Raw genomic sequence first — 70344 nt, 5'->3', positions numbered from 1 at the left:
AGTGCAGGCCCTTGCATTGCATTGCATTGCATTGCATTGCATTGCATTGTATTGCATGGTATTGCAATCCATGCCATTCCATTCCATTGCGTTCCATTCCCTTCCCTGTGCTCACAATGAGTTGTATAATGATGAGAGCATTATTTACCTGAAATGCCAAGGTGTTTTCAGCACCAAAACCACTTTCAAAGCCACAAATCAGAAAGCTTACAGGTGGAAAGCGTAATTAATTTATTTAGGAATAAAACTAAAGAATATAAATAAAATAAAGAGTAAAATCATGTATTTATAAATAAAATAAATTAATAACATAATGAATAAAATTTAAAGAAATGTCTTTAAAAACACAGCTATTTATCTTGGGTTAGCTTAGCTCAGTTAATTTTAGTCTAGTTTAGTTTAGGCGATATTTTCTTTCCCTAAATGTGTCAGAGCCGTGCTGTGGTGGTGCGAGAGCAGTGCAAGAAGCCAGCCAGAACGGGCCGGAGAAGACCTGACAGGGGGTGGTGCTCAGTGCTACAGAGGACAGCAGCAAGTCCCGGGGCCACAGCGGGGCCACCCTGGGAGTGCCGAAGGCTGCCTCCCCCCGGATGCGGGGCACGAGGGCCAGCTGCGTGGAGCACGAGCTGCTGCCTTTGGGCTGCAATAGCCCAAAGGAGCCCCATGAAGGGGCTGTGCTCGGCTGCGGTGGAGGCAAAAAACCCGGGGACACTTGCTAGTCCACCCTGGGGAGAAAAAAGCCCTTCCCCACCCCCAGCTGCAGGACACGAGGGCCACCTTCGTGGAGCATGAGCACCAGGCCATAACCCAGAGCACCAGGACCAGAGCAGCCCTGCCAAGTGGTCATGCTCTGAGGAAGTGCTCAGAGGAAGGCAAAAAACCCCCGGGCACCAGTGCCAATCTGCCCCGGGGGAAAATTCCTTCCTGACCCCAGCGCTGGCGATCGGCTACTCCCTGAGCATGTGAGCAAGACCGGCTCCTGGTCCACGCGCTGGTTATGCCTCTAAGGGGACAAGGGGACACTGGCACTGCCTTTTCTGCCTCCACCTGGAGCCATCTCAGGGGCTTCCAAGAACAGCAAAATGCCGCTGGCCTGATCAAGCCTAGGGACAAGAAGCCTTCCCGTGCCTGGCACTGGGAGCTCCAAAGCACTGGGGGAGGCCACTGGCCCCTCTCTGGATCCTATTTCTTATGCCTACTGCCACTATCTGCCCAGAGGAGGAGGTCGGCGAGCTCCCCGAAGACTGAAGCGGGATTTCCATCCGTCTGCTGGGCTGTGAGTGTGCCCCCTCCAGGAGCTGGAATTGCAGCAGAGAACCCCCAGCAGCTTCGGGCAGTCTTCCCTTCTCTGCCCCTCCAAGTAATTCCAGCGGTGCCTGCAGGAATTCCTCTCGGGTGCCTGCAGGCTGCCAGCTCTGTCCCGGTGGCCAAGCCGGGCGCTCTGGCAGTGGGACACGGGAGGACGCCTCCTTATACCGCCCGCGAGCATTGTGATGCTGCGTTGGCGGCGGGTGGCACTATGACACGGGGGTGATGGGGCCCCCACAGCCCTGCCCACCGAAGCCCTGCTGCTGCTGCCCCTTCCCCCAGCATGCCTTGCAGAAAAAGGCTTTTGGGCTGCTGGCCCTGAGGCAGAGGCCCAGAGGGATCTCCCAGCCCATGGCGGCCACACACTGGGCAGCGCTGCGGGCTGTCCCTGTGCATTAATCTCTGCTTTCAGACTGTATCAGTAAAGGCTTTTCTACCATGTACAGTCATTTGACTGTGCTGATCCCAGAGGTGAAAGAAAGGGGTTTTGGTTCCCTCTGCATGAACTCTGCAGAAACGTAGAGACCATGCAGGATTTCCTCACTGTGCCTTATCAATACACCAAGTGGCATTTGCTCCTGCGCTGCTTATGGTGAGGTATTTTCTTGGAGAGAAGAATTTAGGAAATCTCTTGTGCGTTTGTTACGCAGGGTGTTTAAATATTCGCTTGTGTTTCTTTATCATTCATGTGTCTAGTTTGGGGGGTTACCTCTTGTATTACTACTTGAATGCAACCCTTCACTGACTGCTGCCTACTTCCATGTTCTTGGTAGCTCAATAAAGAGTTTTGATCCCAATTCGGTTTAAACTGCACGGACTGAGCAGCTTTTCCCTGCAGCACTCTGGAAAAACAAGTAACTGACTCAGGAGTGTAGAAGAGTTTTCAAACCCTCAGCTAAGTATCACATAAAGGTACTGTGTAAAGGGCCGAGATTTCGAGACTGGCAACAAATCCCCCCAGCACATTTGTTCAAATCCTTGAAATGCAGAATGACCGCTGGTCGCTCTGCCATCGGCTGGTTTCTTGAGTGGTCTACTGGAGGGGACTGGCCTCCCTTGGGACTGCAGACAGCCCCTCAGACCTACGTCAGAGCTTGTCAGGCAGAACTATATTCTACAGCCCCAGCACAGAAGGCCACCAAATGGGTCAGACAGGGATTCTCCTCAGTGAAGCCGTGCTGGCTGTCACCAGCCACGGCATTGTTTTCCATGTGCCTCAGCATGCTTTCCAGGAGAATCTGCTCCAAGATTTTGCCAGGCACAGGGCTGCCCAGCTGAGCAGCTCCACAGAGGAGCCTCCACCCCAGAGCGAGGGGAAACGCAGCGTCCAAGAGCCTCAGTTCTGAGCGGTGAGAGCCAGAGAGGGAGCCTCGAACCCCCAAGAGGCCCTGCCCAGGAGCCGGCAGCTCTGCTGAGGCGGGCAGGGACTCAGAGGGGGCTGCGCCAGGAGTGCAGGCCCTTGCATTGCATTGCATTGCATTGCATTGCATTGCATTGCATTGCATTGCATTGCATTGTATTGCATTGTATTGCAATCCATGCCATTCCATTCCATTGCGTTCCATTCCCTTCCCTGTGCTCACAATGAGTTGTATAATGATGAGAGCATTATTTACCTGAAATGCCAAGGTGTTTTCAGCACCAAAACCACTTTCAAAGCCACAAATCAGAAAGCTTACAGGTGGAAAGCGTAATTAATTTATTTAGGAATAAAACTAAAGAATATAAATAAAATAAAGAGTAAAATCATGTATTTATAAATAAAATAAATTAATAAAATAATGAATAAAATTTAAAGAAATGTCTTTAAAAACACAGCTATTTATCTTGGGTTAGCTTAGCTCAGTTAATTTTAGTCTAGTTTAGTTTAGGCGATATTTTCTTTCCCTAAATGTGTCAGAGCCGTGCTGTGGTGGTGCGAGAGCAGTGCAAGAAGCCAGCCAGAACGGGCCGGAGAAGACCTGACAGGGGGTGGTGCTCAGTGCTACAGAGGACAGCAGCAAGTCCCGGGGCCACAGCGGGGCCACCCTGGGAGTGCCGAAGGCTGCCTCCCCCCGGATGCGGGGCACGAGGGCCAGCTGCGTGGAGCACGAGCCGCTGCCTTTGGGCTGCAATAGCCCAAAGGAGCCCCATGAAGGGGCTGTGCTCGGCTGCGGTGGAGGCAAAAAACCCGGGGACACTTGCTAGTCCACCCTGGGGAGAAAAAAGCCCTTCCCCACCCCCAGCTGCAGGACACGAGGGCCACCTTCGTGGAGCATGAGCACCAGGCCATAACCCAGAGCACCAGGACCAGAGCAGCCCTGCCAAGTGGTCATGCTCAGTGCTCAGAGGAAGGCAAAAAACCCCCGGGCACCAGTGCCAATCTGCCCCGGGGGAAAATTCCTTCCTGACCCCAGCGCTGGCGATCGGCTACTCCCTGAGCATGTGAGCAAGACCGGCTCCTGGTCCACGCGCTGGTTATGCCTCTAAGGGGACAAGGGGACACTGGCACTGCCTTTTCCGCCTCCACCTGGAGCCATCTCAGGGGCTTCCAAGAACAGCAAAATGCCGCTGGCCTCATCAAGCCTAGGGACAAGAAGCCTTCCCGTGCCTGGCACTGGGAGCTCCAAAGCACTGGGGGAGGCCACTGGCCCCTCTCTGGATCCTATTTCTTATGCCTACTGCCACTATCTGCCCAGAGGAGGAGGTCGGCGAGCTCCCCGAAGACTGAAGCGGGATTTCCATCCGTCTGCTGGGCTGTGAGTGTGCCCCCTCCAGGAGCTGGAATTGCAGCAGAGAACCCCCAGCAGCTTCGGGCAGTCTTCCCTTCTCTGCCCCTCCAAGTAATTCCAGCGGTGCCTGCAGGAATTGCTCTCGGGTGCCTGCAGGCTGCCAGCTCTGTCCCGGTGGCCAAGCCGGGCGCTCTGGCAGTGGGACACGGGAGGACGCCTCCTTATACCGCCCGCGAGCATTGTGATGCTGCGTTGGCGGCGGGTGGCACTATGACACGGGGGTGATGGGGCCCCCACAGCCCTGCCCACCGAAGCCCTGCTGCTGCTGCCCCTTCCCCCAGCATGCCTTGCAGAAAAAGGCTTTTGGGCTGCTGGCCCTGAGGCAGAGGCCCAGAGGGATCTCCCAGCCCATGGCGGCCACACACTGGGCAGCGCTGCGGGCTGTCCCTGTACATTAATCTCTGCTTTCAGACTGTATCAGTAAAGGCTTTTCTACCATGTACAGTCATTTGACTGTGCTGATCCCAGAGGTGAAAGAAAGGGGTTTTGGTTCCCTCTGCATGAACTCTGCAGAAACGTAGAGACCATGCAGGATTTCCTCACTGTGCCTTATCAATACACCAAGTGGCATTTGCTCCTGCGCTGCTTATGGTGAGGTATTTTCTTGGAGAGAAGAATTTAGGAAATCTCTTGTGCGTTTGTTACGCAGGGTGTTTAAATATTCGCTTGTGTTTCTTTATCATTCATGTGTCTAGTTTGGGGGGTTACCTCTTGTATTACTACTTGAATGCAACCCTTCACTGACTGCTGCCTACTTCCATGTTCTTGGTAGCTCAATAAAGAGTTTTGATCCCAATTCGGTTTAAACTGCACGGACTGAGCAGCTTTTCCCTGCAGCACTCTGGAAAAACAAGTAACTGACTCAGGAGTGTAGAAGAGTTTTCAAACCCTCAGCTAAGTATCACATAAAGGTACTGTGTAAAGGGCCGAGATTTCGAGACTGGCAACAAATCCCCCCAGCACATTTGTTCAAATCCTTGAAATGCAGAATGACCGCTGGTCGCTCTGCCATCGGCTGGTTTCTTGAGTGGTCTACTGGGGGGGACTGGCCTCCCTTGGGACTGCAGACAGCCCCTCAGACCTACGTCAGAGCTTGTCAGGCAGAACTATATTCTACAGCCCCAGCACAGAAGGCCACCAAATGGGTCAGACAGGGATTCTCCTCAGTGAAGCCGTGCTGGCTGTCACCAGCCACGGCATTGTTTTCCATGTGCCTCAGCATGCTTTCCAGGAGAATCTGCTCCAAGATTTTGCCAGGCACAGGGCTGCCCAGCTGAGCAGCTCCACAGAGGAGCCTCCACCCCAGAGCGAGGGGAAACGCAGAGTCCAAGAGCCTTAGTTCTGAGCGGTGAGAGCCAGAGAGGGAGCCTCGAACCCCCAAGAGGCCCTGCCCAGGAGCCGGCAGCTCTGCTGAGGCGGGCAGGGACTCAGAGGGGGCTGCGCCAGGAGTGCAGGCCCTTGCATTGCATTGCATTGCATTGCATTGTATTGCAATCCATGCCATTCCATTCCATTGCGTTCCATTCCCTTCCCTGTGCTCACAATGAGTTGTATAATGATGAGAGCATTATTTACCTGAAATGCCAAGGTGTTTTCAGCACCAAAACCACTTTCAAAGCCACAAATCAGAAAGCTTACAGGTGGAAAGCGTAATTAATTTATTTAGGAATAAAACTAAAGAATATAAATAAAATAAAGAGTAAAATCATGTATTTATAAATAAAATAAATTAATAAAATAATGAATAAAATTTAAAGAAATGTCTTTAAAAACACAGCTATTTATCTTGGGTTAGCTTAGCTCAGTTAATTTTAGTCTAGTTTAGTTTAGGCGATATTTTCTTTCCCTAAATGTGTCAGAGCCGTGCTGTGGTGGTGCGAGAGCAGTGCAAGAAGCCAGCCAGAACGGGCCGGAGAAGACCTGACAGGGGGTGGTGCTCAGTGCTACAGAGGACAGCAGCAAGTCCCGGGGCCACAGCGGGGCCACCCTGGGAGTGCCGAAGGCTGCCTCCCCCCGGATGCGGGGCACGAGGGCCAGCTGCGTGGAGCACGAGCCGCTGCCTTTGGGCTGCAATAGCCCAAAGGAGCCCCATGAAGGGGCTGTGCTCGGCTGCGGTGGAGGCAAAAAACCCGGGGACACTTGCTAGTCCACCCTGGGGAGAAAAAAGCCCTTCCCCACCCCCAGCTGCAGGACACGAGGGCCACCTTCGTGGAGCATGAGCACCAGGCCATAACCCAGAGCACCAGGACCAGAGCAGCCCTGCCAAGTGGTCATGCTCAGTGCTCAGAGGAAGGCAAAAAACCCCCGGGCACCAGTGCCAATCTGCCCCGGGGGAAAATTCCTTCCTGACCCCAGCGCTGGCGATCGGCTACTCCCTGAGCATGTGAGCAAGACCGGCTCCTGGTCCACGCGCTGGTTATGCCTCTAAGGGGACAAGGGGACACTGGCACTGCCTTTTCTGCCTCCACCTGGAGCCATCTCAGGGGCTTCCAAGAACAGCAAAATGCCGCTGGCCTGATCAAGCCTAGGGACAAGAAGCCTTCCCGTGCCTGGCACTGGGAGCTCCAAAGCACTGGGGGAGGCCACTGGCCCCTCTCTGGATCCTATTTCTTATGCCTACTGCCACTATCTGCCCAGAGGAGGAGGTCGGCGAGCTCCCCGAAGACTGAAGCGGGATTTCCATCCGTCTGCTGGGCTGTGAGTGTGCCCCCTCCAGGAGCTGGAATTGCAGCAGAGAACCCCCAGCAGCTTCGGGCAGTCTTCCCTTCTCTGCCCCTCCAAGTAATTCCAGCGGTGCCTGCAGGAATTGCTCTCGGGTGCCTGCAGGCTGCCAGCTCTGTCCCGGTGGCCAAGCCGGGCGCTCTGGCAGTGGGACACGGGAGGACGCCTCCTTATACCGCCCGCGAGCATTGTGATGCTGCGTTGGCGGCGGGTGGCACTATGACACGGGGGTGATGGGGCCCCCACAGCCCTGCCCACCGAAGCCCTGCTGCTGCTGCCCCTTCCCCCAGCATGCCTTGCAGAAAAAGGCTTTTGGGCTGCTGGCCCTGAGGCAGAGGCCCAGAGGGATCTCCCAGCCCATGGCGGCCACACACTGGGCAGCGCTGCGGGCTGTCCCTGTGCATTAATCTCTGCTTTCAGACTGTATCAGTAAAGGCTTTTCTACCATGTACAGTCATTTGACTGTGCTGATCCCAGAGGTGAAAGAAAGGGGTTTTGGTTCCCTCTGCATGAACTCTGCAGAAACGTAGAGACCATGCAGGATTTCCTCACTGTGCCTTATCAATACACCAAGTGGCATTTGCTACTGCGCTGCTTATGGTGAGGTATTTTCTTGGAGAGAAGAATTTAGGAAATCTCTTGTGCGTTTGTTACGCAGGGTGTTTAAATATTCGCTTGTGTTTCTTTATCATTCATGTGTCTAGTTTGGGGGGTTACCTCTTGTATTACTACTTGAATGCAACCCTTCACTGACTGCTGCCTACTTCCATGTTCTTGGTAGCTCAATAAAGAGTTTTGATCCCAATTCGGTTTAAACTGCACGGACTGAGCAGCTTTTCCCTGCAGCACTCTGGAAAAACAAGTAACTGACTCAGGAGTGTAGAAGAGTTTTCAAACCCTCAGCTAAGTATCACATAAAGGTACTGTGTAAAGGGCCGAGATTTCGAGACTGGCAACAAATCCCCCCAGCACATTTGTTCAAATCCTTGAAATGCAGAATGACCGCTGGTCGCTCTGCCATCGGCTGGTTTCTTGAGTGGTCTACTGGGGGGGACTGGCCTCCCTTGGGACTGCAGACAGCCCCTCAGACCTACGTCAGAGCTTGTCAGGCAGAACTATATTCTACAGCCCCAGCACAGAAGGCCACCAAATGGGTCAGACAGGGATTCTCCTCAGTGAAGCCGTGCTGGCTGTCACCAGCCACGGCATTGTTTTCCATGTGCCTCAGCATGCTTTCCAGGAGAATCTGCTCCAAGATTTTGCCAGGCACAGGGCTGCCCAGCTGAGCAGCTCCACAGAGGAGCCTCCACCCCAGAGCGAGGGGAAACGCAGCGTCCAAGAGCCTTAGTTCTGAGCGGTGAGAGCCAGAGAGGGAGCCTCGAACCCCCAAGAGGCCCTGCCCAGGAGCCGGCAGCTCTGCTGAGGCGGGCAGGGACTCAGAGGGGGCTGCGCCAGGAGTGCAGGCCCTTGCATTGCATTGCATTGCATTGCATTGTATTGCAATCCATGCCATTCCATTCCATTGCGTTCCATTCCCTTCCCTGTGCTCACAATGAGTTGTATAATGATGAGAGCATTATTTACCTGAAATGCCAAGGTGTTTTCAGCACCAAAACCACTTTCAAAGCCACAAATCAGAAAGCTTACAGGTGGAAAGCGTAATTAATTTATTTAGGAATAAAACTAAAGAATATAAATAAAATAAAGAGTAAAATCATGTATTTATAAATAAAATAAATTAATAAAATAATGAATAAAATTTAAAGAAATGTCTTTAAAAACACAGCTATTTATCTTGGGTTAGCTTAGCTCAGTTAATTTTAGTCTAGTTTAGTTTAGGCGATATTTTCTTTCCCTAAATGTGTCAGAGCCGTGCTGTGGTGGTGCGAGAGCAGTGCAAGAAGCCAGCCAGAACGGGCCGGAGAAGACCTGACAGGGGGTGGTGCTCAGTGCTACAGAGGACAGCAGCAAGTCCCGGGGCCACAGCGGGGCCACCCTGGGAGTGCCGAAGGCTGCCTCCCCCCGGATGCGGGGCACGAGGGCCAGCTGCGTGGAGCACGAGCCGCTGCCTTTGGGCTGCAATAGCCCAAAGGAGCCCCATGAAGGGGCTGTGCTCGGCTGCGGTGGAGGCAAAAAACCCGGGGACACTTGCTAGTCCACCCTGGGGAGAAAAAAGCCCTTCCCCACCCCCAGCTGCAGGACACGAGGGCCACCTTCGTGGAGCATGAGCACCAGGCCATAACCCAGAGCACCAGGACCAGAGCAGCCCTGCCAAGTGGTCATGCTCAGTGCTCAGAGGAAGGCAAAAAACCCCCGGGCACCAGTGCCAATCTGCCCCGGGGGAAAATTCCTTCCTGACCCCAGCGCTGGCGATCGGCTACTCCCTGAGCATGTGAGCAAGACCGGCTCCTGGTCCACGGGCTGGTTATGCCTCTAAGGGGACAAGGGGACACTGGCACTGCCTTTTCTGCCTCCACCTGGAGCCATCTCAGGGGCTTCCAAGAACAGCAAAATGCCGCTGGCCTGATCAAGCCTAGGGACAAGAAGCCTTCCCGTGCCTGGCACTGGGAGCTCCAAAGCACTGGGGGAGGCCACTGGCCCCTCTCTGGATCCTATTTCTTATGCCTACTGCCACTATCTGCCCAGAGGAGGAGGTCGGCGAGCTCCCCGAAGACTGAAGCGGGATTTCCATCCGTCTGCTGGGCTGTGAGTGTGCCCCCTCCAGGAGCTGGAATTGCAGCAGAGAACCCCCAGCAGCTTCGGGCAGTCTTCCCTTCTCTGCCCCTCCAAGTAATTCCAGCGGTGCCTGCAGGAATTGCTCTCGGGTGCCTGCAGGCTGCCGGCTCTGTCCCGGTGGCCAAGCCGGGCGCTCTGGCAGTGGGACACGGGAGGACGCCTCCTTATACCGCCCGCGAGCATTGTGATGCTGCGTTGGCGGCGGGTGGCACTATGACACGGGGGTGATGGGGCCCCCACAGCCCTGCCCACCGAAGCCCTGCTGCTGCTGCCCCTTCCCCCAGCATGCCTTGCAGAAAAAGGCTTTTGGGCTGCTGGCCCTGAGGCAGAGGCCCAGAGGGATCTCCCAGCCCATGGCGGCCACACACTGGGCAGCGCTGCGGGCTGTCCCTGTACATTAATCTCTGCTTTCAGACTGTATCAGTAAAGGCTTTTCTACCATGTACAGTCATTTGACTGTGCTGATCCCAGAGGTGAAAGAAAGGGGTTTTGGTTCCCTCTGCATGAACTCTGCAGAAACGTAGAGACCATGCAGGATTTCCTCACTGTGCCTTATCAATACACCAAGTGGCATTTGCTCCTGTGCTGCTTATGGTGAGGTATTTTCTTGGAGAGAAGAATTTAGGAAATCTCTTGTGCGTTTGTTACGCAGGGTGTTTAAATATTCGCTTGTGTTTCTTTATCATTCATGTGTCTAGTTTGGGGGGTTACCTCTTGTATTACTACTTGAATGCAACCCTTCACTGACTGCTGCCTACTTCCATGTTCTTGGTAGCTCAATAAAGAGTTTTGATCCCAATTCGGTTTAAACTGCACGGACTGAGCAGCTTTTCCCTGCAGCACTCTGGAAAAACAAGTAACTGACTCAGGAGTGTAGAAGAGTTTTCAAACCCTCAGCTAAGTATCACATAAAGGTACTGTGTAAAGGGCCGAGATTTCGAGACTGGCAACAAATCCCCCCAGCACATTTGTTCAAATCCTTGAAATGCAGAATGACCGCTGGTCGCTCTGCCATCGGCTGGTTTCTTGAGTGGTCTACTGGAGGGGACTGGCCTCCCTTGGGACTGCAGACAGCCCCTCAGACCTACGTCAGAGCTTGTCAGGCAGAACTATATTCTACAGCCCCAGCACAGAAGGCCACCAAATGGGTCAGACAGGGATTCTCCTCAGTGAAGCCGTGCTGGCTGTCACCAGCCACGGCATTGTTTTCCATGTACCTCAGCATGCTTTCCAGGAGAATCTGCTCCAAGATTTTGCCAGGCACAGGGCTGCCCAGCTGAGCAGCTCCACAGAGGAGCCTCCACCCCAGAGCGAGGGGAAACGCAGCGTCCAAGAGCCTCAGTTCTGAGCGGTGAGAGCCAGCGAGGGAGCCTCGAACCCCCAAGAGGCCCTGCCCAGGAGCCGGCAGCTCTGCTGAGGCGGGCAGGGACTCAGAGGGGGCTGCGCCAGGAGTGCAGGCCCTTGCATTGCATTGCATTGCATTGTATTGCATGGTATTGCAATCCATGCCATTCCATTCCATTGCGTTCCATTCCCTTCCCTGTGCTCACAACGAGTTGTATAATGATGAGAGCATTATTTACCTGAAATGCCAAGGTGTTTTCAGCACCAAAACCACTTTCAAAGCCACAAATCAGAAAGCTTACAGGTGGAAAGCGTAATTAATTTATTTAGGAATAAAACTAAAGAATATAAATAAAATAAAGAGTAAAATCATGTATTTATAAATAAAATAAATTAATAAAATAATGAATAAAATTTAAAGAAATGTCTTTAAAAACACAGCTATTTATCTTGGGTTAGCTTAGCTCAGTTAATTTTAGTCTAGTTTAGTTTAGGCGATATTTTCTTTCCCTAAATGTGTCAGAGCCGTGCTGTGGTGGTGCGAGAGCAGTGCAAGAAGCCAGCCAGAACGGGCCGGAGAAGACCTGACAGGGGGTGGTGCTCAGTGCTACAGAGGACAGCAGCAAGTCCCGGGGCCACAGCGGGGCCACCCTGGGAGTGCCGAAGGCTGCCTCCCCCCGGATGCGGGGCACGAGGGCCAGCTGCGTGGAGCACGAGCCGCTGCCTTTGGGCTGCAATAGCCCAAAGGAGCCCCATGAAGGGGCTGTGCTCGGCTGCGGTGGAGGCAAAAAACCCGGGGACACTTGCTAGTCCACCCTGGGGAGAAAAAAGCCCTTCCCCACCCCCAGCTGCAGGACACGAGGGCCACCTTCGTGGAGCATGAGCACCAGGCCATAACCCAGAGCACCAGGACCAGAGCAGCCCTGCCAAGTGGTCATGCTCAGTGCTCAGAGGAAGGCAAAAAACCCCCGGGCACCAGTGCCAATCTGCCCCGGGGGAAAATTCCTTCCTGACCCCAGCGCTGGCGATCGGCTACTCCCTGAGCATGTGAGCAAGACCGGCTCCTGGTCCACGGGCTGGTTATGCCTCTAAGGGGACAAGGGGACACTGGCACTGCCTTTTCCGCCTCCACCTGGAGCCATCTCAGGGGCTTCCAAGAACAGCAAAATGCCGCTGGCCTCATCAAGCCTAGGGACAAGAAGCCTTCCCGTGCCTGGCACTGGGAGCTCCAAAGCACTGGGGGAGGCCACTGGCCCCTCTCTGGATCCTATTTCTTATGCCTACTGCCACTATCTGCCCAGAGGAGGAGGTCGGCGAGCTCCCCGAAGACTGAAGCGGGATTTCCGTCCGTCTGCTGGGCTGTGAGTGTGCCTCCTCCAGGAGCTGGAATTGCAGCAGAGAACCCCCAGCAGCTTCGGGCAGTCTTCCCTTCTCTGCCCCTCCAAGTAATTCCAGCGGTGCCTGCAGGAATTGCTCTCGGGTGCCTGCAGGCTGCCAGCTCTGTCCCAGTGGCCAAGCCGGGCGCTCTGGCAGTGGGACACGGGAGGACGCCTCCTTATACCGCCCGCGAGCATTGTGATGCTGCGTTGGCGGGGGGTGGCACTATGACACGGGGGTGATGGGGCCCCCACAGCCCTGCCCACCGAAGCCCTGCTGCTGCTGCCCCTTCCCCCAGCATGCCTTGCAGAAAAAGGCTTTTGGGCTGCTGGCCCTGAGGCAGAGGCCCAGAGGGATCTCCCAGCCCATGGCGGCCACACACTGGGCAGCGCTGCGGGCTGTCCCTGTGCATTAATCTCTGCTTTCAGACTGTATCAGTAAAGGCTTTTCTACCATGTACAGTCATTTGACTGTGCTGATCCCAGAGGTGAAAGAAAGGGGTTTTGGTTCCCTCTGCATGAACTCTGCAGAAACGTAGAGACCATGCAGGATTTCCTCACTGTGCCTTATCAATACACCAAGTGGCATTTGCTACTGTGCTGCTTATGGTGAGGTATTTTCTTGGAGAGAAGAATTTAGGAAATCTCTTGTGCGTTTGTTACGCAGGGTGTTTAAATATTCGCTTGTGTTTCTTTATCATTCATGTGTCTAGTTTGGGGGGTTACCTCTTGTATTACTACTTGAATGCAACCCTTCACTGACTGCTGCCTACCTCCATGTTCTTGGTAGCTCAATAAAGAGTTTTGATCCCAATTCGGTTTAAACTGCACGGACTGAGCAGCTTTTCCCTGCAGCACTCTGGAAAAACAAGTAACTGACTCAGGAGTGTAGAAGAGTTTTCAAACCCTCAGCTAAGTATCACATAAAGGTACTGTGTAAAGGGCCGAGATTTCGAGACTGGCAACAAATCCCCCCAGCACATTTGTTCAAATCCTTGAAATGCAGAATGACCGCTGGTCGCTCTGCCATCGGCTGGTTTCTTGAGTGGTCTACTGGAGGGGACTGGCCTCCCTTGGGACTGCAGACAGCCCCTCAGACCTACGTCAGAGCTTGTCAGGCAGAACTATATTCTACAGCCCCAGCACAGAAGGCCACCAAATGGGTCAGACAGGGATTCTCCTCAGTGAAGCCGTGCTGGCTGTCACCAGCCACGGCATTGTTTTCCATGTGCCTCAGCATGCTTTCCAGGAGAATCTGCTCCAAGATTTTGCCAGGCACAGGGCTGCCCAGCTGAGCAGCTCCACAGAGGAGCCTCCACCCCAGAGCGAGGGGAAACGCAGCGTCCAAGAGCCTCAGTTCTGAGCGGTGAGAGCCAGCGAGGGAGCCTCGAACCCCCAAGAGGCCCTGCCCAGGAGCCGGCAGCTCTGCTGAGGCGGGCAGGGACTCAGAGGGGGCTGCGCCAGGAGTGCAGGCCCTTGCATTGCATTGCATTGCATTGTATTGCATGGTATTGCAATCCATGCCATTCCATTCCATTGCGTTCCATTCCCTTCCCTGTGCTCACAATGAGTTGTATAATGATGAGAGCATTATTTACCTGAAATGCCAAGGTGTTTTCAGCACCAAAACCACTTTCAAAGCCACAAATCAGAAAGCTTACAGGTGGAAAGCGTAATTAATTTATTTAGGAATAAAACTAAAGAATATAAATAAAATAAAGAGTAAAATCATGTATTTATAAATAAAATAAATTAATAAAATAATGAATAAAATTTAAAGAAATGTCTTTAAAAACACAGCTATTTATCTTGGGTTAGCTTAGCTCAGTTAATTTTAGTCTAGTTTAGTTTAGGCGATATTTTCTTTCCCTAAATGTGTCAGAGCCGTGCTGTGGTGGTGCGAGAGCAGTGCAAGAAGCCAGCCAGAACGGGCCGGAGAAGACCTGACAGGGGGTGGTGCTCAGTGCTACAGAGGACAGCAGCGAGTCCCGGGGCCACAGCGGGGCCACCCTGGGAGTGCCGAAGGCTGCCTCCCCCCGGATGCGGGGCACGAGGGCCAGCTGCGTGGAGCACGAGCCGCTGCCTTTGGGCTGCAATAGCCCAAAGGAGCCCCATGAAGGGGCTGTGCTTGGCTGCGGTGGAGGCAAAAAACCCGGGGACACTTGCTAGTCCACCCTGGGGAGAAAAAAGCCCTTCCCCACCCCCAGCTGCAGGACACGAGGGCCACCTTCGTGGAGCATGAGCACCAGGCCATAACCCAGAGCACCAGGACCAGAGCAGCCCTGCCAAGTGGTCATGCTCAGTGCTCAGAGGAAGGCAAAAAACCCCCGGGCACCAGTGCCAATCTGCCCCGGGGGAAAATTCCTTCCTGACCCCAGCGCTGGCGATCGGCTACTCCCTGAGCATGTGAGCAAGACCGGCTCCTGGTCCACGGGCTGGTTATGCCTCTAAGGGGACAAGGGGACACTGGCACTGCCTTTTCTGCCTCCACCTGGAGCCATCTCAGGGGCTTCCAAGAACAGCAAAATGCCGCTGGCCTGATCAAGCCTAGGGACAAGAAGCCTTCCCGTGCCTGGCACTGGGAGCTCCAAAGCACTGGGGGAGGCCACTGGCCCCTCTCTGGATCCTATTTCTTATGCCTACTGCCACTATCTGCCCAGAGGAGGAGGTCGGCGAGCTCCCCGAAGATTGAAGCGGGATTTCCGTCCGTCTGCTGGGCTGTGAGTGTGCCCCCTCCAGGAGCTGGAATTGCAGCAGAGAACCCCCAGCAGCTTCGGGCAGTCTTCCCTTCTCTGCCCCTCCAAGTAATTCCAGCGGTGCCTGCAGGAATTGCTCTCGGGTGCCTGCAGGCTGCCAGCTCTGTCCCGGTGGCCAAGCCGGGCGCTCTGGCAGTGGGACACGGGAGGACGCCTCCTTATACCGCCCGCGAGCATTGTGATGCTGCGTTGGCGGGGGGTGGCACTATGACACGGGGGTGATGGGCCCCCCACAGCCCTGCCCACCGAAGCCCTGCTGCTGCTGCCCCTTCCCCCAGCATGCCTTGCAGAAAAAGGCTTTTGGGCTGCTGGCCCTGAGGCAGAGGCCCAGAGGGATCTCCCAGCCCATGGCGGACACAGACTGGGCAGTGGGTGCAGGATGGGAATCGCTCGCCTTAAGGCCCAGGCCTGCTCTGGGAGCTCTGCTCTGGCTGCCCCGGCGGTGGCAGCGCCGGCACCAGACAGAGCCGATGAGAGCGGACGCTGCAGCTCAGAGCTCGGGGTGTAGAAAGTGCCTGCCCTGGTCTGGTGAGGGGAGGGTGCACAATGGGCGATGCTGCACGCGGTGCGCCTTGTCGGAGGCCCTCCTGCAGCTGGGGCTGAGCTTTGGGATGCTGTCTATAGGCTGCAAGAGACCAGGGAAGCTGGGAGGGTCATGGACTGCTTGCTCCAGGCCCAGACTGTGCAGGGCCCACAGGTGTCCAGCACAGCACATACAGAAAAGGCTGACATCAATGCAGGAAGCTGGGAGCTAGTAACAAAAAACCACAACAAAAAAAGAGGAGGAAGCTGGCAGTTGAAACAAGGGACTGCCTCCAAAATCCTGTGGTCCCCACCCAGAACCGCTTCACAGTTCTGCAGGGGGCTAACAAGGAAACGCCCACTGTACCAAATGAGCATCCTGCTGATACCTCAGTAAAGAGCATCACTAATGGCGCCAGCGGGAGGATGTTGTGGGTTCTAATAGTGGGGGACTCTACCTTGAAAGGCACGGAGGCTCCCATCTGTCGGCCTGACCCAGTCTTGAGGAGGTGTGGTGCCTACCAGGGGCTTGGATCAGGGATGCTGCTGAGAGGCTCCCTGGTCTAATAAGTCCCACTGACTGTTACCCACTTGTGGTCCATGTGGGTGCCAGTAACACAGACAGCAGTAGCCTGGAGAACATTACAAAGGACTACAGAGCCCTGGGGGAGGTGGTTAGGGGCTCTGGAGCTCAGACAGTTTTTTCATCAATCTTCCAGCTCAAAGGCGAGGACTGTGAAGAGGCCAGGCAGATTTGGCAGGTTAATAAATGGTGAGAACAGTGGTGCTGTAGTCAGGGGTTTGGTTATTTAGAACATGGTACTCAATTTGGGAGGCCAGGTCTGCTGGAGGCTGATGGAGCGAGTCTGACAAGGGGAAGAGCTGCTTTGGTAGGAAGCTTGCCAGACTGGTCAAGGATGCTTTAAACTAGATGTGTTGGGGGAGGGGGGCTCATTCCGTCCCAGCACTCCCAGTTAGTTGCTATAATAAATGCTATAATAAATGCTAGGAGCAATGTAGGGACATTTCAGCTGTTCCAGCCAATGAGCCGGCTTCATTTGGAGCTCAGCTCAGATGCCTCTATACAAATGCCCATAGTATGAAGAATAACAAGAGGAATTAGAGATCTGTGCATGGTGAGACAAGGGGGGGGCACAAAATTACAAAATGGAATATATAAACCTTTAGAATCAGTTTTAAGTAATGTTAAGTTTGATGGCTTTGTAACAGTAGCAATGGAAAATTATTCAGGTGCACAATACATAGAAAAATAGAGTACAGCTAGAGAACATACTGAGAATTCTTGTATAAGATAAATCGTTATAGTTGACATAGTTTTAAGAAAAACAGTCTAGAAGAACAGGACACAGGGATAAGGAGTATCTGGGAATGGCAGGTGTCCAGGATGGGCTGCAGTTAAACCAACTGATAAGTAGGAGGACAGGAGGATTATTGTGTCTCTGGTGCTAACGAACCAATTAAGCTGGTATAAGCATCTACTGCACGTGCTTCAAAGGCTGCCAGAAGTGATGAAGATTGTTGGAAGAAATAAACGACCCTCAGAGACCACCACCACAATTCTGTACGCATGCGGGGAACTTTCTGGAAAATGATGTAATCCATATGTAGCCTCATGAATATGTATGTTTGCCCAGGGACTATATAAGGATGGCCTGAGTAGCAATACAGGGACACACGTTAGGAGAAGCTATCCCCCGTGTCTCCCAGTGCCGCAATACCTGCTCGTCAGCTTGAAAACTTTGTTGGCAAGTTTGTTCCTGGAGTTTTCTCCAAATCAATGGCTACAAGGATGTGATATCATTGGCATTACGGAAACATGGTGGGATGACTCCTGTGATTGGAGTGCTGGAATGGAAGGTTACAGGCAGAAAAGACAGGCCAGGCAGACAGGGAGGGGGAGCTGCTATTTACGTCAGTGACAGGCTGGAGAGTATGGAACTCTGTCTGGGGACAGGTGATCAGTCAACGGAGAGCTTGTGAGTCAGGGTCAAAGGGAGAATAGTGATGGGGGACATTACTGTGGGGGTCTGTTACAGACCGCCTGATCAGGAGGACTCTGGATGAAGCGCTCTATAGATAGAGTTGTGGTCAATGGCTCAATGTCTGGCTAGAGACCAGTAACGAGTGATGTCCCTCAGGGATCAGTGTTGGGACCAGTCTTGTTCAACATCTTTGTCGGTAACATGGACAGTGGGATTGAGTGCGCCCTCAGCAAGTTTGCCGATGACACCAAGCTGTGTGGTTCAGTTGATACGCTGGAGGGAAGGGATGCCATCCAGAGGGACCTTGACACGTTTGTAAGGTGGGCTGATGCCAACCTTATGAAGTTCAACCAAGCCAAGTGCAAGGTCCTACACCTGGGTCGGAGCAATCCCAGGCACAGCTACAGATTGGGCAGAGAAGAGATTCAGAGCAGCCCTGTGGAGAAGGACTTGGGGGTGTTGGTCGACGAGAAAATGAACAAGAGCTTCAGTGTGCGCTCACAGCCCAGAAAGCCAACCGTATCCTGGGCTGCATCAAAAGCAGCGTGACCAGCAGGTCGAAGGAGGTGATCCTGCCCCTCTACTCTGCTCTTGTGAAACCTCACCTGGAGTACTGTGTGCAGTTCTGGTGTCCTCAACATAAAAAGGACATGGAACTGCTGGAACAAGTCCAGAGGAGGGCCACGAGGTTGATCAGGGGACTGGAGCACCTCCCGTATGAAGATAGGCTGAGAAAGTTGGGGCTGTTGAGCCTAGAGAAGAGAAGGCTGCGTGAAGACCTCATAGCAGCCTTCCAGTGTCTGAAGGGGGCCTGTAGGGATGCTGGGGAGGGACTCTTCATTAGGGACTGCAGTGGTAGGTCAAGGGGTAACGGGTTAAAACTTAAACAGGGGAAGTTTAGATTGGATATAAGGAAGAAATTCTTTACTGTGAGGGTGATGAGGCACTGGAATGGGTTGCTCAAAAAAGTTGTGAATGCTCCATCCCTGGCAGTGTCCAAGGCCAGGTTGGACAGAGCCTTGGGTAAGATGGTTTAGTGTGAGGTGTCCCTGCCCATGGCAGGGGGATTGGAACTTGATGATCTTAACATCCTTTCCCACCCTAACCAGTCTATGATTCTATGAAATGAAGTTAAAAGTGTGGAAAGTCAGCTACTCATACTTCAGTATTGCCAGAGGAAGCAGTTCATCTTGTTTTCATTTCAGGTTCAGTCATACTGGACCACAGTCCACATAGAAAGCTTAGTAGTCAGAAGTCTTTTTAATCAAAGAATGTATTTTTTGAAAACGATAGGTAGTTTTAGCTATTCTTGACTAATTAGCTTAGATAGTATATATTCCCCAAGTAGAAGGTACACATGTACCTTCTGAAGGACCTTTTTCATACAAACCAATGCAGTTTTTTCTTACCGTGAGAAAATTTAGTTCCCCTTTATAAAAGGTAACTAAAAAATTCTGTACCATTGAATAGTTGTAGTGTATGACTGATATTTATCATAAAGGTAAATAACATAATTTATGTAAAAAATGTAATAAACGTTAACGTAATTTATCATAAATGTAAAACATACCAAGGTTTGCATGGACTATTTTGTGTGCTAGTAGGGGTCTTTTATTAGAAATTTGGGGACAAGCACGGGCTATTTTAAAGATTAGGCATCTCGTGTTAGTGGAAAACCTGTTTCCAAAAGTGCCAAAGAGCAGCTTGCAATGGTCTTTCAACAGCAGTTTTTGAGTGTATCTGCTTGAGTTGGTGAGCACCAAAACTTCATGACTTCAGTGAAAAACGGTTCCCAAATCGACCTGCCGGGTTACCTCAAACGCGGCCCGCAGGGCGTGAACACAGCGGGCACAAGGCTGCCGCGGCTCCCCCGCCGGTTCCGCGCCGCGCCCCGCCCCGGAAGGACGTAGTCAGTGTGCGGCCGGCGGGAGCGCGTCGCTCTTCTCTCCACAGCCGCAGCTGTAGCCATGTTCCCCTCGGCTCCGGTCTCCCCGCGGACCCCCGGCGGATCGGCCCGCAGGAACCTCGGCAGCGCCGCTCCCAGCCCTCTCTCCCGCCCGGGCGGCAGGAAGAACCTGCCCGCCGTGGCGGTAGCCAGCTCCCCGGTGCTGTTTTCCCCGGTGGCGCGGAGGAGCGGCTCCCTCTCTGCCCGGTGAGTTCCGCCGGCCGAAACCGGGGTGTGTTCTCCTCAGGGGAAAAGGGGAAAGCCCTGAGGTCAGGGCTTGCCCACTGTGCAGCCGCCTCCCGGCCCACTGAGGGGAGAGGGGTGTCTCCCGGGCTCATCCCCGGCCACCCTTTCCCCCGGTGAGGCCGCGGCCTCACCGTATGCCGTGCTGCTCCGGTGCGGAGTGGGCTGACTGCAGCTCCCGTCAGGTTCCTCGCTGTTCAGGGGCGGCTGGCTCCTTCCTTGTGTCGGGAAAGAGCCTGCCGTACACAGCTGGGTTGCTGTTAACTGAGGATCTGAACAGGCTCGCTCTTTGCCAAAGAACTAGTGGTGGTTGAGAGACCTAATGGAAAATGAGACTAGTGATTAAAAAAGTGTCATCATTAGGAAAAAAAACCCACAAAGAAACACCAAGTGTTGAAGTGCTTGCCATCAGAATCTCTTCCTTGAGTCTTACGAACACAGCCAGAAGCCAGATGCAGACACAGAGACTTTTAGTTAGATAAAATTGTTCAACCTTGCAGAGTGAAAGGGAAAATATGTTATTTGGTCACGTGTATCAATTAGACTCTGTTGGTCTTGTGTCTCAGTGTATTAAGGCATGCTCCTAAATGAGTCTAATGAGAGGGGTCTGCCTGAAAGCTCTTGCATTCAACAACCTGTACAAGGTTGTTCTGGTTTAAGCTTAGCCGATAACTCAGAACCGTGCAGCCAGTTGCTCACTCTCCCTTCTTCCCCCCACCCTGGTCACGGAGGGGTGGGGAGGGGAACCAAAATAATGTAACTCCCGCGGGTTGAGATAAGAGCAGCCCAGTAACTAAGGTATAACACAAATCACTACTGCTACCACCAATGATAATATTGATAAGGGAAATAACAAGGGGTGAGAATATAAAACTAAAAGGGGAAAAGGAAAAGAAAACAAACACAATGATGCACAATACAATTGCACACCACCTGCTGACCGATACCTAGCCCAACCTGAGTAGCAATCTGGGCCTTTTGGGTAACTTCTCCCAGTTTCTATACTGGGCATAACGTGCTGTGGTATGGGTATATAGCCATTTTGGCTAGTTTGGGTAAGGTGTCCTGCCTCTGTTCCCTCCTGGTTTTCCATGCCCTTCCTCACTGTTTGAGCATGGGACTGAAAAGTCCTTGATCAGAGTAAGCATTATTTACCAACAACTGAAAACATCAGTGTTATCATCACTGTTCTCAGACTAAAGTTGAAAACACAGCACTGCACCAGCTGCAAAGAAGTTGAATAGTGATTGTGTTGCTGGTGGAGGAATGCATATACAAAAATCAGTTCCTTAAAAAATAAGGGAATTTGATGACAGCTCGCAACTTGTAAGGAGGTCACCAAATTACTGCTTTAGATGGTGCTCCCAGAGGAAGCATGTTTATTTTACATAGACCCATTTCATCATATCTGTTTCTAAACAGATACTAATGACATAAATGTCTGTTGAAACTGATAAAGAAACAATAAAAAAGTAACTGTAACTTTTTGTTTTAAGAGCAACTCCTACCAGAGTTATCCAGCTTCCTTCAGCAAGTGAGACTATTAACTATGATGTTAAGGGGTTTGGATCCTCTCTGCCTGTTAAAGTTATGGAAGCCCTGAAGAAAGCTGATGGTAAGAACTGGTTTTATCTGTTATTTTTCTCATGAAAATTGACAGGTGAGAGAAGTGTTAATGTGTTGTTGATGCTATTTAAATGCTGACTTTTCAGTGGAAACTGAAATGTTTGTGCCTAGGTCTGAATCCAGTTTGGTTAACTAGGTAGTTATACTTGTGATAACACCCATGTGAGTATGGATGCATGTAAGTATCTTTCAGGTCTTAAACCAATGTACCGTAAAATCCAGGGTTATAAAGTAAGCCAGTAATAGTTTTTTAGTAACTTTTGCTAATTGTTTGGTTGCTTTTTTTTTTTTTTTCCCTCACCTTTTTCACTTGTTTTGATTCTGGTGTGCCCTAGAGTGGATGCTCTATTTTTTTAAATTAATTTTTAGTCCCCATTTATTACCACTTTTAAAAGCCCCAGTGATACAGACATTTCCCAGAATTCAAGAAGTTGGTCTCCTAAGCAGTTTTTCCCTGTGGCTGAGTTTTCTTTTCATAGTATGTGTAAGAGGAACCAAAAATGTGTATATTAGAAATAATCTTTAAAATTGCTGACCAATTCATGAAGCTATTATAACTTGCTGTAAATTGACAGAATTAGCTTCTAGAGTTGCCTTGGTTTTCACTTTCAAAAATTGGGCATTTGTCAGATGGATTTTTAAACTGTGTAGTAATTTGTTATCTTGTTCAAAAACATGTAAATTCTAACATGGAATTTAATCTAATAGAAAATATATTTCTTATTTTCATATGAGAATGAAAGTTTATTGCTTTTAAGATTACTCTGCTATGTTTTTAAAATATGAATCCTTTACGAAAATTACTTTTCATGTAGCTGATGACCAGCTGAGTGTTCAAGTGGATGAAAGTGGATGGGCCTGGCTAGTCCATAAAGAGAGGTTGATTGTTTGGAAGATTGGTCAGTCTCCAGTAGCTAAGGTAACTGAAAGATCAAGATGGAAAAACTTCTGTATTTATGCTAGTTGAAGAACTATTCAGTTGTGGTCTTTTTTAAAGCAAGAGTTTCTTTATAAATTGGAGTTTGGTTTCCCCCAGAAGCAGTGGGGTTGGCATGAAGTCATACTAACAACTGGAGTAACTGAAACTCCAGCTTATGAGGAAGCTTAACATTTTTATATTGTTTTCTTAATTTTTAATTGTCACCTTAACACTAGGGTTAATTCTTAGCATTTTAATAAGCGTGTCTCGTGTTAGATAGACTCGATAAAGCCTATTTTAAGAGCTAAAAACTGGTTGATATGTTACAAATTGGTTTAGATTATTCTGGGACTGATTTTTCAACTTGTCAGAAAAACAGTTTCAGCTGTGCAGAACTTTCGTTTCATCTGGGTTTCTTATGGCAGTGTTATTATTATTTTTCCCCTCTGGGCAATGTTTCAACACAATTTCAGTGAATAGCAAGAACTGTCAGAGGAAAACTAGTTGCAAAATGAGTATCTTTCAATTAGTGCAACATACATTAATTACATAGATTCTGTACTCTACAGTGGCTTGTCAGGTCTATGCAGTCTAGTACTTGTAGAGCTTCTTCAAGGGGTTAAAACCTTTATGATTGTTTAATTTGGGGAGGGAGGGGGAAAGGGAGGAGCATTTACCCTCTCTGTTAGTACCTACTGACCTTTCTCAAGCACTTCTAGTTTCATTTTTTTCGCTGCCTTGTTAGTGTATTATATTAAAGAATGGTCAAGAAATAATTCTGTTTTGTAGTGTTGCAAGAAACATTCAGAAATAACTAAAGAAAAAGAGTGATTGAAAATGTACAAGTAGGTGGGTTGTAGCTGTTTGGTGGTTGTAACAACCTTGCTGAAAATGTCTTGTGCTATTCTTTTGGTTTCTTTACATAAACATTGTCTGGGCTAGTTGAAAATTCATTTTTTAAATGGTCAAAACCTCTAAACCATTTGTAGCAGAGGAGTAAGTTTTTCCAGTCTCATGTATTACGGCATCCCTTCCATTCTTACAGTTATCTCTGTGCAAGGAACTACAGCTGCCACCCAGTGACTTCCAGTGGAGTTCTAGTTTAGCAGCTATATCTTGTCTCGGTTCCTCAGGTGACGTGCCTTCTCTGCAGGTGATCAACTTTTATATTTTAGTGTTTAAAAATACTTTGAGTACCTTTGAATATATCCAGTTTTATCAAGTACTTATTTGATAACTGCATTTGGTGGTCTGTAATACCTGCTATACAGTCAAAAGGTCTCGACTGATAGTGTGCAATAAATATAAAATAATAAAAAAGCAATAAAAATCGAATAAACAAAATCCTAGTCTTTTCAAGTTACATTATTTACATGTGATAGGATCAGATGAAGTAATAACTTTCCTAAGGATTGCTTGTGCTTTTATAACACACAAAAATACAGTAAACTGAAAGGTATTGTGCTAACAATAAACACCAGGGCAGTCAGCCAAAGCAAGTGCAATATAAATGCATACTGGCTGGAAAAATTCAGCAGTGGTTTAATTGTGAGTACACATGGATAAGAAGCAACCACCAGCACCCTCCCTTGGCTGGCCTTTATAAGGAAGCTGGCACTGGGAGGATAGATGATTTAATCTGTGTTGACTGGTTGCTTTCATAAGTGACTTTTTGTAACATAACTGTGCTAGAGGGTGAAGTTTGAAGGTCCATTAAGTCTTCTGAAAGTATGTTGATGTGTCTATCATTCATGAAGGAAAGAAGCTCTCATTTTCAGCTTGAGTGTAGTTTTCAGTTAATATGTCTGGTACTGTAATAAAACTGGTTAAGCAGTTGTCTTCAGAAGGGAGAAGCAGCACAGAATATGTAAGGGGATATTTTCTTTTGACTTACTGTGTTACACTTCCAGATGATGAAAAGCAGTCTTAGTATCTTGTGATTAGCTCATAAAACTCTAAATGCTCTATGACTTAATCATACTCAAGTTTAAGAGCAAGTAATACACCTAAACCAAGTTTTAAAATTATTTTTTTAATTTTTTGTCAGCTTGTGAGCTATGCATGGATGTTATGATTTTATAAAGTGACGTAGAAATATTACTGTTAGAATATAGTTAGAAAATTCCAAGGAGCTCAATAATAGCTCCTACAATTCTTCTATTGTTCTGTGATTTTTCTTAACAACTACTAGAATAGGTACAGTGATTTCTGTCCAAGTCTCTAGTTCAGCAGTCTCTTGCTTCATGCTTTGAATTTGGTATCTGATTTCCTGAGTCAGAAGCCCCAGTGTAGGCATACTGTGAGCTTAGGTCTTACGAAGAGAAGAACTAACATGATTTAGTGTTTCTTTTAATGACACTTCAGCAGTTCCTTTGTTAAATTACAGTCTGCATTTCAGGTCTGCCTGGTTGCTTATAATTCTTGGCGCCTGGAATTCTCCAGAAGCTTTTTCCTGTCTTGTAACTGTGAGTTTTGTTTGTGTTTCAATAGCAGACCTGAATTGTCAGGAACAAGAACCAGTTGAAAATACAGTTAGCAAAATAAGCAGCAGTTCCTGCAAATACTGTTATGCTACAGAATAATACTGTGCTTCAGTTCTAGGTTTGTCAGTGTGTATCCGTGTGGGTTTATTTTTTGTGTGTTTGTTACCTGCAATCTTGATACATAAAATCACATGTTTTACTTAAAGCTGCAGTCTGATTGTTATTATCTTGCATATTCTGTTAATTACTTTCTCCCTTCAAGTCTCTGGCAATAATGGTTGCTACCAGTGAAGGTTCTGTGCGCTACTGGCCCAGTCTTGCTCATGAAGGTTCATATACGGAGACTTTTACAGACTTTGGAGGCTCTCTGTGCAGCTTCCTAACAGCAGTAAAGGTACAGTACAGTATGATTTATATTAAAATGCTACTTTAATTAGTAGTTAACAGGAATGGTTTGATACCTTAGCCTGTGAGTTGTGTCAGTATTACTACTGCTGTTACTTAGAGTGGTAGAAACTCTGCTTTCACAAAACCAGAGAACTGCATCAGAACTGGAGATATTTCTGTAAGAAAGTGTCGCGGTTTAAACCGATCCACACAGCTTGTCCACTCACCCCCCCCCAACCCTCCCCACTCCCGGAGGGATGGGGAGGAGAATCAGGAGAGTGTAACTCCCACGGGTTGAGATAAGAACAGCCCAGTAACTAAGGTATAACACAAATCACTGCTGCTACCACCAATGATAATATTGATAAGAGAAAATAACAAGAGAATACGATACCACTGCTGAACGAGTTCGATACCCCCGAAGAGAGAGAGTGTGCCCTTCCGGGTAACTTCCAGTTACCTCCCTGGGCATGATGTGCTGTGGTATGGAATACCTCTTTGGCTAGTTTGGGTCAGGTGTCCTGTCTCTGCTTCCTCCCGGCCTCCCCTTGTCCCCAGCAGAGCATGAGACTCACAGAGTCCTTGGCCAGAATAAACATTACTTAACAACAATTAAAAACAATCGGTGTTATCAGCTCTCTGCCCAGGCTGGAAGTCAAAACACAGAGCTTGCACCAGTTACTAAGAAGGAGCAAAACGGCTCCTGGTAAACCCAGGACAGAAAGTAATGAACAAGCGTACTATGAATTGTTCTTAGAAATTGTTTTCTGCTGCTGATGTGCCTAAATGGGGGAAAACTCCCAATTCGTTGTGAGTGGAAAAACTCAATTCAGTGTTACAGTATGTTATCTTCAGAACTACTTATTATCAATTCAGTTACATTTTATCACATGACTTTTTCTACATCTGTTCATATCATGTATTATAAAAATAATTTTAAGGCATCAGCATGTCATAAACATTTGTAAACCTGATCTGAAGACAGTGATCTTCATGATGAATTTCTTAAGAGTTTCAAGATGTTAAGAAACACTAATACATATCTACCCTATTAAAGAATTGTGCCCAAGTTTTGGACATCAAGATGAGGAAAGCAAGGTCTTTTCACACCTGTAGTTGAAACATTGATATCAATGTGAATTCAGAACTAGAGGAACTTTTTGTTTTCATAGCAGTATCCTGTTATTAATCAGTCAGTGTTCTAAAGCTGCCTTATTCCTGGTATGACAACCATAGTTAAATAGTCATCACTGTGCAGATTTAACTTTTAACATAATTTTTGTATAGTATGATGATAAAAATTTTGCTGTTTTTTTTAATTTCTTTTTGATTTTGTTCTGTGAACATTTCCTGTGCAGGTAAACAATTCAGCAACTTCCAGGCCCGTAACATTCATTTTTTTGGAAAATTGTTGTACATCTAACAGGCTTTGTTCATTCCCTCTAACATAGAAACTTTGATCAGTTTTGAATTGAAGGCAACTGGATTTTTATAATGCCTTAGTGGTAGGGGGACTGAAAGCTATGTCTTTGTTAGCAAGTAGTGATAGGGAGTAATTGAGAATCCGTAAAGTAAAAAAGTTGTTGCTGAGGCAATGTCACTTGTCTGCACTGGTTATTTTGGATGCAGGATTGTCACTTTAATCTAGGCACAGGCTAGCTATATGAAATGAGCATCTCTCAGTGATCAGAACCCACCTTTCAGTTTACTTTGGTTCAAAGGGTGTAGAGCAGGTACACTCAGGCTGCTCTGTAATACGAGTTTCAGAAGCAGACTCTTGATGCTAATTGAAGTCCTAAGGTGGATGCACTCATTAGGACAGGCAAGAGATGCCCTTGCAAAAGTCTGCTTCCAGAACAAAGTATAAAAGCACCTGCAGTCTAGTGCTTATTTTGCGTAACACACAAGACTTTTCACATTTTCTTACTGCAAAGGTAACAGTATTTTTCATCATTAGATTCCAAAGATTACGTGAGATACTAGTTCTGTTGTTAAACTGAAATGGAACTTCATGGATAAAAATGTCATACAATGCTAAGAAAAAGAGTCTCTGCCAGTGCTGAGTACCAGTCAGATGTTTGACAATTTTTTTGACATAACCAGATAGATTTGTTACACATTTCATTTAGGTTAGTGTCCTGTAGGATAGGATGAGATGTATATATATATTTATATATTTTATATATATATATAAAAGTTACAGTATGCTTAATAGCGCTTCAGGTTTTAAATGCACGTGTGCAAGTGATATTATTTAACTCATAACTTCACATAATGAAGGTTTAATGTAGTAGTACCTCTAGAGATTGATAAAATATCTTTTCATATGTTTTCAAAAATATGGTTTAAAATTTAAAAGAATACTTTGAGTTGTATACTGCACTGATTCAAGCATAGAAAATAATGCGGAAAATTCATTTAAATGGTCTTTTAATGTGAATAATACTTTGTTTTCTTTGTTAGCTCTTAAGTACTGTGGATGCATAGTGTCTGATTCTTGTTTAGTGTTTATCCTTACAAGCTGACATAAGGAATTCTATCTTACCTTCCTGAAACAGTTTTATTGTGATACTTTTTTTTTTCTTTCTTTCTTCTTTTTCCTTTAATATAGTTGCCTTTTCTCTTTGTTAGGGAGGAAGCTTTATTTTATCATCTTCCAGCGGCCAGCTAGTTCGATTGATACCAGATAATTCTGGCAAGATTCATCAGCATGCCCTACCACAGGGGCAGGGCATGTTTTCTGGAATTGGTAGGAAGGTTTCTTCTCTTCTGGGTATATTGTCTCCTGGAAATGATGCCGTGGTAAGCTTGAATAACATTCATATAGTAATCTGCTTTAATTTTTATTGTAATTTCTAGCCTTGGTGGTTAAGAAAGGAAAAAAATGTAAAGATGTATGATGAAAAGACAAGACTCCACTCATTTTTTACTTATGTTTCTTTGAAATTTGTAATACAGATTTATTTAGTTTCTTTCTACTTAGTAAAGGGGAAAGCTGACTTGCTCTTTACATGTAAATAAAAGGAGACCTTAAAGAAGTAATACTTACTGGGGAATATGCAAGGATTCAAAGTCCTGCTTCTTTCTAGTGATAGCCTCGTTAATACTTGAAGAAACTAACAGTAACCTGTAATTTTACTTTCCTCATTAGGGTTGGCAAAGGTTTGGCGGTTGGGTTGAGCTTTGCCAATGAGCTCCACAGATGAGAAACATACTTTCTTGCAACTTTTAAAACACCTGTGGTGTGTCTATAGAACACTGTAGGTGTTCTTTTATCTGTAAGATAAGACTTCTCTTGGAAATTTTCTAATACTCTCAGCTTATAATGTAACTTGTATAGGTTGCTCAAGGAAGTGATGATTTTATTTTTTGCAGACTGGCAATGGTCTAGATTGTTGCATCCAAATATTAAGGCTGTGCTTTAACCTTTCTGTCTTTTTCTTTTTTTAAATTCAGATTTCTAGTGTTCTTTGGGATAAAGAGAGATCGAGCTTTTATATGCTGACAAGTTCAAATCTAAACAAATGGGAGATTGATGATTCATCAGAACGTTACATTCTCAGCTGGGATATCAACAGGATCCTGAAAGAACATATTACAGATGCAATTTGGGTAAGAGCCAGCTCACCTGGAAAGGGCTTGTGTGTTTCTTTAATAGCCTATTTTTATATAGTTGTAAGTCAGATGTATTGTTTTTTAGGGTTCTGAAAGTAACTATGAAGATATTAAAGGAGGAGTAAATACACAGTACATGGATTTGCAACAGAATCGGTAAGGAAGTACACATGCATCTGGTAACTCTGACATTAATGTGATAGATGTGATCTGTTTTCTTGCAAAAACTTTGTCAGTAATTGCAATTTAATTTTGCTGAAATGCCACCATTAAGAAAATAAACACGTCATCTTGGTTAATTAGGTTATTCTGTATACTTCATGCTGCCATTATATCTTTTAGCATTACTAATTATTTACCACAGAATACTTAGTTTTACTTTTTTTAGTGTCATTTTATCAGGTTTGGATATTTGTTTTGTCTTTATAATACAAACAGAGCAAGTAAACAATTGTAACTTGTTCCAGCAAATGCAGAGAACTCAGTATCTCTTGTATTTAATTATATAAAATCACAACTGCCTTCATTCAGTTTTCTACTACAGTATGAATATTATTTCAAGCTGTTAATAAAACAGCTTGAAAGAAAAAATAGACTTTATTTCAAAAAGAAATACAGTATTGAAAAATACTTACTTGTGGTTCTACTTAGATATCTCTAAGTGGTAGAGTTTGAGCAGTGAAATACGTAATGATCATCTCTCAGTGGTGTGATATCTGTGGTTGAATAGTGATGGACTGGTGATACTTGCTGCAGCATGGCATCCTGGAGATCATCCATGTCTTGTCTACTACACTCTGATAACAGTAGAAGATAAAGGCTACCAGATGTCTGATGATGTTGTTGTGGAGGTCACACAGTATAATCCGTCTTTTCAGGTATGCAGGTGAAGGCCCAGAAACTGAGTTGAGAGCATAGCGTTTCAGAATAAATCAGCTATCGGATTTTTGTCTAAAGGAAAACCAAGTTCTCTGTCTTAGGGTTGTTATTGGAAGTATGTATTCATAATATTCTGAGGAAAATATGTACTAGCATCTTTTAATGTTTAATAGTAAGCATATGTAAAATTTGTGCTTTACATTTTGAAGAATAAGATAAAAAAGCCTCAAAAAGTAGAAGTCTAAGCATTGGATTATTACTGATTAATTTTTGTTCTGTCTCTGAAAATTTCCTGAGAGTAATTTTGTGGTATACACATGCAATCGATTGAGAACAGATCTCAGACTCTGTTAAGACTCAGCAGCAGGACAAGATACAGTAGCCTGTATTTTGGTCCTTGCTAGACTGCTGACTTGCTGGGAGGGGAGGACTGCTTCCAGCAGAAAGAGCACAAACTTGGGCATTAACTTTCTTTGGTAAACTTCTTACACTCTTCTCCCTCTCCCCACTGTCTGTAATGGCATTTAGGTAATAAAAGTTATATCCATATCTTGTTAAAAGTTAAATTCAGGTAACTCATGTCAGCCTTTAAAATGTTGGATATTTGTTTAGGGTTTTGATTGTGTATGTGATACTGTTTATATGTAATACTTTCAGTCAGAAGAGGAAGTGGTGTGCTGTCTGGTAGTCCCGGATTACTTTAGCCACGCTGCTTACCTTTATAAGGAAAATGAAGTGTTTGCTTGTTCCACTGGAACTGGAAGAATTTCCTTACCACAGGAGAAAATCATATTTGGCATACAAGGTAATGTGGGGGGGAATAGTAACATTTTGCTGATGCTTCCTAATACAATGTTTTTATTCAGAGCAGCGTCATATTTATGCTACTTTTTATTAAATTTTTCAAGATGGGAATTTCTCATGAGTGTATGGAGAAAGCTCTGATATGATACCCAGTATTGTTATTGCTTACTCTGCGTTGTTTGAAATGAAAATGAAGTAGATATTCGTTCCTGATGTATGAAAGGATGAGGGTTCTGGTTGGGGGAGAGAGAGGGGGTTGCACCCATTTTCTTTTTTTCCCCAACATTCACTATGAATGGTTTTTGAGGTTTGTTTTGAAGTTAACATGGTGTCAATGCTCAGCCTAAAATACATACTAGGTGCCTGTGTCAGATGTCTCTTGTCATCGTGACTTTCAGAGGTGTTTTCAAGTAGCTTGTGCACATGAGTCCTTTGGTAGAGTTTGAACCACTTGAATCTTGGGGGTTTTTATTGGTTTTGTTTGGGGGGGTTTGGGTTGCTTTGATTTTGGGTTTTGTTTGGTTGATTGTTTTTTGTGTGTGTTTTGGTGGTTTTTTGTTTGTTTTCTTTTGTTTGTTTTTTTTCTTTGAACATGCACTACTTTGCATGAGTAGCAAATAGTGCCCACAATTTCTCTAAGTCAGGTGGAGCTGTCAGTTACTGTCTTGGTTCAAGACAAAGTTGAGTAATTGTCTATGGAAGTGTTACATGTTGTTCTTAAAATGGCATTTATGTGCTTCCTCCCCTCCTCCAATCTTAGGAGACAGGATTTTAGGAGCAGGTTCCTGTACTGGCCTCCCCATCTTCTTTGCCAAAAAAAGTGGACTTACCACCATCTTGTCTAGGGAAAACATTTCTGTGCTTCCAGAAGACCTTGAAGATTCCCTGTCCTGTTCTGTTGCTGGACCAAGAAGTGAGGTAATGGTTGTTTCCTTGGCTGGTTGAAAACTGAGTGTAGACACAGAATTGGTTTTTGGGCAGGTGTGAATTTTCCCTGTGGAAATCCTGACTTGTTTTGAGTTTTAAAGTTACAAAGTTTTTTTTTAATTAGAGACTTAAATGCTTGTAATGATGGCAGTTTTCAAAACCCAGAAAATTATTTACAGTATCTGGCAGTTTGGTTAACTTTTTTGTTTTCCTTTGTTTTGAAGTTGAGATTTCTATGAAATCTTTTATGGTTTTTTTTCATGTATGTTTATTACTGTATGTCTCTAGGCCTGATATAATGCTATTGCAGAGACTCAAGACTTCCTTCTCGCTTCTTGATCAGGATGGTTTCTTCAGTTGTATGTGTCTGTTCCTTTGTGTTAGAGACACACTTTCCTCATCACGCTGTGAAAATCTTGCAAGCTAAGCTGAGAAGGATAGTGGCTGAATATTGTTTCTTCCCTGTTTGAGATGTATATATTTATTCTAATATAATATTATTGAAACATATAAAAGTATTTTTATTGATATTTTGTGCAGTGTGCGTTTATTAAGGTTTAGTTTATATCAAACATGTTTAGTTTAAAATGTATATGGAATTTGTTGACAAAATGTCCCTGGAATGGGAGGGAAGAATAGGCAAGTTGTTAGAATATATATTAGAGAATATTTCCAAGTGATAAATGAGTTTCAATCCTTATTCCAATTAAACCACCCTTAAAATGAGTTGTTATTAAATAGTATTTTAGCAGAAGACCTTTGTGTGTGGTATGTTCAGATAGAACTGTTTTTCTTACTGAACTAATCTCTAGTTAGATTTGTCTGTACTTAGATTGCTTTTGTGGGTGATAGTGCTCACAGATACCTTCTAAATTCTGTCAAAAATGTGTTTAAATGGTAAAATAATGATCATAAAAAATTTGACTGGTGAAAGAAGTTGGCAGAAGGTGGGGGTTTTTTGGGTTTTTTTTACAGATTGTGTGAAGTTTATTAGAATGTTTGAGGTCACACCACTGTGATTTCCATTGAGATCTATCTTATGGGCTTATGTTTGGCTTAAACACAACTGTTTCTAGGTGGCATTTTTACTTTAAATCTATGTTGTTACTACTTAGAAAAATTGTTTTCATAATGAAGATTAATATTTGTCTTTTGGCTGAAGTTTTTACTTTTCATTTTCAGAGTCCTGCATTTGACGTAACCAGTAGGCTAGAATTTATAGCACAGGAAGATAAGACTAAATTGCTGAAAGCTGCTTTTCTACAGTACTGCAGGTACAAATTGCACTTGATTTTTGAGGCTTTGTTTGTTTGGTATTCATGAAGGCACTCTAATGTTTGAGTGAGAGATTGTCGTGGCAAAGATACTCTTGTAATGTTGTAATCAAAGCTCTTTTAATGACACATGCGCATCATTATTAGGAAAATATTAGCTATGTCTTGGGCTAGTGAAAGAGTGATATGTGCTAGAAAGAAGCAGACATCTGTAATCTCAGTGACTTTGCTTACTCTGCAAGTAATTCTATAAATTCTATGTAAATTCTATAGTTACATTATTGGCAGTGAAACAACTTTAAATTTTGTTATTTTGACTTCCTTATTTTTGTGGTAAGTGGTGTTTTGTTGTTAAAAAACTTTCTTTCCTTCCTCCTTTTTATTTGCATAGCTGTTTCCAGTAATACTTTTGAATATCTTTAATTACTTTTTATGTGGTCATGAAGGTAACTAGCATGGCAGATTTTGTGGCAAGATCTTTTCTAGGTTGACTGTCACGGGAGAGTGGGAGTGGAAGGAAATACTGATCATCAAACTATCCTGATTAAAGCAACCTGACCTTTGGGAGGCATGTTGTACTTTGGAAAGATTTGATGTTGAGATGAGTAATATAAACGGAGGAGTAACAAGAGAGATAAGAAGATAAATAGAGCAATAGATGTAGGCTGTTTATATTTAGAGGGGATTGTTTTTAATACATATTTATTAACACCCCCCAAAAAAACCCCCACCAAATAATCAAAAAAACAACTAATACCAGCCCACAAAGCCTCGTAGAACTAATCTCCTTAAAGAGTCTTAAGAAAATGCAAAAAACAGATTTAAGATAACAGGAAGTAGGAGTGTTTTTGAAATAGAGCTGCATGTGAGGTAGAAGATTATGAAGGGGATTAGGCACATATAATAAAGGATATCAAGACTAAAATCTCTGAACATGCACAGAATTTAGGAAGAAAATCTACATATATTTGGAAGTGGACATGTCAAACAGGACTGCTGCTGAAAATGGTTGTAATGAAGTCCTGAGTGCACAGATAACACATACGAAAGTTGATATCACTGCGGATGCAAACAAGGGAGTTGTAAACAGCTTCAGAAGAACGTAGGAGGTAGTAAGGAAAGCATTGTGAACCAGTATGAAAATTTAATGTTCTTTTGATTAAAAGAGGGGTCATATTTATGGAACTAGAAGAAATTAAAAATCTGATGTGGTAGTGTAAGAATAATACATTATATTTTCTGAAGCATTTTCCTGAGAGCTTTTACTCTATTACCATTTGTGAGAGTGATTGCATGTACTCTTGAGAAGATTTTAAAGCAAGCAGTAGAAACTTGATGACTTACCTACCAGAGACATCTAGACTTAGTTCTATATGATGAGTCTTTTCTCTTCAATAGTAATAATAGAGGCAATAAAATAAAAAGTGATCTGAAACACTTCCTGGCATGGACTTTTTCATATTATAAATTGTACAGCCTGCTTGCTTGCAAAGAGTCAGAGTGCCTTTATTCATAGAATCAGAATACCTTTTATCCTCAGTTAGTTCAAAGAGAGCCCAGACAATGCTTGATGTTTATAATCTTAACCACTTCACAAAAAGGATATCAGAAAATCCTATTGAGTGATTCTTGTTCCTATAATCCTGTCTGCTGTTTTTATTTCACATACTTCGTGTTTCTTTTATTTCAGGAAAGATATAGTCAATGCACAAAGCATGGTAGCTGAGCTCTTTCCAAGTAACACAGATCTGGATTCTGATACTGAACTGGATAGGGCAGTGACTCAGATCAGTGTAGACTTAATAGATGATTACCCTGCCTCTGATCCAAGATGGGCTGAATCTGTACCTGAAGGTAAACATAATGTGGTGTTTGTTATGTTTTGAGGTTTTGTTTTGGTTTGGGTCTATTTGTTTTTGTTGGGGGGAACAAAAGTCTTCATCACTCCAGATGAAATCATGATTAAAGCTTTTCACAGAAGGTACAGGTGTCCCTTACTGTCCACTACCATTAGGTATATTTCCAGAAAGGCTAAAAAATGCATCTAAAGAGACTGTCAAATAAACTTTCAGGCTACTGTGGTTAGTTCTTGTCTTCATATAGTAAACACAAGCATCAAAGAAAACAGATTTCTGAGAAGAGTACTTTGTGCAAGGAACAGGTGGTGTCAGTTTAGTGTTCCTATGATTCCTTGGATAGTTCTGAATTATTTTCCATAAATAGATACATTAAGAGATCTTACTTGCTCATGCTTAGCCCTTTGTCAGCATGGCTGCACGCCTTCTGGTAGGCTTAGGTTGTGGATAGGACGAGCTCATGTCCCTCTGGGGCATTGCCAAAAAGAGGACTAGAGAAATTTATTTTCAAGTATTTGTTGTATGTAAAGGATTAAATCAAAAATGTTTTCAGCAAGAAACGTTGTTGTTCATGCTTCCCTGTCTCTTATGAACGGTGTTAATTTGAAACTGCAGGACCTCTGGGCAGCAGTTGCCAGTTACTGAGCAGAGACATAGTCTGAAAGTTCACATAGTAAATAGTCACAGGTAGATGATGCTTCCTGCTGTTGTTTCCGTGTGGCATAGAAATGTGTTCACCTGTAAGGGGGGGGGGAAAAATTCCTTGCTCAGAAATGAAGATACCACGTGCTCTGATCTAAGATTTTTCTCTTTTTTTAGAAGCAGTTGGTTTCAGCAACACATCTCTTATTCTTCTTCACCAGCTAGAGGATAAGACAAAAGCACATTCCTTCTTCATTGAGTTTCTTCATCAGGTAAAACTGTACTGTTCTTTTGGTATGAGCATACAGTAGAGTAGTATTTTGTCTTAACGTGGCTCTTCTAGAACACTTTTGAAGTGCATGTGGTGTTTTGTATTTTTTACTAAAAGGTTGGTGTATTTGAACATCTGGGCAGTTTTCCAGTGCGAGCCATGCCTATGGCAACTCGGTTGTTGCTCTGTGAGCATGCAGAGAAACTAGCAGCAGCTATTGTTCTCAAGAATCACCACTCCAGGCTGCCTGATCTAGTGAATGCTGCTATACTGATGGCATTAAACAAAAGGGAGTGTGATATTCCACCAAATCTTACCCCTGCAGATGTGTTCTTTCGAGAGGTAAGAAACATTTCTGAATCTTTGTATAGTATCACATGTAGTAAAAGTTGCAATGCTTTCGTGTATACTTTGGAAGTTATCCCTTTAAAAATCAATTCAACATTGCACAATCTCCCCTTAAATGGAGTTGGCGCGGTAGTATTTCTGTCACTTACATGCTTTTTTATGTCTGCAGCTGAAACAAGAATTCTGATAAATTTTATGTTGTAGGGGTAAAGTTGTTCGGATTTCTAAGTAACTGACATGGATGAGCAATGAAAAAGAAAAATTCTCTGGCCTGTCAGAAGGTGTTTGCTAAACTATCATTTTTAAGGCATGAACTGAAGAGTATGAAGCTTTCCAGACAGAAGAGATGCTTTGATCTGTCCTGGATGGCATTATATCAGTTCGGTCTCATAATTTTCGTCCTCTCTGACGTTAGTGAATCTGAGCTAGTTAATCTAAGTTTCAGCCATGGCCCATTCAAGCGCCCAGTCCTTATTTCTTTTTTCCTTCTTGAAAATAACTGTACACAAAACATTTATTTTTAGAAAACCTCTTTCATGTAGAGGACAATAGTTGCTAATGGAGAAAAAATAGAAATAATAGTCTGATATTTTCGAGCAGATCTGTTATCCAGTATACTTTATCTAACAAAGATTCTACTGACAAGTGTTTCAGAAGAAGATGGAGGAATATGCTTAATGAAAGTTGATGGAGTTGCCTTCAAAAATTAGGTTGGTTTGGGTTTTTTGTTGTGTTTTTTTTCTTGGATATAAGTCCAGAAAGAAGGTAATTCTTGTGTTACAAGTATTGTATGAAATACAAGCTGATGACTTTGTTATCCACTAGAGTAGTTGATACCTTTTAATATTTCTGACTATTGATGTGGTTTCTACTAATGCTTACTTGTTTTCCTATGCAACTCATGATTTGATTTTCTGGCATCAGGTGGTAATGGGTATGTTTATGTTCACTGTGATTTTTCTTTCCATTTTTCAGGTGTCCCAGATAGATTCCATCTTTGAATGCTTACTAGAAGAAGAGGAACAAATCCTGAAAGATATGCCTATGGAATCAATTGAGTGGGCCCAGATAGTTGTCAATGTGAACAACATCATTAAGGTACAGAACTGCGTTAACTAAGATATTTATGGGAGGGGAAGGTAAATACTGAAGAGCACTGAACAAGTCTAGTGCAGCACATTTGGGTTGCTGACATGAGAACAAAAGTGAATGTGCACATATCCACATACATTAAGAAGGAAAAGATGGTCTCATGCAGAATTAGGGACATTTTTTTTACTTACAAGTCACTGCTAGAGAGAACTTGAAAAGTTGCAGCATTGTTGGAAGTTGTGAAAGCATGAGTGTGTAGCAGAGAATGAAAAGCTTGTGCTTGAGCACTGAGGTCTCTTGCTCAATGAGTATGCACTCTTCTATACAACTGAGGGGTGTAGAAAGAAGAGGGATATTAAAAGTATGTTTCAGAATTCTAAAAGCCAGTATGCAGTAGCTTTTACTGTCTGTGTACATGCATGTAGACTTAAAATACTTACACCTTTAAATAGGACATGCTACAAGCTGCTAGTCAGTATCGTCAGTCTAGAGCCTCTTTATACAAACCAGAAGAGCTTCCAGAAAGAGAACCTGAATATATTCCATGGACAGGTGAGAAATTATTATTATTATCCTAAACAAAAAGTAGTTTTCATGAATTTCAATCTGAACGTTAAACCTGCTGTTTAAAGCTGCTACAAGGTTGTCAGTAAGAATAGGAGAAGCCAAAGGTTTCATTTGGAGAAAGAAATTGAATGAATCGATGAACAGTTATTTTGTCCGGTACTGATGATACAAATTTGACTACAAAAAAATTTGGGGGAATAGCTCACCTATGGGATACATAATATTAAAATGATTCATGAAATGCGATCTATGACTGTTTTAAAAGGACTGATGATTCTCTCCTTCCTTAACAGTGTCTTGTTTTGATGGTTTAATAACAAAAAAAACTATTCAGAATGAATGCTTGCAGAAGCAAGCACTTTCCAGTTTGTGCTTAAGCTTCCTTGTGGCCTCTGTGTATAAAAGACAGTTGTTTAGTGCTCCCAAGATAAATCTTTCGAAAAGCGTGACCTATGCAAGATATCTTGGTATGTTGTCTTGATGATTACATCAAAGTATTTCAATCAGGTTGACAGAACTTGCCTTTTCCTTGTGTGTATTCTCTACTTTGCTTACAGATCTTGCAAGTGATTCTTCTGAAAACCAGCTGGTATTGACAGTTGACAGTGTAGATCTGTGTAGTTCAGGGGTGTGGGTTTGGTTTTGTTCTCTTTTTGTTTACTACATTTTGGCCAAATTTTATAGGTAAAGATGGGAGTATGTGCTTGTTTTGGTTTTGTCTTATAGTATTGCTTTCATTTTTTAAGATTAAAATGTTTATTAGCTTTCTTCTATTTTTTTTATTTATACGTAGTAATGTTTTTGTTATACTTCAGCATAGGCTCCTTTGGTGATAGGATCATTGGTTTCAGTGGTCACTGTGTTCTTTCCCTAAGCATCTAGTGGCCTTCGTGCAACAGTAATCCGTCAGCATGGAATCATTCTGCAGATGGTGTATCCCCAGGTGGACAGTAACCTCCGCAGCATTGTGGCTGAGCAGTTGGTGGCACTACTGGACTGTGTCCTGGATGGCTATGCTTCTCAGCTGAAATCTGTGGACCGCCCTGCTGATCAAGAGCGATACAGCAACCTGGAAATGGAATACAAGCAGAAAAGAACAGAACTCTTGTCTCCCCTCCGTAAGTACTGTCTGTTTTCCTTTACACAAGGATTAAATGTTCTATTTGATAAGAACATTATGCAAATCTGATATAGTAAATGGCATCTGTGTATGAATTCTGTTTCTTCTACACACTTGCCTTCAGATTATAAGAGACTGGTTTCATGATTTACAGAGATACTTACAAAATAAACACAGATCATAGAATTGCATCCAGGACTGTATCCATGCGCATACCTCTAATCAAACACATTGTTGCTGGAATTTTTTTCTTGTGCTAACTTTGTGCTTTCTGGCAGGAATTTATCTTGAACTGCTTGGCTGAAAATAGCTTATAAATGGATTTCTAAATGATTATATTGTTGCAAGGTGACATAAACTTACATGCTGTGGTGTTTATCAGGAAAAAGTTACTTTCTGAATCGTGGTTATTTAAGAATCAAACCTGTTGTTTAGTGCATCAGATGTGGTCAGGTCTTTAATGAGTAATTGAAAGCAAAGCCCTGTTTTTAATTGGAAATAAATTGGAGTAAATACAATTTTAGTAACTTAATAAAGTTTTGGTTTTTTTTAGACTCAAACTGAATGATAGAAAATAGAACAATCCAATAATCACTGTCTCCTAACATTCTTAAGAAAAGTCTCTTAAGCTATCATTCTTGGTTTTACTGACATTTATGGTCTCTGTTAGCTTGTAAATACCTTTTGTGTTGTTATGTTCAATCTGAAGTTCATATTTCCTTACAAACAAAATTAAATACTCTGCTAACTCTTATGTATCTGAACCAAAAAGAATTTAAATAATTTATTTTTAATAAAAACCCTGTTGGCTTTACTTGTTCTGGTTTTATCAAAAGCCCTTGCCTGCTGCTTTTCCACTTTGTGTAATTAAGTGACTATTATTACAGATATTAAGTCATGGGTTGAATCTACCCCCTAGCACAAATAGCAGATGATGGTTACTTTCAGAGAAAAGGGGATGTATACCATCCATTTAGTATTCTTTCTTCCCTCTTGCGTTGGGAGGCCAAGGTGATAGGTATGTGAGCTTACATGTGTGCAGGATGTGTATGCAGTAGGTGAGCATTTCTTTGGGAATGTGTAAGTAGGTCCTTGATGTGAACATTTGAAATTTGTTTTCATTTTTCTGGTCTCTGCCCTCTGTCATCCTCTTACAGTCAAATGTAAGCTTCTTTGATAACTTCTTTTTCTTTGTTAGTTTCCCTGGGACAATATCAGATGGCAGCCACTTTAGCAGAAAAGTACCATGACTTTGATATCCTGGTGCAGATGTGTGAGCAGACAGACAACCAGGCCAGATTACAACGGTACATGACTCAGTTTGCAGATCAGGTAACTCTTTTTTATTTCCTTTATATAGCTTTTTATAGTAAGTTTGCACTTGAAATGTTGCAAAAGTTACGGTTTTTTTTTTCTTTAATGTGCATATGTTTACATACACATGTGGGGGAAACATGGAAAGCTGAAGTCAACATTCACTGTTCAGAGCTCAATGGAGTGTATTACCCTGAGACTGCAAAGCATGTCTTGAGTAATATGGGTGCTAGCCATATGGGTGATGGCTTTTCATGGGACCTTTTCTGTGCCTCAGATACATTGTCTCACTCTTGATGTCTTTCTAGCATTCTGTGACTTGTTCACTGAGGTGCTGTAGTCAGTGTACGGTTGTTCTATTAAATGAATATAATGTAAATTTAAGGATAACTTCCAGAAGAGAGGATGAAATTTTTAAATGTAGTAATAGTTAGTTAAGAATTGAGTAAGAAGGTAGGGATATTGCTGTGGTCCTTTTATTGCCCTCTTAGGTACTTACTGGACAACTTTTCCAATGTTAAAATCTGGTTTAAAAACTTGTAAGTGTACTGAAAGATTGGAAAGCTTAAGGAAGAGGCAATAGAGACTACTTGAAGTGAGTGGGACTGGGAGAGAAGTTTCCTAATTTGAGATTTGGTGAGATCACTTTGTTTAGTTTTCCACAGCCACTGTGGAAGGAGAAATCCTGGTGTCTACAGGTTTCCTAATAGCATACAGAAAGGCTGTTTTATTTAAAAAATAACCTAAAAATATCAGTAATGGACAGAAACTATTATAAAGGTTTTTAATAATAAGGATTCAACATTCATTTACTGCCAAAGAAGGGGATAAATTCTCTTTTTTTTTTTTCTTTTTAACCTTCATATCCTTCATTTTAAAGGAAAAATGTAAAACTTTCTGAAGAGAAATGACTGTTGCAAGTGCATAGATCAAGTCTGATGGATAGAATATCAGACTGATGGCCTCCTCAAACTTGATTTTTAAAACTGTTTAATGCAGTTAAAATTTAGCAGTATTCTAGAATTATTCTGTAAAGATTAAGCAAACCTCAAACCTGGATTAGTTATTTTACATTGAAGTTTTTGAGGGTAAAATAGAGGAGCTTGGTTCTTTTTTTTAAGACACTGTTTTTAACTGATGGAGAAGTAAGGTTGTAGGTTCACTTGCAGATAGGATGGAATGTTTCAAGAACAGTGACAGCAGAAGTAAACAGAAATACATGAAAGGAAATAGAAAGCGCAGACTTCTGAGGTCAGCAAAGGAACAAGTGAAAAATACAAGACTGGGGCTGTGATTGATTTGTTAACTGTTCCCATTCCTGTGGGCTAACATGAAGAACTTACATTTGGCAGTTTGTTCAGTTACACACAGCATCCTTCAGTGGACCAGCATCTGTTGCAGAGTAGCTCATGAATTCTTTAAACACTATTTCTATCATGACTCTAAAAATTTTTCATCAACATTATTTGTGTGTGTGTCTTATTTTGTTAATCAGGTTCTTACCGTGTTCTTACCAATTGTATTGTCATGAAGCATTTTGCCTCAAGACAAACAAGATGTTTAAATGTGACTTTTAAAATGCATTCATATTGCTGTTATCTCCAGAATTTTTCAGATTTCCTGTTTCGCTGGTATCTGGAAAAAGGAAAGCGAGGGAAGCTGTTATCTCAGCCTGTTGCTCAGCATGGACAGCTGGCCAATTTCTTGCAAGCTCATGAGCATCTGAGCTGGTTACATGAAATCAATAGTCAGGATTTGCAAAAGGTAGGGCTTCTTAAACAAAACCAAGCTGAAATATTGCATATTAAACAAGTCAAGTACATACTGAAGTAGAAAAATTATGTAGTTATGACTTCATCGTCAAAAACAGCTTGTCTAGATGAGTTAGGGTAGAGATGATACAGATTATTAATGGAGTACCAAAACCTCCCTCCAGGCACCATCTGGTATATCGTATAATCCACTGCACCATGTAGTGGATATCAGGGCTGCTTTTCGTCCCTTGTTGGTAGCTCATATTCTTTTAGCAAGGGAAGTTTTGTTTGGCTGCATGATCACTACTTGGATGGAATTGGGGGTTTACAGTGAGTATCAGTAGCATTACCAGGTTATCCAGTGAGGGAAAACCTGAAACTTGTATTTCAAGACGATTTAAAGTAACTTGGAGGTATTACAAAAGTAAAAAGGTATTGATTACTTTAATGTCTTACATGCATTGTTTACAAATTGGGGGGGAGGGGGTTAATAGCAAACAGCATTTGGTATTTGCTATTAAAACAATAGCAAAGGGGGAGGTTAAAAAAATACCAAAACAAACCAACCCACAGACAAAACCACCCTGAGAATATTGTAATATTCCATTTGTGTTGACTGAGGTTTTCTCTGTTACACCAAAGCACTGTGAAGATGGGCAAGGGTTTTAAAATACATAAGTAATTAGGTTTGGATAGTGTTCCTGGGTTAAGTGCTCAGAAAGTTTCTCTTCCTTTGTCTGGTAACCAAACGTACAGGCAAGAATTTGTCTACTGCAGCAGTTATACATATAATTCTGTTTTGTCAGATTACTGAATTGACAAGTAAATCAGTCTGCATGTGAAATTGTTCTCTCAAAGCATCTTTGCCTGGCTTTTCTGGTTAAACCTTGAATAAGATCCCAGAGGTATAATAGGTGAAGTTGCAATTTATCCTTTGATCATAAGATAGTTTTTCTTGATTAATACTGAAAAGACTGGCTGTAATTGGGGTAGAGATCTGTGTCTCTTCCTGAAGAGAGTAATGCAGAGTTTTAATGTGCAAGTTGTATGACTTTTAAAAGTAAAGGTTATAATATTACAAATACCCGTGAGACTGCAGTTCAGATTAAATGCTTACCAGTTACCATTCTAATGTTAACTTACGAAACTGATTAGCTGATTTCTAACCTCTTTATTAATTTCAGGCTCACAGTACACTGCAGACTTTAGCGAATATGGAGACACGGTATTTTGCAAAGAAGAAAACGCTTCTTGGCTTGAGCAAATTAGCTGCACTGGCATCTGACTTCTCAGAAGACATACTGCAAGAGAAAATAGACGGTAAGAAATAAAAACAGCAAAGTGAAGAATTGACTAATGGGGTTACTGAGTTAGAATCATGGTAATTTTGCAGATTATTAATTTGTTAGGTTGAAGGCTCTAATAATGTGATCATAGCTGATCATTTTGCTCATAGCAGGAAGGATAAAGAATACAATGTGAGGGAGTAACCTGAAGTATTCACTTTCACCTCTGAGTTAGGACTGTGAGCATGGGAATTTTGTATCTTTTCACTTTTTCTAATAATATGCAAAATATTGGCATAGATAAGAAGCTGCTCAGTATTTTGAGAAGTCATTAGACAGTTCTGAAGTGGCTTAAACTTACGAACCCTTCGCACAGTGTGTTTGTGAAGCTGCATTTTGTTTTTCAGATGCGAAGTAAAAATGCTTTAATTTCTTAAAGCCTGTTGATTGAATAGCTCTCAATTCTAAATTCTTCTCAAGTCCTGAGGCTCAAGTTGTACAAGAAAATCAGTAACCATATTGTATTGTGATAGTGTACATGCAAATACATACGTTTGTGATAAAGTGCTTTCTCAGCATCCTACTCTCTGTATTTAGAAAGGTTACAGTGACAGTGTTCCATGATGCTCTAACTGAAAGGATGTTAATGGGAAAAATAGGAATACCTGTTCTGCTTCATGAGCAAACATAACGGTTCCACTGGCTTTGCCATTCCCGTCACCTTGGAAAATACCCTTTTCCTGACACTGTGCAGCACATGGTGCTGTGAGGTTGGGCGTTGGAAAATTCTATGCTAACAGTTAAGCTGGTTCTGGCCACCAGGGGGAAGCTTTGAAATACTTCTCAAGGTTACTGCTCAAGCTTTCTTTGCTTATCTTCATATTTATCCATGTATGTTATGTACAATTCTTAAAAGAAATCCTGTTGAAAAAGCCCATGGAAAATGATGATAACTAAGTAGGCTTAACAAATTATTTTTAGCTTGTAATAATAACAATGTATTATCTGCCTTTTAAATTATAAAACATTGAGTGAAATCTTAAAGCTTAAATTTGCTTTCTCACCATTGTGGGGGAAAAAAACCCAAACCAACACACACCTATGCTGATGTGAAGAATCTAATCCTCAAATAGGAAAACTGTAGAAAAATGAGGAAATCGGTGCTTTATTTGAGTAGACCAGTGGACCCTCAAAATTTGGTCTAGTCTGTACTCCACTACATGTTTCTATGTGACACATGACATGGCTTTTAAATCTTACACTCTTTGTATGTCAGTTTCCTCTTGATAATTATTTCTGCTATGTTTTGTTTATCTATGTAAACAGATAAAATGCTCCTTAGAATTATTGTTCCATTTCTACCATGCAGTGGAACAGGGCGGGGCAGGGCAGGGTTCACACAGTGTGGCTGAAATTATTCTTTTTTGATTGCTTCAGCATAATAAGTCTCTAACCCCCAAGCAGATGATGTTGGAAAGTAAAACATTCAAAAATGGACTAATCCATGAGATGGAGCAGGTCCATGGCGCGGGTCTTCAGCCAAAAGGTAGCTCCTAAAAAGTGCAGCCAACTTACTTCCCTGCATAGTGCAACAGCTTGCCTCCAATTCTATGCATTCACTTTGTGGTTTTGGGAAAAAGGAAGAGTTACTAGTCTACATTACTGGGAACCTGAGTGGAAAGTTCACCAGGATGGCCGTATTGAAGTGGAAGTATTTCTGTGTCCAAACAGAGTGCTTCATGGCAAACACTTGCAGACCTGAATAATATTGTGACTTGACAGTTATTACTGTGCCGTAGAATTTGTTATTACATTTTAATAACATGAAACATTCATTTCTTTAAATGACTACAAGAAATATCAGAACAGGAACGCTTTCTGTTACATCAGGAGACACTTCCTGAACAATTACTGGCAGAGAAGCAGTTGAACCTCAATGATATGCCAGTGTTGTCTGCATCTCAGCTCATTGATGTAAGTATCTCATCTTCTTCATTACACAGGTGAAGTTCCAGTATGTTTTCTGCCTCTGTGTGACAAAATAAATGAGAAGATCACAGCTGTCTTTACTCTTCATATGACTTGCTAAGTACCTAAAGATCTAATGTATGAGTAGGTTTATCTTTGCTTAGTTTCTGCCAGCAGCAAACTTAAGAACGATGGTTTTAGTTCAGATTTCTTCTTGCTGAATGTGTGCTTTAGAGTGCTGCTAGGAGAAAAAGCAAATCAAGTCAGTATCAGAAGCTGATTTACTGGTCTAAGCCACTTTCTGGGTGTGAGACAATTTTTACCTTCTGTTTCATTCTCAGTAGGGCAGAACTTGGAAGGCAGAAGGAACAAAGGATTCCACCTTAGTGGGCAGGGATGCTGCAATCTAGAAAAAGAAAGGGCTAGAAGCTGGAAGAGGCTTTTGTTCACCTGTTGCAAAGAGGCACCCAAAGTATTTCTATTTTCTTTTTGTAAAACAAACAAAAACCTAACCCACATTGAAACAAATACATGAACTGCTCCAGTACTAGGATCAGTAGTAGCTCTGACTCCTTTTCCACACCCCTTTTTGGTGGTAGCCAGGAACCAGTAAGCCTTACTGCTTCTGCCTTGTTGACAGCATATTTTTACCATCCAGTGATGCACACAAAAAACATTCAGTGAGTAACAATGATGAATTGTAAAACAAATCAGGTTCTGGCTAGTTGTCAGTTTTGCAGCTCCTCACTTTCCTATAATCCTGTGGAAAATCAAAAGCGGGTAGCATGCTTGTTTACATTCTCTCGGTTTTCTTAGCAGAGCTAATAGCAGATTCTCAAGTCATTACTTGTCTGTTAAGTGAGGCTACCTGTGGAATTAGGGAAGAGTAGGAAGTGCCACAAGTGACTTGGCAAGTGCTGGCACCAAGACAGTTTTCTTTCTGAATTCTCTGTTATTGTCAAACCAGTGTTCATACTTGCTACTTGCAATGTGAGAATGAAATTCAGAAAGTGTAAATAAAGAGTGTTAATGTTCATTTTCCTTTGAAGTACTAATTTAGAGGCTTGGGGGAGTATGGGGTGTGGGTGAAATATTGATACCAAACCTTTCAGTTTTAAAAGGTGAAAGGCAGTCCATTTGCTTAAGTACTGCTTTGAGCTTCACTACCAAAATCATTCTGAGAGCTTATTTGTGAAGCTGAGCTCTGGCTACAATAATCCAGGAATGTTACAGCCTTAAATGGCATTTAAATTTGAAACCTAGCAGCCTTAATATCCAGTATCATTTGTCCATGGACCATTGTCATGTAAGTGGAATGCTGCTCTAAAACATTAAGTATATTCCTTACTACAAAAATACTTGTCGTTGAATCAAAACATATTTTCACGAGAAGGTCACGTAAGTGAAAAATACATGGTGGTCTTCCCATAATGAGTTGTCCATGATATCAGTTACATTAGTTTGTAAGCTAAAAATAATTCTCTGCATTAATCTCTCATCATAGATGTACATATGTGATGAGAACAGAAGGGCCAATGAATATGACTTCAAGAAAGCACTTGATCTGCTGGAATACATTGATGAGGTAGGAAAAGTTTTTGAAGGATTTCTAACCCAGAGACTTACGTTTTTATTTATTATTATTGGTATTTAAGCTAGGATGGTACATCTGTAGTGAGTTAACAAACTAGTTTAGTGTACAGTAATTGAAAATAACTCCTGATGGGTGTTTTCAGTTTGTTTTTAAGTTACTGGAGAATTAATGCCAAATGTGGTTTAGATCATTGAAGAAAAATGACACTCCTCATCTTCACTTCCCATTTATAGTCTAGAGTCTCTTCTTAGAGTGTTGCTTCCCTAAGGATTTTCTCCAAACAGGATTAAGATCATCTGTTTGCAGGAGTTTAGTTCGTGTATCTTCCCTATTGGCAGTTCCTCTGATTGTCAGGGGATAATGTGGGATAGTCACCAGCTTTTTAACATGTTAACAGCATTGAACCACAGATTTGCTATCTGCTTTCTCACTATCTCCTTTTATGATGTAGTATCTTGTCAGGAGCAACTTTTCACTAAGCATAAATAAATCAGCTTCTGAGGAGCATCAAATCTGAACTGACAACAGTCTTTGCTAAAAAGCTAGAGTTGTGTTATTTTGGTTAAAGTGTTCCTTACCAACTGAAAATGAGAGCTCATCTCTGATTTTCCCAGTTCTTGCTAGTCTGGGTAGGGCTCCAAGTTAAAATCCTTTCTGTAGTAGCGCTTTGTAAACAGCATTGTGCCATTCTGTTGGTCTGCAATAACTTTTGGGTTGATAATTATAAATATCTATAATTGCTTTTAAATTTTTAAGTTTTGAATTGTATTTTATTATTTTTTCTTTGAATAACAATTCTTTGTTATTAACTAGTCGGGATTTTTTTGCTTTATGTATGAGTACGTTTACTTGTCCTGTCTTTAGTACTATGTTATATTTCATGTGTAAAGGACAGTATTACTGCTTAGAGTAGTACATAATACATACTCTGAATTAGTTTTCTTTAGTTTAAAAAGAAAATTCAGTAAATTTTTTTGTAATAAATATTTCCTTCATTTTTACAACATAAATCGTCCAAATAATAACATTTTGCAGTAAAATAAACTTGAATGAACTCATTTGGTTCTCTTTTAAATTGGTTTTCCTCCGAAATCTTGTCAACACAATTCACGAACACTGAGATGATGTTGGGGTTTTTATCCAGATAAATGTCACTCTGAAAGCATGAGATTTCAAAATGATTTTTTGCTCAGTTATTTGAGTCTCTAACAACTTAGTGTAGAACCAGTCGGCACAAATTAGAGATGGTGGTTTAAGGTCTAAAAGCTATCTGTTCCTTAGTTTTTCCTGCTTTTCTTTTGCAAAAGTGTAGCATAATGTCAAAACCCATTCTCTTGCTTTCAAAGCAAATTCAAGTGTTTGTGGTTTCTGTTATCTCTTTGAGCGGAATTTAAAGTAGGTGTGATGCTTTGGGACATTGAGGGGTGGAAAAAAATACATGGTCTTTTTTCTGACATTATATTTTTAAAGGGGTTTTGATATCAATTATCTGAAAGTTTCTGTGCAACAAAGGGACTGTCCTTTCCAAGACAGCTGTGTATCTTTGAACAGATTTACTAATATGTTTGTAAAACACAGATGCTAATGTGGACACTAATGCATGCTAGATAGCTTGGCCATGCTGAAAAAAGAGCCTTGACTTCAGTCACCGTTTAGCACATGTTAAAATGAAACTTGCCTAGAATACAGTGTTTTACAAATTGGTATTTGTTCATGTGCTTTAAAAGAGGCCCTTTTCCAGGCTGAGGTAGTTGGTCTTTAGCAGTCCTGTGGTGATGAAAATCTGAGCCATGTTTTCAAATGGAAATAAACAGTCCTTGATGTTTCAACAGTCCAATCAGGTCATCAGTTAAAATAGCATGTGTTAAAAACAGTGCTCAGCAATTGAAGAATCTAATGCATTGGTATAATCTGTGTGATAGAACAATTATTTCTTTAAGAAAAAATGAAATATTTTAACTTACTTGTCTTTTCCCCTTATATGAATTGCGAAGGGAGAGGAAGTGGATGTAAATGATCTAAAACTTAAAATTCTCTGTAAGGCTCTCCAAAGAGATGGGTAAGTCCAATATGAATATAATTTACTGGGAGTATTTGTGACATAGCTGTTCCAGAATTGCATTTTGGTATACTATTCTCTAGCTCACTGAAAAGATTGAATTTCGTAGCATAAGGTTAGTAAAGTATGAAGTATTTGATCAGAATGTGGCTTTTTATTTGTAAAGTGAAACTACAGCAAAAAAAATCTGTACAACTTTGTTCCCTTAGCTCCCTGGCAACATACTATGCATTCTTAGCACCTGAGACAGAAATGTACCTGTGCAGCTTTCATTCCTGAACCCTTTGCTGAGGTAAAGGAAAATGACCGATGCCGAAACTTTTTTTCGTTTGAAGCATCTCAAACAGAAGCTAGTTAAGAACAACACAAGTGGAGGTCACTCCTGCAAACTTTTATTTCACTTATTTGTGGCCATTGTATCACATTGATAAGCTCATGACCGTTTTGAGTTAAAGCTGCATTCTTGACTGTAAGAGATTGAAGCTGTAAATATTACTTAAAAGAGCCATTCTTAGGGGTGTTCACCACCAAATACAGGCTGAATCCAACTGGTCAGAAGAACTGCCTCATCAAGCAGTGCTGCTGTTTGTTCCCAAGTTAAATAACTCAAATGGCATTTCCTCCCTTTCCTTTCTGATTTTTGGAAGTTATCCAGCTTTTCCAACTCTCATCCATGTTCCAGGAGGACCTAAGGAGGAAAAGATGAGGAGAGAACATATTCCAACTGTACTGTGCCATTTGTGACTAAAATGGAAATAAGCAGCATTTGGATTCACACTTATACATAGGATAGATTCCAAAGTCTGAAGAAAATAAGTCATTGTCCCATGACACAAATAATACGCAGAAGCAGGTTCATACTATTCCAAGTGTTTTTTTCCCTTTCTGTGATTTTCAAGACAGAATAATCCAGAACTCCTACATGGCACCAGTCCAGTAATTGGTTTATGACCTGTCCAGCCTGGGCTGAGAACAGAGATCTGAACATAATACTTAAAGCACTCATCACACAGAGTGCTGACAGGATTTTTCCCACTCTGCTAGCTAACCAGATGCAGTTTGAGATCACTTTTCATTTAGATCACTTCAAGATCACTTGAATAGTGTTTAGAAAACTTAATGTCCCGGTTGCATTTCCAGTCCCGCAAGGCTTTCAGAGGCTTACAAAGAGGTTGATGGCTATTTCAAAAGAGGTAGTGTTAGCTTTCATCTGTGTGCAAAAGTAAACATTTGACGTTACAGTACGTACTTTTAAGGATGGCATCTCTTTTCTAGCTTAACAGCTACAAATGGTGGTAAGGTTCTTGTGTAGAATGGAGAGCTTTGCTGAATGTGCTTCTGGTGTTCTGATAGAGTCCTCACTGTCCTCTGTGCCTAGGAGGAGGAAATCCCCCAGGCCCCCTCCCTCACATTTTTGCAAGTAGAATTGAAGATGAAATCCTAGATGTTGACCCTGGATGTCACTTAAACTCACAAACCTGTGGTTTCAGTGAAGCATAGAGGCTTTGTCAGTAACAGCTTCTGGATGCCAGGTTGGAATCTGTTGGAAGAGTGTCCCGTGGGCCCAAGGAAGCTCATATTGGTTTAGGGAGTGATATGAAAACTGGTTTTATCTGGCAGTTTCACATATGGAAGAGGAAATTTAAGCAACTGGAAGGTCAGAACCACAGCAAAACAAGATAGATTGGTGCTGACTTAAAACTGCTGCATGTAAAGTTCTGAAAGGGTGAAAAATTGTCATTTAAAATAATCTTTCTCTTAGAAAAACCTTTTTTAGCAGAGATAAGACTTGCATTCACGAGTCTTCACCTTCACATTTAATCACAAATGGGACAAACTGTGGTTTGTGTCTGTGATGCTGTTACAGGCCTGAAAGTTAGATTTCACAGGGTTTTTTAATTCTGTTCTTTCCTCAGTTTGCTTTCTTATTGGTGTCGGGTGTTTTTTATTGGCGTAGGATAGCACATGTGAAACATGTTAGCAAACTGATACTCTTGCTTTATTCTACAATCTATTACCTTCATCATCTCAATTGTAAAATGTGATTACTAAGAACAGGTAATTCTTATGATTACTAAGAACAGGCAATTCTTACCTTTATGGATTATTTTATTTTATCAAAGAAATAATGTTTTCTTCTACAGTTTACATAACAGGAAGCATTTCTGTTGTCTTCCTAACTAGACTACATTATAGTAGTGCAATTTTATTGCAGTTTTGCTCTTGGAATAAATAATAATTCACACAAGATGGAAAAAACCTTGAGCTATAGCCAAGCACACAACACTTCTGTGTGAACATGTATTAATCACCTTTGATACTTTATCAAGTTCTCCTGCATTTTGTTCTTGTTTTCATTTGGTTTCAACTGTGCAATTCTTTCCACAAATTATTCTTTCAGATGGTCCAGTTCAGATGGTAAAGATGATCCAATTGAAGCATCTAAAGATAGTATATTTGTGAAAATACTCCAAAAACTATTGAAAGAAGGTAAAGTGTACTTAAATATAATTGAACTTCTTGAAATTGTTTACTCCTTTCAAAAGCTGCTTAAGATGAACGCTGATATGTAAGAAGTAGCCTTAAGAAGTTCTGAGTAATACAGACTTCTATATGCATTTCACTAATTACATTCCCATGGAGCTAATTGGATCTCTGTGACATGTTGAGGGGATAAGAGATGAGCAGGTTTCTTGGTTACAATCTTAGTACCCTCAAATTATTTGCATACTAGGGCAGCCATCGTATTTTTAGCAGTTTCTTACTACAGTAAAGGATGCCTTCTGGAGTTAAATGCATGTCTTCTGTAAGGTGCAGGATTGGTAACAAATTGACTGCCACTCAAAAGAGCTTGATCTATTTTAGCTTAAATGTGCTTTTGTTTTTGGTTTCTCTCTCCAAAAGCAAAAAAATAATGATGCACTCCCCCCAATTAAAGCTGACCATGGGAAGTTATGGCCATGGAAGTTACAGCTGGAGAGGAGGGAAGCCATTTAGAGTCAAAGTCTGTTTTAAATCCTACTGCATATGAACCTTTTCCAGAAGAGAGAAGGTTCCAGAACAGTTCTGATTTTGTGTCCTCAATCCTACCAGCATCTTTTCCTTTGTGAGATTTTCACACCCCAGGCCGAAATGTATTTATTATATGACTGATCTTTCTTTTTGCTTCATTTTTTTATTTTGGTGAAGTGTTATGTAAACACTTGGATTTTGTGTTTCAGGATTTTAGGCTTAATCATAAATTCACTGAGAAGCTCTTAACTCAGTTTTACAGGTTACTTAAGCTTTATTGTGTTTCTTGACATGTATAACAGAATTAGATCTTCTCAGTTCCAAAAGAGTAATTTAACTGAGGCAGGCACAGGTGTTCACTTAAAAATGATCTTAACTGCTAACGCAGGGTACATTTATCAGTGTTGTAATAAAAGGTTTTGTGTTGTAGGAGTTCAGCTAAGTGAGTATTTACCGGAGGTGAATGACATACTGCAAGCAAATGAACTTGGCAACTTGAAATGTAATGCTTACTTCAGATTTGTGTTAAAGGCAAACTATGAACTTTATGTTCAGGGACAAGCATGATTCTCACTGTTTTTTAAAATACTTTTTGTAAAGAGCTGTTAAATTCCTGTGTACTGTTTTATGTTCTGTTAATCAGTTTTGTTAAAACTTTGTAATAAAATCTACATGAGTAATACACTTGGTCCTAAATGTATAGACATCAGTGCTTTAGTCAGGGGAGGCAGAGTTGTGTTTTCAGACAAACGACATAGTTTTCGTTTGCTGTGCCCTTCCTAAACTTGCTGTTTCGTTTTATATCTTCATTAGTATGAGTCCTGCCTGAGACTCAAAGATGTGCAGACACATAGGGTGAAATGTGGGACCCACTGCAGAAGGTGGGGAAACTTTTGCTCTCTCTTCATTGGGGCTGGGATTTCATACTGAAAATGTTAATGCTGGGTGACTGTGTAGCTTACCTCAGAAACAAATGATTACTAGATTACTCTCTTTTTGTACAGTGCTTTTTGCTGCAGAAGCTAGGTAATTTCACTTTTGCATTAAAGATTACTGGCACAAAAAGGATAACCGGGTTGACACTGGTCACTCAGCCTGTTTGGGGTGGAAAGGGATAAAGCACAATTTTCTAAGTCCTGTGCTCCAGTAAATACACCATTCTTTCAGTTTCTATCTGTAACATCAAACTTTTCAAAACATTTTAATATTTTATCTGTACAACTTTCATTTTAGCTCTATCCAGATTTCTAGAATATATGTAAAAATGAGATTGGCAGCTCACTCACTGCAACTGTTTGAGCCTTGGCTCAGAAGAAACCTAGAAAGTAGTGATGGAAGTGTGGGAGTCCAGCACGGTCTTCCTTGCTCAGTGCCTTGTTCTCTGTAAGTTGATGCTACTAATTTTCTGCCCCAGTTAGTTCTCTCTGATGTGGGGATAAAAATCCATTTGACTTTGCAATTTTAATTACTCTGAATGAAGTAACTTTTCAAAGATTAAAATCTGCTGCCATTCTGATGTGTTGCACCTTGCTGTTGCAAGCAGCTCGACAGCCAGAAAGTCAGTGCAGAGCAACTTGCATGCCCTTATGTTTTACTTGTCTGGCTCGCTGCCTGCTGCAATAACTTGATCCAACAGCTGAGAAGGTCAGAAGTTAAACTGGTTGAAGAGAATCCAGTTTCTAGTTTTAAAAGCACAGCTCCCGTTCCGTGGCTCCCTCTCCTCTCTGTACTAATACAGTAAGCTGGGCTGAGAGTCTGAACATGTTTGGAAGAATAGATTTATCTAGAGAGGTTCTAACTAATATGGGAAAGAAATGCACTACCAGTCATCTTCTAAGATTGTTCTAAGAAGCAAACTCTGCTCTTTTGCAGCCTTGCATGGCTGAGAGAAAGAAGTATGGGTAGAGTTGCCAGCTGTGGCTTCAAAGGAGTGGGTCCTTGAAAGCCTTAAAAGAATTCCATATGCTTGCTTTAAAGTCACTTTAAAGTTGCTTCCACATTTAACATTTTGAGAGAAAGGGAATAATAGAGCAAATGGTTGCCACCCCCTGCTCAAATATGTTCTACCTGAACTTTTACTAGACTTAAATTTTGATTGAAGAGGAATCTCTTTAATTGACTGTCCACCATAAAACACTTCAGGTGTATCTTACCCCTTCCCAGACTGTCGACCCTCTGTACTCGGGGGTGGCAGGGTAAGCCCAGGGAAGCTTGCTCCAGAAGCAGGTGTTTCTGTTCATCCTTATCTATCCATCATCTCCTTCAAGCTGCCTGGCTCCTCTGCTGGGATGGTTTTATTCCGGCTGGTGTAGAAGTGTTCTCCAGGTTCTCAGGAAACAATCAGTCATGTAGGCTCCACAACTAATGTTTTATTCCGCTGCTGGCCTGGGAGGCTTTGGCATTCGTACAGCAGCTTTCCATCCAACTATGCCAGAACAGAAGGAGTTTACTTAAATAAAACCTCATTAAAATAACTTCCACATCAAAACTGAAGTCTGATGTTCCTGTATGAGGAATGTTGAGCTGGTCACTGTTCCGTTGGGAAGCTGGAAGAGGCTGGGGATGTGGGGCTGTTCCTTCTCTCCTTCCCCTGGATTATTATGTAATAAGCCATCCTGATGCTCAAATCCGGTCTCAGATTACTGTATGGGGAGGATGCCTTCATTTACCACTGCATATCAAAGGTCATGCCAGAGCTTTAGGTTGTTTCCAGGCATAACAAAAACAAACAAACCGGAGACAGAAAGACTATGGTTCGGTCAAAATGGCTTAATGAGTATGCATAGCTCCTTCTGAATAACTGTGTGTTGTTTCTTAAACAGTTGTTTTCTCAGTAATGGAAAGCACATATGGTACGAGATGTCCACACTCCTATCCTCTGTTGTCACCAGAGTGGCAGGAAAGCTTCAGTTATCATTTGTGATCCATTTCAGAAGCAGTGCCTTGTGGACAGTGATCTTTGTGCTCAGCTCTGTTCTGGAAACTAACTTCAAAACTGAAAATTCCTGGTTTCTACAGCAAAAAGTCTTGTACAAAGATAAAGTGGAGTTACCTGACAGAATACTCGTTTGTTCCTTAAGTTAGCTACACAGGTTGCTTTGAGCAACCTGGTCTAGTTGAGGGTGTCCCTGCCCACGGCAGGGGGGTTGGAACTAGATGATCTTTAAGGTCACTTCCAACCCCAACCTTTCTATGATTCAAATGTTTTTTGATTTGGGACCAAAACCAAATTCATTCAGTGAATGTAAAACATTCAGTAAAACATGAGCTCTACCTGCTGAAAATGATATTTTGTGCAGGACTCTAAATATTTAACATTGCCATTGGGGGGTTTGCTGTGAACTAGATTGGGGTAGAGAGAAAGCTAAAAGAAACAGAAGAGACAGAGTGGGTTTATGCTTGTGTCAGGTTTCATTGAAGAATTAAGAATGTTTATCCTTCAGCTACGTTAAGCTGTTACTTGACTTCTGATTCAACACAACTGCCTGTGTTTTGGAAGCCACAGCAGAGCAGTACAGCTCTGTAAATAGATTTGATGGCTGTGATGCCTTTAAGTGCTTTCAGGCTTCAGAGTTTTGTACAGCCAGTTGTTGATGACAGAACTTCTCTGCAACAAGAAGCTGAAGAACAGTTATGAGAAAAGAGCGTGTTTTGTCCCCAGCATACTTCAATACAGTAACTTGACAGGAATAAAAAATCTGTAGCAGAATGAAACAGAGATCTGCCAGAGGTAAAGAGGAACACTGCCAAACTGGAAGATGCACAAATTGGAGAAGAAAAGTTCTCTGCTTCTCTGTTGACCCATCTGCTCTGCCTTGCAATGGAGGACATCAGCTGCAGAAATGTCTTCATTTGCAGGAGACTCCTTGCAGCATGAGCCATTCTGACTTACCATTTCCTCTTGCTCTTCTCCTGACTCCCTAAATTTTAAATGGCTTTACTCTTGGCCAGTTGTGCCTTCAAAGAAGGTCTTGAAGGTTGATTTGCATCAACTCATTACCAGGGCTGGAAATCTGCTTGCATTTCTGCCTCTTTTCATCGGTAACTGGAACGTCTCTGTAAAGTCTCTCAAGTGTCCCACATGGAATCTCTGCTTAAGCATCTGTAGCTGTATACGATGTACTGCTCCTCTTCACTTGCATAGTACCTTCGTCTCGTCAGAGATGACTTGCCTGTGAGACTGCACTCCTTTTGGAGAGGGTGAGCCACAGCGATAGCTGGAGCATCCCCTCATTGCCCGGCCAAGCTCAGTGGCCATCAATGGACACTCACTAATGGCACCAGCATTCACAGCTACGTCGGGGATGAGACGGTTGCTGGGATTAATGCTTCACTGGGTGTCTCTTCAGGTGTCTGTCTAACAGATGTCATCCCATGCGTTTACTTTCCATTTTTAAATCACAGAAAGGAAACAACCCACAGTGTTTCCTTACCTCGGTGTGTAAAGCTGTGGCCATCGCCACATGCAGTGGTGTTACGTGCAAACCACGCATCTACCTTATCCTGTTACCTGTTCTCACAGCCCCTTCTTCCCCTGGCGCCCACCTCACAGACGTGAGGGCCGCGCTTCCCTTTGCAGCCCCAAACTCCAGGGCCGCGGCAAGTCACGGCCATGCAGCCGAAAGCCCCCCTGGCCCGCTCCGCCCTTACACTGCGCCGGGCCCGAGCCCGAGCCCGCTGCGGCCGCTGCCTCAGCAAGGCCGAGTCCCGGCGCTGTCCCCCGCGGGGAGGCGGCGGCCCCCACCTGCCTGTCCCTCAGCGGGCCCTGCAAGGCCGGGGGATTATTTCAGCCGCGGCCGCGGGTGGCCGGGGGGGCTCGCAGACGCGCCTTATACGGCCGGGCCCGGCTCACCTGGGCCGCGGCCAGAAGCGCCTTCTTTGGGCAACGCCGGGCCGGGGCCGCGCCGGGCCCGACACCCAAATATGGCGACGGCCGGGGCCGCATTCCTGGGTGCCGACCGCCGCCGTGATAAAAGGGCCGGTGTCCGGCGGCGGCACACGAGCTACCCTGCGAGCAGCGGGACGCCTCTCCGCCAGCCGCCCGACGCGCCGAGCCGCAGCCAGCACAGGTAAGCCCTGCCGAGCCCCGGCCCCGCCGCGGCTGCCGGGCGGCCGTGAGGCTGAGCCCGCGCTCCCCGTGCTCCCGCAGACAGCCGACACCATGTGCGACGAGGACGAGACCACCGCGCTCGTGTGCGACAACGGCTCCGGCCTGGTGAAGGCTGGCTTCGCCGGGGATGATGCCCCGAGGGCCGTGTTCCCCTCCATCGTGGGCCGGCCCCGCCACCAGGTACGCGCCGTCCCCTGCTGAGGTTGCCCTGAGGCTCTGCCGCGGCCATGGCTCCGGGCCCCCGCTGCCTCCCAGCCTGCCGCATGGAGGGAGGATGCCCGGCCTGCTGGGGAGCCCCGTGCTGCTGCCCACGGAGAGGTTGCTGAGCCCCCGCTTTCCTCCCTGCAGGGTGTCATGGTGGGTATGGGTCAGAAAGACTCCTACGTAGGAGATGAAGCCCAGAGCAAGAGAGGTATCCTGACCCTGAAGTACCCCATTGAGCATGGCATCATCACAAACTGGGATGATATGGAGAAGATCTGGCACCACACCTTCTACAATGAGCTGCGTGTAGCCCCTGAGGAGCACCCCACCCTGCTCACTGAGGCCCCCCTGAACCCCAAAGCCAACCGTGAAAAGATGACCCAAATCATGTTTGAGACCTTCAACGTCCCTGCCATGTATGTGGCCATCCAGGCTGTGCTGTCCCTGTACGCCTCTGGCCGTACCACTGGTGAGTGCAGGTGTCCCACTGGCCCCAAGCAAGGATGCCCAGGACTAGTCCCTGACAGCTGACAAGTGCTCTGTCCCAGGGCAGGACTCTGTGGGCTGTGTCTCAGGTGGCTGCTTCTTGTTTCCTCAGGTATCGTGCTGGACTCCGGTGATGGTGTGACACACAACGTCCCCATCTATGAAGGGTATGCCTTGCCCCATGCCATCATGCGCTTGGATCTGGCCGGCCGGGACCTCACTGACTACCTGATGAAGATCCTGACTGAGCGTGGCTATTCCTTCGTCACCACAGGTGAGCACTATTCCCTGCCCCGGAACATCCCCTCTCGCTTCTGACCCTTACGTGTCTTGGGGTGCTGCAGCCTCTCGCCCCATTGCAAGCCCCGTGAGTGCTCCCTGTTGGGAGTTTGTGTGGTGCTGAGGGTTTGGAGTCCCAGAAGACCCATGGAGAAGGTGCCAGTATTCCCTGTTTCTACTTTGCAATCACTGATGCCTTTTCTCCCCCCGACAGCTGAACGTGAGATTGTCCGTGACATCAAGGAGAAGCTGTGCTATGTGGCGCTGGACTTTGAGAATGAGATGGCCACCGCTGCTTCTTCCTCCTCCCTTGAGAAGAGCTACGAGCTGCCTGATGGGCAGGTCATCACCATCGGCAACGAACGTTTCCGTTGCCCGGAGACTCTCTTCCAGCCTTCCTTCATTGGTGTGTGTGCCCCACTCCCTCTCCTCTCCCCTGTCAGCTCCCCTTCTCCAAGTCCTCTGTAGAGATCTTACTCTGTTGCTTAACTTGTGCCTGCGTTTCCCTTCTTCCCTGCCCCTAGGTATGGAGTCTGCCGGTATCCATGAGACCACCTACAACAGCATCATGAAGTGCGACATTGACATCAGGAAGGACCTGTATGCCAACAATGTCATGTCTGGGGGTACCACCATGTACCCAGGTATTGCTGACCGCATGCAAAAGGAGATCACAGCCCTGGCGCCCAGCACAATGAAGATCAAGGTAAGGCTGGAGCATGAAGGACCCAGGTGTAGGAGCAGCTGCCTTCTGCCCTCCCACAGACCCTGTGCCATGCAGTGGTTGCAGGTTTACTGATCTCTGCTCTCTTGGCTCTTCCTAGATCATTGCCCCACCTGAGCGTAAGTACTCCGTCTGGATTGGTGGCTCTATCCTGGCTTCCCTGTCCACCTTCCAGCAGATGTGGATCACAAAGCAGGAATACGATGAAGCCGGCCCATCCATTGTCCACCGTAAATGCTTCTAAACATGTTTACACGATCTCTTTGCCAACCACGCTCAGGATGACAACCTTCTAGGTTGCAGGCTGCTGAGAGCCTGCAACAGCCACGTAACTCTCTGTTTTGTAATGATTTCTGGTTACTGTTGCTGCAAAGCTCCACGTGACACAGTGTATGTAAAGTGTACATAAATTAATTTATTTTACCTCGTTTTGTTTGTTTTTAAAACCAATGCCCTGTGGAAGGAGACAAAAAACTTCAAGAAGCATTAAATCACCAGTCATTCTGTCACACCCCTAATGCGATGGTCTGTCGTCATTCGCTTGGGCTCACCCAGTGCCCGCTGGCATAGGGTGCTGTCTAACAGGAAGGGCAGCGGGTGGTGGGGCTGAGCCTCCTCAGACATGAGTGGGACTGGGGAGGGGACAGAGCCCCAGCCTGAGGCAGCAGCTCTGGGTGACTTGTTTGGGTTGCAGCTGGCTGGCCAGTGCTGGGAGCAGCCTGGGGCATGATGCTGTGTGTTGCATCATGCAGGACGGGTGCCCACCGCTCTGCTGTGTGATCCTCCCAGGCATGGGGAGGAAAGGGTTACCCAGAGCATTGGCTTGCAAAAGGTTTTATTTGGCTTAGCCTGCCAAAAAAGTAGCTGTGGCACACTCCGAGGGGTGATGGACAAGGCGAGGCTGGGGATGAGGGAAGGTGGGGGTGCAGGTTAAATGAAGAGCTTTCCACTCCACTTATGGGAAACCCGCCTGCCGCCGTGATGTCCCTGGTGGGCTGGGGGCAGCCAGGGCCACTTCCTCACCCTGCCTGACACGCTTGCCCTTGCCAATGGTCATGCATAAGGGGCTGCCAGCAAAGGGACAACTCCTTCTTCTGCCTTCCCAGAGCCAGATCCTTTGGCCAGGGACTCCCTGGGAGCCCGAAGGAAAACCCCAGGGGCTTCCCTCTGGTGCAGGCAGTCGCCTGCCTGTTTTGCCTCTGAGGAGGCAGAGAAGCGTGGGAGGTGGGAAGCTGCTCCTACCTGTCTCACTTCTCTCTTACGGAGGTGGGGGGCTCCGGAGCACCCCTTTGCTGTCACTGCACCCCCACACAGGTGCTGAGCTTCCTCAAGGAGCTGCCCTAAAGCCCCTCCATGCTTGGCACATCTCCTTGGGTAAGGGCACACATGCAGGAGCCGGCAGCCTTTGGAGGAGGACGACTCCTGGAGCACAGGGCCCTGGCAGGAAAGCAGCGCTTGAGTTTTTGGGTGTCCCTGTGCTGTGGGATACAGCAGTGCTGGAGAAAAAGGTGATTTTCAGCTAAATTTCCAGCCCAGGAAGGTCTGGGCTTGGACTGGAAAGCAGGAACACAGTTGCTTCTTGAAACACAAACAGGAGCTTTTACTTGCCATTGGTGCAAGTTGTTGCATAGTGGGACCATATTTCTTCTGACAGCTCTGTGCTGGGTTTTGGGGAGACACTTAACTAAGTCTTCAGTACTTGACCCCTGATTTCGGGTTCAGTTGTGGCTTAAGTGGAATTATGAGATGGATTTTAGGCCCTGCTTCTGTTACTTGATTAAAAGGCAGTTTCAGAAGCACAGATGTGTTTCTTCCGTTTGGGGAAGGGAACTGGCACCCTGACACACTTCCCCTCTTGGGCTCCCAAAATGCAGAAATGAAAAGCACTTTGACCTACAGTATTTATTGGGTTTGGCTTTGCTGAGAGAACCTGAACACACCCTGGGCACCAACTCCAGTACAGCTCTGGTATGGACCCAGTGAATTTCCCATGGACATTTGGCCAATGATACTTGTTCAGTGAGGTTTAGTAAAAGGGTGAAATAGAAGCCACTTGAAAAAAATGCAATTATTTTATCACAGGAAACTCCTAAGCCACAAATCTTTATTCCAAAATCTTTATTTCTGAAAATAAAGCATTGAAACAAAGCCCTTCAAAGAACAGTTGTTTAAAACCCCAAACACTTGTAGTTCATAGGATTTCTTTTGCTGCTATGTCATTAATCTACATAAAAATATCACCAAATGGAACACTGCCTGTTCGGGTTTCTTTCTTCCTTTCTTTCTTTTTGAACCAAACTGGCATTTTTACTTTAAAAATAATTAAAAGGGCTGTTCAGGCGTATAGATTGCCATGGTGCATTTTCTGGGGCTAGAAAAAGGAGCACATTGAGGGTGACTGTAACCTATTGATCAGCTGATGGATAACTGCAGGCAGTGCTGGTATGGAGGTGACAGATGTCAGAGTGGGCAGCTTTAGTGATGGGGCCACTGGGAGCATTCCCCGGCCTCAGGCTCTTTCCCAGGAAGTGCTGGCAGCTTTGCAGATCCTCTTCAGTCCCTCGGGGGCAGGAGAGCCCCTGAGGGGACCAAAAGGATGCAGCTTGAAGCCTGGGGAATTAGCTGTAATTGCAGCTGGCAGAGGCTCTGGTTTATATTTGTTCAGGACTTGAAAAATAAAGCAGCTTCTGATTGCTATGCAGTGAGGAAAGCCGGGATTATTGCTGGCTCCCACTGGGGAAGTGCGCTGTGTGGGATGGAGATGAGCAGATGATGGAGAGACCTTTTATTGCCCAGGGTGTCCTCTTCTCCCCGCTGCGGGGGCATCCTGTCACCCTTGAAACCACACTGCCTGGTGCAGAACTGCGGCCAGGGGGTGCAAACTGCAGCGACCCTGGGCAGCTTATTCCTTGTGTCTGCAGGGATCACAGCCAGACACTGTCTTGTTTGAGCTGCTCAAGGCTGTGCTCTGCAACTAAAACGTGCAGCTCGGAGGCAGCTCCGGCCACCGTTGTTCAGGGAGTGCAGCAGGCAGCCCAGGAATGAGCCTCTCTTTAACCCCACCTCAGGGAGCTGCACATATATAGATAGATCCTTGATAGCAGCTTTCTTCCTTGGCATATCCCTGCCACCCATAATACCCTCCAAATATGCTCTCCTTGCCCCGCTGCGCCCTCACTGCTTGGCTGCCAGCAGCTTCTCTTCCTTCCAGGGAAAACAAGGCTTGAAAGCTGAGAAATCTCACTGCTGGAGGGAAAGGGGGAGGGAAAAGGGCTCTCACACATGCTCAGAGATGAGCAGCCTAACACCCATGGCAACAGGCATCAGTCCCTAACCCTGGCTCAGGGAGGTGTGAGGACCCGGGCTGTATTCACAAAAGGAGGTCATGTCTCGTGGCTCTACTGGTGAGGTTGTCCTCTTTCACCAAAGCAGGAGTGCTTCAAGTCAGGCTTCAGGTCCATGAGTATAAGAGCACCTTTGGATGGATGCAGCTCTGTCCTTTTCCCAACGGCAGAGCTGCGCTGGTGCCAGCGCATGCAGGCAGGAACAAAGACGTTCCCACAGGCAGTGCAGCTGTGGATAATGACCCTTCATCTCACACCTACTGGTCCCTCAGACACAGACATCACCTAATCTATTTGAGTGCAAAATAAGGTGAGTTTACATTGCCATTAATGGTGGCTGGTGCTGAGCTTAGGTTGCTGATGTTGTGTTGGCTAGGTCAGCGCTGGGAAGGGGACACCCAGAGAACAGGGGAAGGGCTGGTCACGAGCATGGTGCAGGACCCACAGCACTGCCAGTCACGATGGGGAGCAGACAACGACAAGATAGTCCTGTCATTCCCAAATCCCCCTGTGGCTGCAGGGAGATGGGTGGCTGCAGGTGGAGGGATGGGAGCCCAGCAAGTGAGGGGAGGTCTGAAGCAGATCAACCCAAAAGAAGCCAACCAGGTTTCTGCTTCTGTAAGGTTTCTTAATTCCGTTTTGCAACTGTAATCCCAAAGAATGGTTAAAATAACAGAGGCACGAAGGTCTAAACTGGTTTGAGTTTGTTGGCGATGAACAGTGCTGTCATGGGCTATCTGCCCATGTACTACGGCCAAAGAACACTGCGGGGAGCTCTGCGTGCTCGGCACTACATCCCATGCTGCAAGTGAAGTGGTGCTGCACCTACCTAATCCCAGCAGCACCTCTGCAGGTGATGTGCCATGTTTCTGTGACTGCAGGAGCCAAGCAGTTTACACTGGGAGGTTGGTTTCCTCTGTGACCATGAGCAAGTCAACACTCGTAGTTCCGTCTGTTGCCAGCAAAGTGGCATTTCTATCTCAAAGGAAGATAATGAGGAATAGCTGATGCTCATGAAGGGTTTTGAGATGTTGTCATAGAAGGCGCTTGGGGGATGTGAAATACTTGTGATCCTAAATTTAGCTCCCAAAGTCATGCAGCCCGGTTTCCTGGCATAAATGCCAGAAAAAGTCTGGAAATCTGAATGTTTTCCAGGCACGGCCACAAGCGGAGGCTGCAGTAACTGCTGGAGGTGCCAGGGATCTCCGGCTGTGACTCCAGACAGTCCATTGCCTTGCCCAGCACTCTTCCTCCTGAGCTGCTCACGCCAGCAACGCGGAACACCAGCAGTTGCTGCCCTTGCTCTGCGTGTGATGCCTCCATACTTGGTCTGCAAGGGGACAGGATTATTCTTCACTTAATTAAAGTGGCAAGTTCAGGAAGATTATAGTGTTAAGGTCCTTTCCAACCCTAACTGTTTTATGATTCTATGATTCTGTGATTCAATCCAGTCAACTCAGGGAGAATAGAAGAAATCTCTCTTGGGATAAACGTTCTAGGAAAAGCGTGGCAATTGATTTTAGATCTACTACTCTGAGATTTACTTCCTCCTCACCTTGTTTTCTTTATCTCACCGAAGCCAGCCCATCCTGGCTGAGACTGCATGGTCGAGGGGTTATGATCCCCCTGTTAACGTGTGACAGGTTAAACACCAGACAGGTTAATAAAGAAGATTGATCTGCTTAGACAGCAAAATATGGCATTAAGTGGAAGTGCTAAAATCCAAAGTCCAAGTTAAAAAGGGTATCGTTTAATCCATGAGGTGCTTAACCTCTGCTGACACCTTGCTTTATTTTTACCTAGTACCTTCTGCACATGTTTGTGTGTGGAGAAGCAACTTAACACAACCCCTGTCATGTCTGGACCAGTATCCAGAAGCTGGGGGTAGCTCTGCCTAGACTGGAGGTGCTTGGTTTGTTTCCTCATTGGCTGCAGCTTCCCATGGGAAAGGCTGCATCGGGATCGCGGGCAGCCCAGGAGCGCACCTGCTGAGCCTGCATCACTGCTTAAAAATGAAAGGGGAGAGCAAAGAATAACATGGAAAATATTGCAAGGTCAGCAGACGGCACAGGGAGGGCCTGTGCCTGGGCAGGGGGTCTGGGCAAGGACCGGACAAACACCAGGAGCTGCGGGCATGGACACACAGCCACGTAAGGAGGAGGCGTCTGGGATGATCTGCAGCACAGGAATGATGGAAAAGGCTCCTGTATTGACATTACACTCAGTATTAATGTTTCTGATTTGTGCGGGTTAGATTTGACCTACTTCAGCCAAGTTCCAGCCCATTTATCCAGTCTCATCTGCCCTCTATTTAACGATTTGCAACCTGATTCATGCAGGTGGTTCCCACTGAAGCCACTGAGAAGACAACGGATCTGGTTAATGTTTATGTGCTCGTATGATCGGGTCCCACATGAAGAAACAAGGCCTTAGCAATAAAAGCAACCACATGAGAAAGCAGAAGGGAGGAAGTAGGAATAATTCATTTATTGCTGTAAGTCCAGAACCTGGCAGGGCTTGAGCCCATGAAGGAAAATATTAAAGAATTATTATTTTCCTGAAACATGTAAGACATATACATTAAACTGTTGCCTGTTCTGTGGTGATTTTATTACCGATTTCATAATTCGCATCTATTTTTCTGTGGAAGAATCAGTCTGAATTAAGGACCAGTTGAGCAAATGAGGGTATCAAAGAAAACGGAACGCAGTAAGACCCAAGTCTGGACCATAGGTGTCCTGTGGCAGTAGTAGATTTGGCAAATAAGATAGATCAGTGGAAAATAAAAGCGTTTAAGGGGAAAAAGCTTTATGATGTAACTGTCGTCCCATTGGTTTTGTGCTGGGAAAGAGCACTGAGTTGCAGAGCTGTAAGCGAGGGCAGGCTCAAGCCCTGAGGAGTTACTTTCCTTCCCAACCCTGGTTTATCTCTGACCAGCAAGATGGTAAGTGGCTTCTGAGTAGCTTTGGAGAAATTATCATAAACACACTTACCACATATGGGAACGGCGTTTTTATATGGTAAGTGTAACCGTGAGCAGGGTTTGGTATTGCTAAATGAATATTTAAAGCAAACGTGTGATAAGTTCTTCACTGGCAGTTTCACTTGTGAGTCACGTTGCACAGTCCCCAACCATGCCCCTCTCTATTTATAAAGTCATGCCTTGCTATATCTGACTTGCTAAATAAGCCTTCCAAATTGCGGAGGGGATTCTGGTGGCATATTACGGGATGCAGGGAGTAATTTAGAAGAGTAAGGGAAGTTAGAAAGGGCACGGCGAATCTCCTCACGCCTGCTGCCTTCTGAGGAGTAGAGCTAACGTGCTGCTTGGCTTTTTCACCGTGAAGAAGCCCAGGAGTCAGGGCTGTTGACCAGTCTGCTGGGCACAAGGTGGGGGAAGAAGAGCAGCGCAAGGATTCATCTGAGCCTAGCGCCTGGCTGTGTTTTAGGAGGTGTGAGCAGCAGGATGAGGTCACTCCAGGGAAGCATGCCCAGAAACCCAACTGCAGTCCAGCTGGTGGTTCGCTCCCTGTGCACGGCGCCTGGAGGGACAGTGTGGAGCTGCTGGAGCTAGGCCCTGGCCAGCCTGTGTGGAGGAGCAGAGTCCCGGTGGGGGTCCCCGCCGGCATCTGCCCAGGGCCCTGCCGCACACGAGAGCTCTTTCCGGGTCGCTGCCTGCCGACTGGCTGCCAGCCACGGGGTGCCTTGGTGCTGACAGGGCTTAGATGTGCACACATCTCTACAGCTGCCCCGCAGCTCGAGATGGGGCTGGGGAAAACAGTGTGCTCCCAAGTGCTGGGCTGCAGAAGCCCCCCCCCAGACACCACATCAGCATCCACCGCTGGCACAGGGTATCTGGCACCGGCTGTGCAGAGTGGCAGGGCTGCAGAGTTGCCTGTTTCTGAGATTTTAGTGACCGGAGATACTGGTTTTATTCCTGCTTGCCTCGTGTGCTTCCTGGAGCTATCCGCTTTTTGGGTGGACCCTGTTTGACTCTGAAGGACCTCATAGGAAGGCGATTTCTGCCCTGCACAGCTTAGCAAGGCTGGGCTGCCATAGTGTTCATACAGTTGTGCTGAGCACCTTCCTCTGCATCAGTCAGTCTACGCACCATGGGGACAGGCATACTGAAGCAGTCACATAGGGCTGCTCACCCAACCGTACAACTCCAAATGAGTCAGTATTTCACAGCCAGAGGGAGATGCTGTTCTGCCCTTGCCTGGGTGGGGGATTGGCAGCATGAGGATACCAGGGATGACCATACAGCTGTGGGAGTGCAGCAGCACAACCCAGAGTCCCAGTCTCCCGGTCTCCTCTCCCAGGAGTAAAGCTGCTGTTAGCAAAATGCAAGGCTGAGGCTTGCTCATGGATAACACCAGTGTTTCTTCTAAGTGAGCACATCACTGCTACTGAGCATCTTCGGTGAGCTTGGCTCAGTGCAGCTTCTTTAGTTCTGTATCCCCCCAGTTCCCTCACCTTGCCCATCACCCCTGATCCAAGGGAGCGGTTGGCACTGGCAAAGGAGCTGGAAAGCTGCACCGCCAATTCCTTCACTGCTCCAAAACCAGCCCACCTGCAGCAGCCCTGGTCCCATTGGAGGGGAGACCAGCACATAATTCTCCGCATGCACTTGAGGCTGACACTTACAGTGTGTTTCTGGACACTGATGGTTTGTTTTGCATGGGGGCACTGGGAACAAGGGGGCCCAGCTACCTTCTCCTCTCCGTGCCACCATGGTGGGGCATGCAGGGAGAGGTCTGATTCATGGGCAGCTCGGGCTGGATGCACACCAACAAGCCGGAGAGATGAAAGTCAGCCTAACTACTGCCGCTCTCCAGAGCCAACAGGTTTCCCGTGCCGAGTAGGTAATCCATTACACACAATATACGCAGATGTCAGCACTTTCCAGGGCCACTGCTCACAAGTGGTGCACAGGTTTTTTCAAGGGCATCCATTTGTCAAAACTGTTCCCAAGATATTTCCGGTGCCTGTGGGGGAAGCGGTGCTTCAAACCAGGGCTTTTCCTGCTGCGCACAGGTTGTGCTTACTCCCTGTCCTCTGTGAACCCAAATCTGTGTAAGGGCAGATTTGAGGTATCCATTTCTTAAGGATGCTGCAGGGTCCCTAGCTGCTGTTGGAGAGCAGCTGGCCTTATTGGTGACCGTCCTTGCTTTGCTGGAGTATTTTAGGATAGAGAGCACTAGAGGGGTCAGACAGGTGCCTGGGGACAAACGTATTCAACATTTAATCTGGAGAGACCTGAGGGAATGGCTGTGCTGTTTGCTTTTCTGTGGTTTAAATCAGTGAGCTGTTCTGCTGAACAGCTCGGTATTCCTCCAGGAGGTAAGGAGGAATCCCTTAAGACACAATGGGAGGTTCTACAAATTCCCGGGCAGCACCAAGGGCTGCAGACAAACCCCGTGCTGAGGTAGGCTGGTGGTTTAATTAAGCGATGGAGGAGGCCAGGTTGCGTGTCACCCCACGCAGACGGGGTGGTGGGGACAGAGCACTGTCAGACCCCAGGCCAGCATGGCTGGTGTCCAGCCCCGCCGGCTTCTCTGCAGTGCTGACAGATGCGCTGAGCCTCTGCCGCAGCACTGTCCCTCTGATGGCCTTGACCCACCGGCTTGTGTCTCACCCTCCTCAGGCTTCCTCGTCGTGCTTTGCTTTGCCTTGCCTTGTGGCAGCACCGCCACCAGCTCCCTCCCACCAGCAGAGCCAGGTGGGATGCCGAGGTGAGGAACGTGGACCCAGCGTGGTCCTTCCTGAAAACAGACCTGCGAAGCTGGTGCCCAGTCAGTAGCACTTAGTATTTATGTGAGTGCTCAGGCTCCAGCTCGGGTTGCCACTGAGCCAAAGGCAGGGGCACGGTGAGACTTTAATCACCCTTCTCAGTGGAGGCTAAATGAGCCCTGACGACACTGGCGTTTCCCAGTGCGATAGCCAAACCTCTGATCGAATGCCTCTCGCTAGCTGCAAACACCCGCACACATGGGGTTTGCACATCTGCACACTTCCAAGGGGTTAAAAATAGATCCCACCCCGCCAATGGCACATGTTATGTCCATTTAAAGGTGCGCCATGCTTTCCATGCATATCCATCCTGGCGCTCCTCTGTGAGACCTGAGAAAATGCCTTCATGGGGGTGGCATTTTGTTCTAGGCCCTTTTTGTTTTTTTTACAGCATGACTGCCCCAGCTAGCTTCCCTCTGAATCACTGTTTAGGGGGGGGGCTGCATTTACTCCCCACTGCCCTGTTCTGAATGGGAACTGCAGCATGACCGCCAGCACGTTTGTGGTGCTCTCCACTCCTGCTGCCGTGGTGGTCAGCGGCTGGTGAGAGTTGTTTTTCTGAGCAAGGGCAGGGACTCACTCTCTAAAGGGGTAACATGTTTTTTCCTTTCCTTTCCTTTCCTTTCCTTTTCCTTTCTTTCCTTTCCTTTCCTTCTTCCTTTTCCTTTCTTTCCTTTCCTTTCCTTTATCCTTTCTCTTTCCTTTCCTTTTCCTTTCCTCTTTCCTTTCTTTCCTTTCCTTTCCTTTCCTTCCTTTCCTTTCCTTCCTTTCCTTTCCTTTCCTTTCCTTTCCTTTCTTTCCTTTCCTTTCCTTTCCTTTCCTTTCCTTTCCTTTCCTTTCCTCTTCCCTTTCCTTTCCTTTCCTTTCCTTTCCTTTCCTTTCCTTTCCTTTCCTTTCCTTTCCTTTCCTTTCCTTTCCTTTCCTTTCCTTTCCTCTTTCCTTTCCTTTCCTTTCCTTTCCTTTCCTCCCTTCTCCTCCCCTCCCCTTCCTTTCCCTTCCCTTCCCTTCCCTTCCCTTCCTTCCCTTCCCTTCCCTTCCCTTCCCTTCCCTTCCCTTCCCTTCCCTTCCTTCCCTTCCCTTCCCTTCCCTTCCCTTCCCTTCCCTTCCCTTTCCCTTCCCTTCCCTTCCCTTCCCTTCCCTTCCCTTCCCTTCCCTTCCCTTCCCTTCCCTTCCCTTCCCTTCCCTTCCCTTCCCTTCCTTCCTTTTTCTTTTCTTTCTCTTTTTCCTTTTTTCTTTCTTTTCTTTTCTTTTCTTTTCTTTTCTTTTCTTTTCTTTTCTTTTCTTTTCTTTTCTTTTCTTTTCTTTTCTTTTCTTTTCTTTTCTTTTCTTTTCTTTTCTTTTCTTTTTTTTCTTTTCTTCTCTTTTCTTCTCTTTTCTTCTCTTTTCTTCTCTTTTTCTCCTTTTCTCCTTTTCTCCTTTTCTTTTCTTTTTTTCTTTTCTTTTCTTTCTTTTCTCTTTTCTTTTCTTTCTCTTTTCTTCTCTTTTCTCTTTGCTTCTCTTTTCTTTTCCTTTCATCTTTTTCAATTTATTCCAATGGGGACAGGGAAGACTCATTACAAAAGCACTGTCCTTTCTGCCACTTGTTCATGTCAGCCATGTGGGTTGGTGATGCTACTTTTGGGGTGGACATCCCAGCAGGTACCTGGCACATGTGTTCCTCTGTGTGTCTGCCATGTGTGTGCTGTAGAAAACAGGTACTGACTGGGGCTGGTTGCATCAGTCACCCCAGCTCACACATGACCCACTCCTGGCCCCATCGGTGCTGCCACCTCCCCACCACAAATAAGGCAGTAGAGAGATGGTGTGTGCTGAGCACACTGCGACCACAGCATGGGTAGGGCCCATTCCCAGCCAGCACTGCAGGGCACGGGGTTCCCATGCACAGCTCCTGCAGCCAAGGAGGCTGCTTGGGATGCGGATGGGATGCGGTGATCTGTGTAGCACACGAACGGGCACCTGGGCAGGTTGAGAAGGCAAAACAAAGCTGAGCTGCTGCAGGTCCTGCCATGGAGGCGAGCAACAAGGTGGGAACTGGCGCCGTAGCTCTGGTCTGCACCCTTGGAAGTGTGTGCTGCCGCTGCAGTGGCCAGGAGCAGGGAGCAAGGCAGGGTGCCCACAGCACAGCACAGGGGTGCCATCAGTTTTCCTCCATAGAGCAACGCTGGCAGGAGCCACGTGCTGCTTGAGAAGGGACTTTCTCTGCTGGCACCCACCAGGTCACGCACAGCCCAGGCCATTGCCTCACACCATGTGAAACCCAAGAAAGCCTGGATAACCTCCAAAAGGCAGGCAAAATTCCCATATCAAGCAAGCCTCGCTCCAGCTCTGCTAAAGCCCAGCGAAGTTTGCCTTCGTGGGAGGACCTGGGTGCTTTTATAAGGGGCTTTATTCCTCCCCCAGGAGCCCCCAGCCACTCAGCACAGCCAAGGCCATATTAGGGATGCTGTTCCCTGAGTCCAGACTGCACGCTCCATCACATTCCCCATAGGAAGGCTCCTCATGAGGTCCTCTCTATCCTGCCTTAAAGAGGCAGTGAAAGCAGTGGCTTCCAGGAGAGAGGCAAGAGAGGATGAGGCCCAACCGCTTGTCCTCTAAGCCAGCACTCTTCCCAAACAGGCAGCAGTGAGGACAAGCCAAGATGACTGCGGGGAGGGAAGGGGGAGCCATCAGCCTGCCCCCAGCCTACGCTCAGGGTTCCCAAGACTGCCTTTGCCTTCCCCACCATTTCCCAGTTTCCTTCTGCTGCTCCTGGGCACCTCTGGAAGCGGTTTAGGAGCCCAGCTCAGCAGCTGAGCCTTGACCCTGTTACCTGGGACGGAACCTTGGCAGGGCACAGCACTGCTCCATCAAGAAGCTGGGACTCCTGCACACTGCCGGGCACT

General features: G+C 45.1%; 2 protein-coding genes across 3 annotated transcripts; both read left to right on the top strand.

The window, feature by feature from the left end:
* Window positions 1-19451: 19451 nt before the first annotated feature.
* On the top strand, window positions 19452-52206 carry NUP133 (nucleoporin 133). 2 transcript variants are annotated; one of them, XM_065680298.1, is made up of 26 exons: window positions 19452-19689; window positions 21222-21340; window positions 22167-22270; window positions 23316-23423; window positions 25016-25147; window positions 27772-27942; window positions 28597-28752; window positions 28841-28911; window positions 29486-29633; window positions 30292-30439; window positions 31199-31356; window positions 32548-32639; window positions 34330-34493; window positions 35318-35409; window positions 35526-35750; window positions 36732-36854; window positions 37301-37400; window positions 38291-38533; window positions 39734-39867; window positions 41455-41613; window positions 42788-42923; window positions 44745-44863; window positions 46362-46442; window positions 48446-48510; window positions 50912-51000; window positions 51953-52206. In XM_065680298.1, exons 1-26 carry the CDS (start codon window positions 19505-19507, stop codon window positions 52087-52089), a joined length of 3459 nt encoding a protein of 1152 aa, XP_065536370.1. In that variant the 5' UTR covers window positions 19452-19504; the 3' UTR covers window positions 52090-52206. The 2 variants fall into 2 exon arrangements, with proteins under 2 accessions (XP_065536370.1, XP_065536369.1); XM_065680297.1 differs by having other exon boundaries at window positions 35315-35409.
* Window positions 52207-56480: 4274 nt separating this feature from the next.
* ACTA1 (actin alpha 1, skeletal muscle) lies at window positions 56481-58843 on the top strand. The gene is made up of 7 exons (XM_065680296.1): window positions 56481-56591; window positions 56672-56812; window positions 56981-57305; window positions 57435-57596; window positions 57816-58007; window positions 58126-58307; window positions 58426-58843. Exons 2-7 carry the CDS (start codon window positions 56684-56686, stop codon window positions 58567-58569), a joined length of 1134 nt encoding a protein of 377 aa, XP_065536368.1. The 5' UTR covers window positions 56481-56591; window positions 56672-56683; the 3' UTR covers window positions 58570-58843.
* The last annotated feature ends 11501 nt before the right edge of the window (window positions 58844-70344 follow it).

This window comes from Lathamus discolor, chromosome 5, assembly GCF_037157495.1.
Source record: "Lathamus discolor isolate bLatDis1 chromosome 5, bLatDis1.hap1, whole genome shotgun sequence".
NCBI classification, from domain to species: Eukaryota; Metazoa; Chordata; class Aves; order Psittaciformes; family Psittacidae; genus Lathamus; species Lathamus discolor.
Note: the sequence above shows the minus strand (reverse complement) of the source record. Positions and strands in the feature narration are given on the sequence as shown.

Coding starts and splice junctions, on each gene's coding strand:
- NUP133 (XM_065680297.1), top strand. CDS start 19,505: ATGTTCCCCTCGGCTCCGGTCTCCCCGCGGACCCCCGGCGGATCGGCC. Junction 19,690..21,221: donor AGCGGCTCCCTCTCTGCCCG/GTGAGTTCCGCC, acceptor TTTTGTTTTAAG/AGCAACTCCTACCAGAGTTA. Junction 41,614..42,787: donor ATAGTCAGGATTTGCAAAAG/GTAGGGCTTCTT, acceptor TATTAATTTCAG/GCTCACAGTACACTGCAGAC.
- ACTA1 (XM_065680296.1), top strand. CDS start 56,684: ATGTGCGACGAGGACGAGACCACCGCGCTCGTGTGCGACAACGGCTCC. Junction 57,597..57,815: donor CTATTCCTTCGTCACCACAG/GTGAGCACTATT, acceptor TCCCCCCGACAG/CTGAACGTGAGATTGTCCGT. Junction 58,008..58,125: donor CTTCCAGCCTTCCTTCATTG/GTGTGTGTGCCC, acceptor CCCTGCCCCTAG/GTATGGAGTCTGCCGGTATC.